General features: G+C 44.7%; 6 protein-coding genes and 1 non-coding gene across 7 annotated transcripts; 4 read left to right on the forward strand and 3 right to left on the reverse strand.

Moving 5' to 3' along the window:
• Positions 1-24,261: 24,261 nt before the first annotated feature.
• LOC124691227 (AP2-associated protein kinase 1-like) lies at positions 24,262-28,435 on the reverse strand. Its single transcript, XM_047224497.1, has 7 exons — positions 27,964-28,435; positions 27,380-27,545; positions 27,251-27,301; positions 26,741-26,923; positions 26,527-26,623; positions 24,966-25,669; positions 24,262-24,876 (listed from the first exon to the last, which is right to left on the reverse strand). Exons 1-7 carry the CDS (start codon positions 28,425-28,427, stop codon positions 24,535-24,537), a joined length of 2,007 nt encoding a protein of 668 aa, XP_047080453.1. The 5' UTR covers positions 28,428-28,435; the 3' UTR covers positions 24,262-24,534.
• Positions 28,436-31,802: 3,367 nt separating this feature from the next.
• LOC124693993 lies at positions 31,803-31,959 on the reverse strand. Its single transcript, XR_007000423.1, has one exon. It is a non-coding gene; the product is annotated as a U12 minor spliceosomal RNA (small nuclear RNA).
• Positions 31,960-35,389: 3,430 nt separating this feature from the next.
• Positions 35,390-37,774, forward strand: LOC124685904 (G-type lectin S-receptor-like serine/threonine-protein kinase LECRK2). The gene has a single exon (XM_047219927.1). It carries the CDS (start codon positions 35,390-35,392, stop codon positions 37,772-37,774), a length of 2,385 nt encoding a protein of 794 aa, XP_047075883.1.
• Positions 37,775-39,132: 1,358 nt separating this feature from the next.
• Positions 39,133-42,069, forward strand: LOC124685905 (ribosome biogenesis protein BRX1 homolog 2-like). The gene is made up of 8 exons (XM_047219928.1): positions 39,133-39,350; positions 39,447-39,588; positions 39,898-39,976; positions 40,070-40,194; positions 40,776-40,877; positions 40,991-41,059; positions 41,144-41,242; positions 41,748-42,069. Exons 1-8 carry the CDS (start codon positions 39,139-39,141, stop codon positions 41,883-41,885), a joined length of 966 nt encoding a protein of 321 aa, XP_047075884.1. The 5' UTR covers positions 39,133-39,138; the 3' UTR covers positions 41,886-42,069.
• A 722-nt stretch (positions 42,070-42,791) lies between these two features.
• On the forward strand, positions 42,792-44,536 carry LOC124685906 (60S ribosomal protein L6-like). Its single transcript, XM_047219929.1, has 4 exons — positions 42,792-43,050; positions 43,142-43,248; positions 43,940-44,121; positions 44,226-44,536. Exons 1-4 carry the CDS (start codon positions 42,836-42,838, stop codon positions 44,379-44,381), a joined length of 660 nt encoding a protein of 219 aa, XP_047075885.1. The 5' UTR covers positions 42,792-42,835; the 3' UTR covers positions 44,382-44,536.
• Positions 44,537-46,597: 2,061 nt separating this feature from the next.
• LOC124685907 lies at positions 46,598-55,076 on the forward strand. Its single transcript, XM_047219930.1, has 18 exons — positions 46,598-46,671; positions 46,750-46,849; positions 47,420-47,476; positions 47,567-47,619; positions 47,778-47,811; positions 47,984-48,074; positions 48,758-48,849; positions 49,052-49,126; positions 50,250-50,344; positions 51,689-51,818; positions 52,367-52,456; positions 53,204-53,263; positions 53,762-53,853; positions 53,951-54,016; positions 54,131-54,188; positions 54,410-54,498; positions 54,693-54,813; positions 54,976-55,076. Exons 1-18 carry the CDS (start codon positions 46,598-46,600, stop codon positions 55,030-55,032), a joined length of 1,434 nt encoding a protein of 477 aa, XP_047075886.1. The 3' UTR covers positions 55,033-55,076.
• A 1,638-nt stretch (positions 55,077-56,714) lies between these two features.
• LOC124685908 (protein POLYCHOME-like) lies at positions 56,715-58,407 on the reverse strand. The gene is made up of 3 exons (XM_047219931.1): positions 58,369-58,407; positions 58,018-58,283; positions 56,715-57,146 (listed from the first exon to the last, which is right to left on the reverse strand). The coding sequence occupies exons 2-3, from the start codon at positions 58,276-58,278 to the stop codon at positions 56,715-56,717; spliced, it is 693 nt and encodes a 230-aa protein (XP_047075887.1). The 5' UTR covers positions 58,279-58,283; positions 58,369-58,407.
• Between the last annotated feature and the right edge of the window lie 11,960 nt (positions 58,408-70,367).

A 70,367-nucleotide genomic window follows, 5' to 3' on the forward strand; every position in this document is an offset into this window, starting at 1 on the left:
TGTTCGTCTGTTCCTAGTTCGATCCTTTTGTGTTAGATCTTGCGTTATTAGTGTTTGTGCCGATGATGATGAATATTTGGGCATCCCTAAATTGATTCAGGGTTTGGTCGATAAACAATTGGTGTGTACAAATTTGTTGTGCATGATCTTTGGTTTACTTACTCAAATCCTGGATATAAGTGTGTCCAATGTAAGCGAGGCTACCTCTTTTTTCGAGCCCATATTATCATGCATGATTTTTTGTTCACTCTCGTTCAATCATCGTTGCAATTGACTCCGTGTTTTTTGCACGATCTTTGGTGCTACGTGACGGTGGAGAGCAGCGACGTCGACGAGCGACGACGAGTCCTTCCACACCAAGACTCGTCACGTCCTCGGGAGGCTGCGGTCCGGCCAATACGATGGCCCCTTTGCTCGAGGCATTTACAAGTGCCCCTTCGCAACAGGGAGGCTCCGCGACACCGACTTCAACACCCCGCTGAACCATGCTGAATCCATTGGCAGATATGGCGCTAGAGTTGGAAGGACCGTGAACGTGCATGCGTACATGGCCAAACACAAAGCACTTGGGATTCACCTGCGCAACCTCCAAGCGAGTCACACGCGCCACCTGGAGGCGTTGAACGTGCCTACTGCACTCTCTGTATGTGACTGCTCTATCTGTAGAGCAGCTTAAATTCATGTAAAATGTAGCTTATGTTGGATCTATCTGTCCTGAATATATCTATGCTATGTTGGTTGCTGTATGCAGCTTATCCTATATTTTCTCTCCGGATTTGTGCCCTAGATTTCCTACCTGATTGGGTAAAAACGAAGGCATAAAGAAATGAATGGCGTTAAAAAACAGTAGGAGAAGCTTCTCTAGATTTGCTATCAATTTGGGCTATCAAATATGAATGAGATCGAGCGATAGAGAGGAAAAAGGTACATTGAAAACTGCTAATCTGGGCGAAAGAGACAGAAACCACTCGTGCCCCCGTCCCGGACCCACACGGCTCCACACGCTACGGCCCTACACGCTACGGCCCCACAAACACGGCCTCGTCCCGTCCCACGCGGGCCCTTCCTACCAGCCCCACACGACGCGGTCCCACACGACGCGACCCCACAAAAGACACGACCCCACTCGTCGGCACGGAACGGTCAACTTAACGGATTCCTTCCGTCCGAGCTCCTTCTGCGGTTCAGACAAACGTTTGGGTAAAACTGAGGAAAAACTAAGGACCTGGGGAAAACTGAGTACAACTAACGAAGCAGGGGCACGAAAATAGAAATCCCTAAAACATGTGAGTATCATCATAAAAGTAGCATGGAACATAAGAAATTATAGATACGTTTGAGACGTATCAGGGACACAAGAGACTTCTTGTATCGTGATTGCAGGGTTGCTTGAGAGGGATATCTTTAACCTCTTCCTCCCTGAGTTCGATAAACCTTGGGTGATCCACTTAAGGGAAACTTGCTGCTATTCTACAAACCTCTGCTCTTGGAGGACCAACACTGTCTACAAGAATAGAAGCACCCGTAGACATCAAGCGGCGCGAGCGAAAGTGTCCGAGGAGGAAGACGATGACCTTAAATAGAGGTGCGGTGAATCGACGCGCCGTTGGATGGAGAAAATGTGGGATAGATGGTGACACGTGGACAAGGGGTAAAATCACAAATTCACTGAGAAGGGAACGAACGAGCGCTACAGTGCGTGCGCCAGGAAAAGTGGAGGACGTGTGTCCCCCACTTGCACGACGTGTCAACGTGGTAAGAAATTTGGGCCCACGAGATAGAGGGAGAGAAGTTCTCGCGTTTTCCCGATACAGTGATCGTGGCTATCGTCAGCAATGATGTCACCTTGGCAGGAGGAAATTTTGACTATGAAGCTTCATAAGAATGGCGACAACAGAAGATTATTGATTATTTCGAGAGCCTTTGATCAAATACAAGTTTTTTCCCAAATGCTCGGGGGCTACTTTGGAAAAAAGAAAGATTCGAGTATAACAAAATATAAATGTCGAGAGCCTATGACCAAATGCAAGCATTTGTTCATAGCCTCGGGGGCTACTCCCATCGGGAGCGCTGGTCGCGCACCCGATAGATATAAAAAGTTCGAGAAAGAGTGAAAATATATTGACATGAGGCATTAAAGTGTTGAGCCTACAACCAAGCACAAGTCCTTGGTTGTAGCCTCGGGGGCTACTCCCATCGGGAACGCTGTTCGCGTGCCCGATGAAATTATAAAAAAAAGAGAGAGAGAAGATGAAGTGAGCATATTTCGAGTTATACAAATAACTCTACATATACTCCCATCGGGAAGGCAAAATAAGTCATACGTTGACTCAATAAAATGTGCTATTCCAACAGCCGAAAAAGCACTCGACAATATATTCTCAGAGCGCCAAAGTAGCGAATAATCTCTGAATGCCGCAAAACTTTGCGAAGGTAAGACCCCAGATCCGTTCTGAGCGGCGTGGCGCCATCTCTGACGTCGGTTTTCTACTTTTTCCGTATCAACAGATACGAAGAAAAATCCTAACAGACGCGTTAGGTACCCGATAAAATATGACTGGGACTCGACAGAATGATAAGACCTTAAGCGGCACCTGTCGAAGTTTACACCAGTATCCCGAGATCATGTCCAGGGACGTGATCTTGAAGTAGGTTTTTGCGGATTGCCACTAGAGCAGTTAACTAGTACCTGATCCGTCAGATGGACTAGCCCCAACTACCATTATCCCTGTACAATATAGAATTGCGTATCTAAAGATATGTGATAAATTCGGCAGATGTACTGAATGATTAAAGTTGGAGATTTTCCCCGACTCTTCGATTCAAGCAAAATTTCGGGGGCTACTGACATAGGCATCCCCAATGGGCCTGCCGAAGATGGTACCCAGGGTTTACTGAAGGCCCATGATTCGAAGAATAAGAAGACTCGGAAGCCCAAGATGTTAGTAAGGAAAGCTGGAGTTGTATTAGAAAGTATAATTTGTAATCTTGCGGGACGGGTACGAAACCCTCCCGGACTCTGTAACTTGTGTATTACGAAACCCTCGGCTCCACCTCCTATATAAGGGGGAGTCGAGGGACAAAGAGAGGATCGAATCTACTGTCAACATAACCCTAGTTTCATATTCGTCGAGTACTTTTCGGCTGAAACCTTCGAGATCTACTTGCCCTCTACATCTAACGAAACCCTAGTCAACAATCCGTAGGCATTGACAAGTTAATACCTTGTCAGCCGCCGCCATCGCGAAACTCCGTTTCGGGGGACAGAAGTCTCTGTTCCGGCACGCCACCGGGACGGGGAATTGCCCCCGGAGTCATCTCCATCGACACCACCGCCATCTTCATCGCCGTTGCTGTCTCCCATGATGAGGAGGGAGTAGTTCTCCCCGAGGCTGAGGGCTCTACTGGTAGCTATGTGGTTCATCTCTCTCTCCCATGGTGTGATCTTCCCCCGGAGTCATCTCCATCGACACCACCGCCATCTTCATTGCCGTTGCTGTCTCCCATGATGAAGAGGGAGTAGTTCTCCCCCGAGGCTGAGGGCTCTACCGGTAGCTATGTGGTTCATCTCTCTCTCCCATGGTGTGATCTTTATGTGATCATGAGCTTTGTATCACTATTAATCTATGTGCTACTCTAGTGATGTTATTAAAGTAGTCTATTCCTCCTCCATGATGTAAAGTTGACAGTGGTGTGCATCATGTAGTACTGGCTGTTGACTCGCCAAAACCCACCGGCGGGCAGCGGCCTTGTCAACACCGTAGAGCCGGGAAGAGCCTAGAGCTGCGGCTGGCCGAGACCCCTCCGAGCGACGGCCCGCAATGCTCTTCTGGTCACACGCGGCGATGCGAAGTGCAAGGGCGTGCCACCCGACCTATACCTGGTCAGGAAGGTGATGGGGATGCCTCGCTTAGTTTCCTGCAGGGCATACATGTAAACGTTAAATACGAGCCTCGATCGGCTCTCAGGTTATCCTGTGAATCGGCTCAAAGAGCCGATCCACCCATGATTCGTACGGGGTGCACGAATACTTGGTGGTCCTTCTTGATCAAGATAAAGCTAATTAGATCTACGACGATTTAGGGTTTTCACCGCATAATCGGATCATCCTACTCCAGGTTGGGCCTCGCGGCCACGCACGGTGCTCGTAAGCCGATCCTAAACAAGGCCTAAAAACCAACATGAAGTTGATCCTCGGAACATCCTGTTTAGGACTTGCGAACGCCACCCTACGTGCCACTGGATCCTCCCCCTTTGTAAGGCCTAACTATTGCGGATATTAAACTAATCCTTGTAGAACAAGGAGCAATCGTAACGGATCAGATCTACTGAATAATGATCAAGCGGGGTGCCGCCCCACGCACGAGACAGGCGTGAGGACGGCTAGATATGCAAGGGTTGCACTACGTAAGCATGTTTAAACGAAGAACAATGCTAACCCTAACACATCTATGATAACTACGTTGCTCGCCATCAAAAGCGCTTCGATACGAGCAACGCATGAACAACGTGGGGCTTGTCTGCCTAGATCGCAAGATGCGATCTAGGCGACATGTCGCTTACCGATAGAAACCCTCGAGACGAAGGAGTTGGCGATGCGCCGAGATTGGTTTGTTTTGGGTTGAACGTGAGTTGTTGTTTATTCCATAAACCCTAGGTACATATTTATAGTCCAGCGGACTTTCTAATGTGGGCGTGCACTAAACCGTGCACGAGATAAACTCTAACTTTTAATCTAGATACAATCTACCATAATTAAAGATACACGGGCAACTTAGCCCAAATTCTCCGTGCAAGGCCGCTTCATAGATCTTTCATGTGTAATCTTTCAAGCCCATCTTGATGGCGGCCCACCTCCCGATTTGACCAAAATCCGGTGATAACACATGCCCCCTGGTTTTGGCAATGATAATTCCAAAACCACTGCATTTTCCTTCGAAGGGTCATGTCGTGGCAGAGCAGAGCCGTTACAGCATCCGCCATCATTATGCCCTGTCTTCTCAGCTTCTCTACAAATCCTGACAGCTTTGGCGCCGATTCCTTGGAAGCTGTAATGGCATTAAACCTTCACCAGATTTCTCATTATTTAACCGTGCCGACTGGTTAGCTCTCTTTATCCTCTATTCCATCCCAGCCATCGGCACCAAAAAACCTCTCCTCCTCGTAGCAATGTCCTCCTCTTCCTCTTCCTTCTCAAACCTCTTCCCCCAATCTTCGCCGAAGAAGAAGAACGAGGACAGCCTTCACCCCGCGAGTGAATCCCTTCTCCTCCGACAAGGAGGAGAAAGAAGGAGAAGCAGCGAAGGCCAAGGCCTCCCCTCCGCCAAGCTCCCGCCGAAGAAGCGCTCCCGCATGTGGGCGGACAGCGAGGACGACGATGACGAGGAGGAAGAAGATGAGGAGGAGGAAGATGATTCCTCCGCCTCCATCGGGTATCCTCCAACGAAGCGCTTCCGCGGCTGGGCGGATAGCGAGGACGATGATGATGACGAGGAGGAGGAGGAGGCTCCAGCGGACGGCTGGGGCAGCGACGGCGAGGAGCTCCCTGGGAGCAGCGCCGACGACCTCGACGACGGCGACGATGAGGACAGCGACGACTAGTAGAATAGGGCTAGCAGTAGCAGTGCACTAGGCACTAGATCCCTCTTTTGAGAGCCATCGGCTCTTCTTGTAAAGCTGCTCCTTTGAATTAATGAGAACTGTTCTTCCAATTTCTCCTTTCATTAATCCAATCTCCATCCCTCCGCTTGCCACACCAAGACCGATAGTGACGAATCGGGTCATCATTGATTTTCTCAATCGCGGCGTTTTGCAGCTCCGCAGCCGATGACTATTCATCGGCTAATCTGAGGAACCAATCCCCTCTTTTCCTCGCAGCACCAGCACGGTCCAAACCTCGTACCAGACGACGGCTTTTCCTTCCCAGTTTCTCCCTGAGACGATCATGATGCAATAACAACCGAGGTAACTCCAATCGGCTCTCAAGAACGAGGCATTCATAGGCCTGTTGCCCCCCGAGTCTTAGCCAAGGCAAAACAGAGACGAGGATACGCCAATTAGCTGTCTGGACCTGGTCTTGATCATGTCTGAGGGAGTTTCTTATGCAGAGCCAGCCGATTCGAACACAAACCGGCTTCTCAAAGCAGAGAGCCTTCAAGGTGAGCTGCCCCCCGAGCTTCCTCAGTTCTTGCAGGCCAGACCGGCTCCTTTCCTTTGGTGGCATTGCTCTTGAAGAGAGGATCCGAGCCTCCAAACTACTCCATTGAGGAGTTCCTTGATAAAAAAATCTCCCTTTGTGCTCCATTGACCCTCTGATCACAACAGTTATCCCCCTTGAGTCGATGGCCACACATCGGCTTCCACATCCTTAAGTCGATGCTCGCCGCATCGAGCTGTGCTCGAAAATTTTCGAATTTTCATATATTTTTTTATTTGGCCGATTTTTCTTAATCGGCCCCCAATGTTTCATTGCACGTATGTTCTCACATGTTTTATCTCGCACATGTTCATCCGATTATATGCCCCCGAGCCGATACCTGCTGGATGACTGCAGATATCGGCTTGTATGGATAGCCGAGGCACCTGCACTTGTACGTCGGCTCCGCAAAAATCCACGCCCGACTCTCATCCGCCGACGTGGCCACTGCTCGATAGATCGGTGCTGAACGCAAGCGAGAACATGTGGTGAAGGTAATTTTGGCCGATTGCTGGAATCGGCCTCCATATTCATTGGAGAGCTGGTCGAAGGTCCCGTAATGTCCCTTCATAAACTTTTTGGGGCCGATCACAAGGATCAGCCTCGCCTGGTTTGCTCATTGGTTTGATCTTGCTATTCGGTTAGGCTGGATAAAACCAACCCAACCTCTGACTTGATGCGCTTGCTGTCGTCCACCTTGAGTGCACCGTAGAGTCGTGGAGTACTAAGCTCCGTCGGCAAGACGAGTACCATGTTTGTACCAGCCGATGTCTCATCATCGGCTTTCCTCTGTTTAGGCGCCACTCCATTTTCCGTGGGACGACCCTCTTCATCCAGGGCTCGCTGAACTTTTGCAGCCGGATCAGGTCGTGCCTTCCTTAGCGTATGCGGGTATAACCTTTCGGCTTCCTCCGGGCCGCGCAATCGCTGAACCCTGCGCTTTTGGGAACGGCTGAGTCCGTCGGGGCACCACCTTGGCCGGTGGTACCTGTCTTCTTCTACTTCTCCCTCGTCTTCCGAATCCTCAAGATCTGCCCAACGAGGTGACTCGGCGCGTTTGCTTTGTGGCGGGAGAGGCCCTAGGCGCTCGAACACGGACACGTTGGCTGCCTCCTTCTTCTTCTTGTTGCATTACGGGCAATTGCCGATTGTGGGCAATCGGCTCATTCTCGAATCCCGGCGAGTGTCCGAAGAAGGGGCAGTCCCGATGTCCGGCGTTGTCATCTTGCTCCCTTGATGTTTACGTGGCACAGCGCTCGTGCTCCTCCTCATCGCGATCCTGCCGACGATGTCTTCTGGCTTCTCTAGCCAGACGATCTCCTCCATCATCATAATTGGACCGTCGGCGATGGTCATACTGACTCACATATTTGTTGAGGAGGTGATCGAGAGAGGGTCGCCGATATCTTATATTCTTCACCTCTCCCTCTGTGACATAGCGCTTTCCATCATGACGGAGCCGATCGCGTGGAGCGGCCTCCTCTGCATCCTTGCTATGAGAGCAGCTGCCCTCATCTCCATCTCTGCCAGAGTGGTTCCCAAGCCCTACCATGTTGATGCTGAACGAGGGACCTGCCTGGCAACCCTCAGGGTAGGTGACTTCCACCATGTTAACGGCGGGCAAGGGTTGGGTGTCGACCTTCATGGCGTACTGGTTGAAAATTAGCCGCCCCTTCTCTATCGCCGCTTGGATGTGCTGACGCCACACCTGCGGTCGTTGGTGGCATGGGAGAGCGAGTTGTGGAATTTGCGGTACGGCTTTCCGTTCAGCTCTTTCGCCGTGGGGAACTTGAGACCTTCGGGAATCGTCAACTGTTTCTCCTTGAGCGAGGAGGTCGAAGATTTGTTCGGTCTTGGTCACGTCAAAATCAAATCCCCCGGGCGGCCCCGGTGGCTTTACCCATTTGCGGGACACGGGGGTTCCTCCCCGAGTCCACTCAGCCACTGCTACTTCTTGGTCTCCCGCAGGCACTTCATCTTCCTCTCGTATCGACCATGACTACGCACGCTTGAACTTGTCTTGGTACGAGTCCGGGTGGCGCTGTTCATATGCTGATAGTTTCTGAACCATGTGCGCCAGCGAGGGATAATCCGCTTGGGAGGCCATGTCCTTGAGCTGTGTTGCAAGGCCTGCTACTGCCAACTCGACTGCTTCCTTTTCAGTTATACGAACCGAATAACATCGGTTCCTAAGATTCCTGAAGCGCTGGATGTACTCTGTCACCGTTTCCCCGCGCTTCTGACGTAGTTGTGCTAGATCGGCAATGCCAGACTCGGAAGCTTCTGAATGGTATTGCATATGGAACTGTTCTTCCAATTGCTTCCAAGATTGGATGGAGTTTGCTGGCAAAGAGGTGTACCATCCAAAAGCCGATCCCGTGAGGGACTGTGAAAAGAGCCTCACGCGCAGCTGATCCGACACTGAAGCCGGTCCTAGTTGAGCCAAATATCGGCCGACGTGCTCGATGGAGCTGGAGCCATCCGATCCACTGAATTTGGAGAAGTCAGGGAGCCGATATTTAGGTGGCAGCGGGATCATCTCGTAATCGTCGGGGTACGGCTTGGAATAGCCGACTGCCCTTCTTTTCGGCATCATGCCGAACTGGTCTCTCAGTATGGTACTGATCTGATCCGCTGTGTTGGCCGTAGGAGTTGCACTCTGAAGATTCGCCGGGGTGGCGTACTTAGCCAGCCATGTTTGCTTTTCCAGCTCTGAGCCAACTGCAGGAGCTGGGCTCGGGAGTTTCGTCGGTGTGGCGTACTTAGTTAGCCACGTCTGCTTCTCAAGCTCTGTTGCTGACGTTTCTCCTGTCAACGCCGGAGTCCCCGATGTTGTGGCCTGGTTTGTGAGTGCCCAGTTACCACAATCCGGCACATACGTGCACGCGTATCCTTGAGGGATCTCCTTAGGCGCCTCAGTCAAGAACTGGTAGTCACTAGGGTCACCACCAATCTTGTAGACGAGGAATGCCGGTGTAGTCGGCACTTCAGCAGGTGCTGCCAACGCATATGGCAGCGGTGGACGGGACTGGAATGGCAACTCTCCTTGATGAGTCCCGAGAGCTGGTCCTGACGGCGAGTACTGGTGGCTCATGATCTCCTGGATTACGCGCAGAGCGACACGCTCCAACACGTTGACCAAGTTCTCAGAGTGGCGATGTAGCGAGTGAGCCACCAAGTAGTTGATCTCCTGCCGCAGGCCCCTGGTGCGTTCCTCCGACGGGGCAGAGAGATCTATCCCATCGAGTGCACCTTGAGGTGAGAATCCCTTCCATCTGATGCCATGGGAACGGGTTCTCTGAAAGGAGCCGATGAGGTCGGCTTCGAGGGTGGCCTTGATCTCGTTGTATTGCTTCTTGAGCTCGTCGAGCAGCTCCTCGTAGGTGATCGGCGTGCCGTCCGCCATCTCAGATGTAGATGGCGATGTGGTTGATGTAGATGATCGTCCCACCGGGCGTGCCAGAATGTGTTGACTACCAAAACCCACCGGCGGGCAGCGGCCTTGTCAACACCGTAGAGCCGGGAAGAGCCTAGAGCTGCGGCTGGCTGAGACCCCTCCGAGCGACGGCCCGCAATGCTCTTCCGGTCACACGCGGCGATGCGAAGTGCAAGGGCGTGCCACCTGACCTATACCTGGTCGGGAAGGTGATGGGGATGCCTCGCTTAGTTTCTGCGAGGGCATACATGTAAACGTTAAATACGAGCCTCGATCGGCTCTCGAGGTTATCTCGTGAATCGGCTCAAAGAGCCGATCCACCCATGATTCGTACGGGGTGCACGAATACTTGGTGGTCCTGCTTGATCAAGATAAAGCTAATTAGATCTACGACGATTTAGGGTTTTCACCGCATAATCGGATCATCCTACTCCGGAGTTGGGCCTCGCGGCCACGCACGGTGCTCGTAAGCCGATCCTAAACAAGGCCTAAAAACCAACATGAAGTTGATCCTCGGAACATCCTGTTTAGGACTTGCGAACGCCACCCTACGTGCCACTGGATCCTCCCCCCCTTTGTAAGGCCTAACTATTGCAGATATTAAACTAATCCTTGTAGAACAAGGAGCAATCGTAACGGATCAGATCTACTGAATAATGATCAAGCGGGGTGCCGCCCCCACGCCTGAGACAGGCGTGAGGACGGCTAGATATGCAAGGGTTGCACTACGTAAGCATGTTTAAACGAAGAACAATGCTAACCCTAACACATCTATGATAACTACGTTGCTCGCCATCAAAAGCGCTTCAGTACGAGCAACGCATGAACAACGTGGGGCTTGTGCTGCCTAGATCGCAAGATGCGATCTAGGCAGCATGTCGCTTACCTGATAGAAACCCTCGAGACGAAGGAGTTGGCGATGCGCCGAGATTGGTTTGTTTTGGGTTGAACGTGAGTTGTTGTTTATTCCATAAACCCTAGGTACATATTTATAGTCCAGCGGACTTTCTAATGTGGGCGTGCACTAAACCGTGCACGAGATAAACTCTAACTTTTAATCTAGATACAATCTACCATAATTAAAGATACACGGGCAATTTAGCCCAATTTCTCCGTGCAAGGCCGCTTCATAGATCTTTCATGTGTAATCTTTCAAGCCCATCTTGATGGCGGCCCACCTCCTGATTTGACCAAAATCTGGTGATAACACTGGCGTAGGTTATGATTGTAATCTCTTGTAGATTATGAAGTTAACTATTACTATTATAGTATTGATGCGATCTATTCCCCCTTTCATAGCTATTGTTGACAGTGTGTATGCTATGTTAGTACTCGGTCTAAATTGCAATGGTCTATTATGCACTCTAGAGGTTACTTTAATATGAACTCCGGAATCACTCTCCACGGTGTGACGGTGACAGTGTGCGCATCGTGTGTGATTCCTTTATGAAGTTGTGGAGCTTGTTTACTCCGGCTTGAGGGTGCTCTTGTAGCCCTACACAATGAATGGTGTTTGTTATCCAACAAGAGAGTGTTTGAGAGTAGCATTTATTTATCCAATTATGTGATCATTGTTGAGAGTGTCCACTAGTAAAAGTATGATCCCTAGGCCTTGTTTCTAAGCATTGAAACACCGTTCCCAACGAGTTCTGTTACATGTTCGCTTGCTGCCATTTTTATTTCAGATTGCAATTGCTACTTATAATCATCCATATTACTTGTATTTCACTATCTCTTCGCCGAACTAGTGCACCTATTGACGAGGGAACACCTCGCCAATGCCTACGTATTGTAGACTAGGGTTTCGGGAGAGAGCGACGATGGAGATTCCGCGGGCGAGATTAGGCACACGATGTACCCAGCTTCGGGTCCCCTCGGTGGAGGATCCCTACGTGCTGCTAGCAATCCAGTATATGATCATAGATGTGTTTACAGGGTGCCGCCGTAGGCGGAGCTATGTTGTCTATCTGCTGTTGGCCTATCTGTTCTCCTCTATTTCGGGTGTCCTGGCTGGCTTTATATATGCAACCAACCTAGGGTTTTACAAGAGTCCTAGTCGACTACTTCTTCGGGTTGCCTTGTTGGGCCTTCTCCATATTGAGTCTTTTCCATATTGGGCTGAGCCAGGTATACTAATAATGGGTACCCGAAGGGTATACCCATGTCAGTAGCCCCCGAGTGTCTAGGGAAGTCGAAGACTTGCGTAGAGACTCCAAGCATAACCATCTCCGAAGTCGAAGAAATACAAGGCGAGGTCCATGTCGAAGATCATCTGTAGCGTAGATGATGTCTCGAAATTATTTTCTATCGGATGCGCGGCAGCGCTCCCGATGGGAGCCCCGAGTCTATGGGCAAGTGCTTGCACTTGGGCATAGACTCAAGTTGTACTACTCGATGAAGAACTTAACTATATTTCTGGAGGACTTGATGAAATCCATGGGCTCCCGATGGGAGTAGGCTCCACTCGAATCGTAGAATCGAGTTGAGTCTACAAAGCTTTATTGTCGTAGATGCTGTCGAAGTTATTTTTCTATTAGGTGCGCGACCAGCGCTCCCGATGGGAGTAGCCCCCGAGGCTACAACCAAGTGTTTTCACTTGGGTGTAGGCTCAACTTGATTTTAATCGACACCACAATTTTTCCTCTTTCTTGTATCTTATCGGGAGGGTGAACAATACTCTTGATAAGAGTAGCCCCCGAGCCTATGGGCAGGTGCTTGCACCTGGACATAGACTCAAGTTGTACTACTCAATAACGAACTTAACCATATTTCTGGGCGCAACCCCTCTTTTTATCGACTCTAGGCCGTTGCTATTTATGTTGTTCAGGGATAATGGTAAATGGGGCTGGTTCATCTGACGGATCAGGTACCAGTTAACTGCTCTTGTGGCAATCCCGCAAGAACCTACTTCAAGATCACGTCCCCGGACATGATCTCGGGACTCGGCGTAATTCGTCACGTGCCGCTTAAGGACTTACCATGATCCGAAATCCAGTAATGTTATCGGGTCCACAGCGCGTCCGCCGGGATATTTCTTCACATCTGTTGATGTGGAAAAAAGTAGCAGAGCGCAGTCTTTGGCGATGCCACGCCACACAGGACGGAACCCGGGGTCTTACCTTCGCAGAGTTTTGCGGCATTCAGAGATTATTCGCGACTTTGGCGCTCTGAGAATATTTTGTCAAGTGCCTTGTTCGGCTGATGCAATGACCCATTTTGCGGGTTCTTCTATTTTTCTCTCGGGCTTGATGAGACAGCTGAATATATTGGTTATTCTATATTGTCGGGTACATCACCGATGCTCTTGCTCGGAACAATATGACGAGTCAATGAACCCGAAGATTTGTCCACCTTTTTTTTTTTGGGTTCCTCCTTGATGAAAATTTCGTCGAGTTCCTCCTTCAGGAAAATTTCTTCGGGTCCTCTTTGAGGACAATTCTTCGGGTCCTCCCTGAGGACAATTCTTCGGGTCCTCCCCGAGGACAATTCTTCGGGTCCTCCCTGAGGACAATTCTTCGGGTCCTCCCTGAGGACAATTCTTCGGGTCCTCTTTGAGGACAATTCTTCGGGTCCTGTTCTTTCTTGAAGACAATTTCGTCGAGTTCTCCCTGTAGACAATTTCATCGGGTTCTCTCTTATATACTTTGAATTTTGCTTTCTTCTGCACAAATAAACAAACTCTTTCTATCTTTCCCTTGACTCTCTTTTTCGCATGCGGTGTCAGATGCTCAGATTCGATGATATGTAAAGTGAATATATGCCGCGCAGCCCCCAACTGTTGGGTGCGACGAAAGTAAACGATAATCAAGTTTGTGCAAAATAAAAGAACACTTAGCTTTTTGGACACGACGAAGTCGATGCATGATGAAGTCTTCGAGTGTAGATAAGAAATCTAGCCAAAGTAGAAACCACCAAATAGCAAAAGTGGATGCCGCGAAATTGTTGATGAAGAAATAGCCGAGCCCCCGAGCGTTGCTGAGGTGATGTCATGATTGTTGCTTAGACGCCGTGTCACCGTTGTTACTCGGGGCAAGGTCATTGTCGAGCCCTCGAGTATTATCCGTGTCGCCGAAAGAAAGCCATTAAGGATGAAATACTGAAGATGAAGTCCGAGATGAAGTACTTGAGATGAATTCATATTAAAGATTACACCATCATATATTGAAGATGAATCCGCCGATATCATAGAGGATGAATCCATTGACCCGAAGAATCCAGTAATAACCATAAAAGATGAATCCGTTGATATCATAGAGGATGAATCCATTGACCCGAAGAATCCAGTAATAACCATAAAAGATGAATCCGTTGATATCATAGAGGATGAATCCATTGAGCCGGAGAAAATAGTTCCAGTAATAACCATAGAAGATGAATCCATTGACCCGGAAACGCGTCGGGTAATATTGTATAAGTGAACCAATAATAACCCAAAGAAAACCAATGCAGTAATCCAGAGAGAATAAATCCACTGAGCCGAAGAAGATAAATCCACTAAGTCGAAGAAAATAATTCCACTGAGCCGAAGAAAATAATTCCACTGAGCCGGAGAAGATAATTCCATTGAGCCGGAAAAGATAATTCCATTGAGCCGGAAAAGATAGTTCGATTGAGCCGGAAAAGATAACTCCATTGAGCGAACAAAAGAAATTCACCAAGTAATTGAGTATATTTGCAGTAACAAAGTAATGGAACAACCCCAGTGTTGGGTGAATTTGCTCTAATGATGTAATGGTGCAACCCCCGAGTATTCGGGTATGCCGAAAGTAAATAAATAATTGAATGTTGGAGGAAGAGGAAAACTTAGCTTTTTATTGAGTGCGGCGAAGCCGGTGTGGACGCAAATAGTGCCTCGGACGCAGTCTGTAGTCACGCAGCGCCTGGCTGAAAGTAGTAGATGTGGTTGACATAGTTGATGTTGCGGATCCGCGTCAGGCAAGTGCGCTATGTCGAGTGCGCGATGGCGGACGCATGATGGCGAAAACAGGGTCGACCAACAAAGTCATTGGAGCTGATTTTGATCTGACTCTTTTTATCGAGCCTGCTGCGCGAATCCGCGATAGACGCCGTTGTTGTTGTCCGTGACCAATCGTCCGATCAAGAGACGCAGTTTGCCGCATACTTTTCGGCAACCTACGAACGCGTAGCAGCTAACAGCTCCGGTGAGACGCGCGGATGTTGTAGCTACAATCAAGATGATAGCTCTTCACCGTGCGCAATCAATCGATCGCTGGACACACATGTATGGCTAGCTAGCTTGGCTAGATTGCTTCTTTCCTAGTAGCTCACGTGTAGATCAAATTCTTCTGACGATTTGCTCTCTCGCCGAAACACACAAAAATAACACGATTAGGATTGCTAGAGTTCCGTACAGCCTCTCGTAATATCTTTTGCTTTCTTTTCTTGGTCAAGCTTGTAATTCAACTGCATCATCTCTTCCCTTTTCTTTATTCCTTTCTGGTTTCACGTGACGCCCCCTGTTGCTGATTTGCTTTCGTCTGTGCGGGTGCAGCGAAGCATCATGCTGCTGGCCGCATATAGATTGGATTCTTTAATGATGGATACTCGCGCTGCAGACTTGTGTAGAAGAGTTCGACCGTGCGCGCGATGTCGAATTCGCCGACTTGGCTGCTGCTCTGCCTAGACTAGATCTTGCGTGTTGTTGAAGAAGTAGATGATCTGTCCTCGAGTTGATGATGAATTCGTTGGATCCCGCCCGGATGACAAAATCCAGTCGTCGCTATCCCCACGATCGACGCCAATTGACGAGGGAACACCTCGCCAATGCCTACGTATTGTAGACTAGGGTTTCGGGAGAGAGCGACGATGGAGATTCCGGGGGCGAGATTAGGCACACGACGTACCCAGCTTCGGGTCCCCTCGGTGGAGGATCCCTACGTGCTGCTAGCAATCCAGTATATGATCATAGATGTGTTTACAGGGTGCCGCCGTAGGCGGAGCTATGTTGTCTATCTGTTGTTGGCCTATCTGTTCTCCTCTATTTCGGGTGCCCTGGCTGGCTTTATATATGCAACCAGCCTAGGGTTTTACTAGAGTCCTAGTCGACTACTTCTTCGGGTTGACTTGTTGGGCCTTCTCCATATTGAGTCTTTTCCATATTGGGCCGAGCCAGGTATACTAATAATGGGTACCCGAAGGGTATACCCATGTCACCTATACATCTGACAAGTGTATTAGGTGTGTTGGGGACACAAGAGACTTCTTGTATCTTAATTGCAGGGTTGCTTGAGAGGGATATCTTTGACCTCTACCTCCCTGAGTTCGATAAACCTTGGGTGATTCACTTAAGGGAAACTTGCTGCTGTTCTACAAACCTCTGCTCTTGGAGGCCCAACACCTGCCTACGGAATAGAAGCGTGCGTAGACATCGGGATCATACTTTCACTAGTGGACACTCTCAACAATGATCACATAATTGAATAAATAAATGCAACTCTCAAACACTCTCTTGTTGGATGACAAACACCATTCATTGTGTAGGGCTGCAAAAGCACACCTCAAGCCGGAGTAAACAAGCTCCACAACGTCATAAAGGAATCACACACGATGCGCACACTCGTCACCATCACACCGTGGAGAGTGACTCCGGAGTTCATATTAAAGTAACCTCTAGAGTGCATAATAGACAAGAGTAACATCTACATATTCAACTAGATTACAAAGCTCATGATCACATAAAGATCACACCATGGGAGAGAGAGATGAACCACATAGCTACCGGTAGAACCCTCAACCTCGGGGAGAACTACTCCCTCCTCATCATGGGAGACAGCAACGGCGATGAAGATGGCGGTGGTGTCGATGGAGATGGATTCCGGGGGCACTTCCCCGTCCCGGCGGCGTGCCGGAACAGAGATTTCTGTCCCCCGAACTTGGCTTCGCGATGGTGGCGGCTACGTAACTTTTCGTGGAGGAAGACCGGTGCCTTTAGGGTTTTCGCATCTGGGAGAATATATAGGCGGAGGGGCAGCGTCGGTGGAGTCTCGAGGGGCCCACCCCATATGGCGGCGCGGCCAGAGGTGGGGCCGCTCCCCCCTATGGTGTGGCCGCCTCGTGGCTCCTCTTCGTCTCTCCCTCGGATTTCTGGAACACTCCGTGGAAAATAGGGCCGTGGGCTTTTGTTTCGTCCAATTCCGAGAATATTTCCTGTGTAGAATTTCTGAAACCAAAAACAGCAGAAAATAGGAACTGGCGCTTCGGCATCTTGTTAATAGGTTAGTCCCGGAAAATGCATAAAAAGGATATAAAGTGTGAGCAAAATATGTAGGTATTGTCATAAAACTAGCATGGAACATAAGAAATTATAGATACGTTGGAGACGTATCAAGCATCCCCAAGCTTAGTTCCTACTCGCCCTCGAGTAGGTAAACGATAAAAAGAATAATTTCTGAAGTGACATGCTACTAACATAATTTTGATCAATAATATTGTAAAGCATATGAGATGAATGAAGTGACTCAAAGCAATGGTTTATAGTTTGCTAACAAAAATATAATGACTAAACAACTGAATCATTTAGCAAAAACTTTTCATGAATAGTACTTTCAAGACAAGCATCAAAAAGTCTTGCATAAGAGTTAACTCATAAAGCAATAGATTCTTAATAGAAGGTTTTGAAGCAACACAAAGGAAGATTTAAGTTTCAGCAATTGCTTTCAACTTTCAACATATATATCTCATGGATAATTGTCAACATAAAGTAATATGATGAGTGCAATAAGCAAGCATGTAAGAATCAATGCACACAGTTGACACAAGTGTTTGCTTCTAAGATATAAAGAAGTAGGTAAACTGACTCAACATAAAGTAAAAGAAAGGCCCTTCGTAGAGGGAAGCAGGGATTACTCATCTGCTAGAGCTTTCTATTTTGAAAACATGGAAACAATTGTGTCAACGGTAGTAATAATTCATATGTGTTATGTATAAAACCTCCTATAAGTTGCAAGCCTCATGCATCGAATACTAATAGTGCCCGCACCTTATCCTAATTAGCTCGGACTTCCATGGATTATCATTGCATTACATATGTTTCAACCAAGTGTCACAAAAGGGTACCTCTATGCCACCTATACAAAGGTCCAAGGAGATAAATCGCATTTGATTTCTCGATTTTGATAGATCTCAACTTGAGGACATCCATACCGGGACAACATAGAAAACAGATAATGGACTCCTCTTTTATGCTTTAAGCATTCAACAACAGATAATATTCTCATAAGAGATTTGAGGATTAATGTCCAAGATGAAACTTCCACCATGATATATGGCTTTGGTTGGCGGCCCAATGTTCTTCTCTAACAATATGCATACTCAAACCATTTAACTCATGAAAAATCTCCCTTACTTCAGACAAGACGAACATGCATAGCAACTCACATGATATTCAACAAAGATGTAACAGGTTGATGGCGTCCCCAGATAACATGGTTACCGCTCAACAAGCAACTTATAAGAACTAAGATACATAAGCGACATATTCCTTACCACAATAGTTTTTTAGGTTACTTTCCCATGAGCTATGTATTGCAAAAACAAGGAATGAATTTTTGAAAGGTTTTAAAGGTAGCACACAAGCAATTTACTTGGAATGGCAGAGAAATACCACATAGTAGGTAGTTATGGTGGACACAAATGGCATAGCTTTTGGCTCAAGGTTTTGGATGCACGAGAAGCATTCCCTCTCAGTACAAGGTTTTGGCTAGCAAGGTTGTTTGAAGCAAACACAAGTATAAACAGGTACAACAAAACTTACATAAGAACATATTGCAAGCATTATAAGACTCTACACTGTTTTCCCTGTTGTTCAAACACTTTTACCAGAAAATATCTAGACCTTAGAGAGACCAATCATGCAAACCAAATTTCAACAAGCTCTACGGTAGTTCTCCACTAATAGATTTAAACTACATGATGCAAGAGCTTAAAAATGATCTACTTGAGAGCTCAAAACAATTTCCAAGTATCAAATTATTCAAGACAATATACCAATTACCACATGAAGCATTTTCTGTTTCCAACAAAATAACAATAAGTGCTGCGGCTTTCAGCTTCCGCCATGAACATGAATTAAGAACACAAGTGTTCATATGAAAAAGCGGAGCGTGTCTCTCTCCCACACAAGGATGTTTAGGATCCGATTTTATTCAGAGAATGAAAATAACAAAACGAAAATAAAAGCACACAGACGCTCCAAGTAAAGTACATAAGATGTGACGGAATTAAAATATAGTTTCACTAGAGGTGACCTGATAAATTGTTGATGAAGAAGGGGATGCCTTGGGCATCCCCAAGCTTAGACGCTTGAGTCTTCTTGAAATATGTAGGGATGAACCACGGGGGCATCCCCAAGCTTAGACTTTTCACTCTTCTTGATCATATTATATCATCCTCCTCTCTTGATCCTTGGAAACTTCCTTCACACCAAACTCAAAGCATTCTCATTAGAGGGTTAGTGCATAATCAAAAATTCACATGTTTAGCAAGGACACAATAATTCCCAACACTTCTGGACATTAACCAAAGCTACTTAAATTTAATGGAGCAAAGAAATCCACTCAACACAGTAAAAGAGACAATGCGAAATAAAAGGCAGAATCTGTCAAAACAGAACAGTCCGTAAAGACGAATTTTTTCGAGGCACTTAACATGCTCAGATGGAAAAGCTCCAGTTTAACGAAAGTTGCGTACATATTTGAGGATCACGCATGAATTTTTTCAGCATTTTACGAGTTTCCTACAGAGAGATCAACTCAAATTCGTGACAGCTAAAAATCTGTTTCTGCGCAGAAATCCAAATCTAGTATCAACTTTTCTATCAAAGACTTTACTTGGCACAAAAATGAAATAAACATGATAAGGAGAGGTTTCTACGGTAGTAACAACTTCCAAGACACAACAAAACAGTAGCAAAATAAAAACATGGGTTATCTCCCAAGAAGTGCTTTCTTTATAGCCATTAAGATGGGCTCAGTAATTTTAATGATGCTCTCGCAAGAACTAAGAGTTGCAGCAAAAGAGAGCATCAAAAGCAAATAAGAAACACTTTTAAGTCTAACCCACTTCCTATGAAAAGGAATCTTATAAGGGAACAAGTACTGAAAGCACAAAGCAACAAGCATAGAAAGGCAACACAAGTGCAACTTCAAGATTCTCAACATAAAGAGGGGAAACTTAATATTATTAAGATGCATATAACCATGTTTCCCTCTCTCATATTAACTTTCAGTAGCATCATTGATGAAATCCACAATATAACCATCACTTAAAACATTCTTATCATGGTTCATATGCATAAAAGTATCATTATTTTTGGCATAAGAAAAACTCTTCTCATTAATAGTAATTGGAGCAGGATCATTATCAAGAATTTGAACATGGTAAACAAGTTGCATACTAAGGGAATGGTTTTTGGCAATCCCATCATAGCTATGACAAGTTTCATAAGGATAATTATAACCTGTATCATAGCCATCTCTATAACGATTATCTAAACCCGAAGATATAATATCATCATTTTCACTAAAAGTAAAGGTCTCAAATATAGGATCTTCAAGCACAACATCCCCAAGCTTAGAGCTTTCAATATCATTGTTTGAGGGAATATGGATAGTGCTAACATCATTACTTTCATAATCGGTACCAAAGAGATTTTCAGTATCAAAAGTAGTGTGCTCTTCCAAATCATGATCACTAATATAGGTAAAGGGCATAGGAAGATCATTGTACTCAGATTCATTATCATAATAATCATTAGGAGCAACATACTTACGGTTACCTATCGTTATCTCTACACGCGGGGATATGCCGTTACCTCTTTCTTTTTATTCCCCCTTTTCTTCTTCTTCTTCTTCTTCTTCTTCTTCTTCCCCCTCTTCTTCTTCTTCTTCTCCTCGTTCCCTCCTTTAGGAGGAAGAGGCTTGAAAGGAAGCTTCTCCACATAACCTGATTTGTTTCTAGAAACAATAGAAGAAACTTGGGAGGATTCCTCCTTTTCATTAATAAGTTCAAAACACAAAGCGGTTCTATCATATTTTGGCAAAGTGTCATCTTCTATAATATTTTGTATGTAAGTATTTGTGTGGCAATTATCAATGCAATAAGAAAGACACCCATGCAGGACACTATTAATATCAAGAGCACTCATATCCACCAAAGAAGTTTTTCTCAATAACTCTTCACACTCCAAAAATAATGTAAGTTCCTCATGCTGATTAGGAGTGATTTCATCATCACAATACAAATTTGCAGCACTCATGAGGTTCGAATTATCATTGGAGGAGCATTGAAAATTAAAATGACCCACTCTATGGCAAAGTTCACAAATAAAAGGATAGAGGGCACAAACTTTTTTCACCAAGATCATCTAGAGCCCTAGACCACTTTCTAGTTTTTTCATTCCTGTGATGGATACAATATTCTTCTTCAATTTATTCTTTTCACAAGGTCTATGAACTCCACAAAAATTAACATGCTTATAGGAAATAGCATTTTCAGAAGTTTGAGCATGTTCATTGCAATCATTAATAACAGTTTCATCCTTCATGCTGATGTCTTTAAAAGGTTCATGATACATGTACCAATTTTCTTTAGGAACATTAATATGAGAAGCAAAGGCTCTATTGCAATCGACCATAATTTGAGGATCAAGACCATATTTAGCACTAAGCTCTTGAAAATCAGCAGTTTGAGCGAAAGACTTAATGCAATCATACTCGTAGTTTATACCCGATTCTTTACCTTTGTCATTCTCCCAATCTTCAGTATTGCTTTGAATTCTTTCAAGAAGATCCCTTCTAGCTTCAACCTCCTTGCTTGTGAAAGATCCCTCCAAACAGGCATCTAGATAGTCCTTGTGGTGTCCTGAAAGCCTTGCATAAAAATTATTAATAATAACATTACTGGGGAGCTCATGAATGGGACATTTGAGCATTAGTGACTTCAATCTCCCCCATGCTTGGGAAATACTCTCTCCATCACGAGGATAAAAGTTATAAATGTAATTCCTATCAACATGCACTTCATGAGGAGGATAAAATTTAGAATAAAAGAGAGGTACAATTTCCTCCCAACCAATAGATCGACCATTCTTCAGCATCCTATACCATTCCGTAGCTCTGCCCTTCAGAGATATAGAGAATAGCTTCCTCTTAACTTGGTCCTTTGAAATACCTGCACTCTCGAACAACTCGCATAATTCATGTATAAAGAGTAAATGATCACTAGGATGGACATTCCCATCTCCAAATTAGCAATTGTTCATAGCAAGTTCAACAATTTTCGTAGGTATGTTGAAAGGAATACTTTCAGTAGGTGGATTTAAAATATCACAAGCATCATTAGAGTTATCGCATATGGGAGATAAAGTATTATCAGAGCAAATTTTCTCCCCTAAAGCTGGGAAGCTAAAAAGATCATAAAAACTAGCTTCCCCAAGCTTAGACTTTTCCATAGCATTAGCAGTAATTGCGTTCATACTAATAACATTGCTACTAGCATGCAAATAAGGTTCCATAGGTTTTTTAATTTTTGCATCAAACAATTCATGTCTTAACTCAGGAAAAAGATTAAAAAGCTCACTAAATTTTTTGTTGTTTTCCATTATGCCTAACTAGTGAAAAATAAAAACAAGAAACAAAAAGATGCAATTGCAGAATCTAAAGGAGATAGCTTCAAGCACTCACACACCAGCAACAGTGCTAGAAAATAGCTTAGTAGTCGGAGGATGTGAATACCTTTTACCTTACCTCCCCGGCAACGACGCCAGAAAATAGCTTGATGTCTACACACGCTTCTATTCCTGTAGACAGTGTTGGGCCTCCAAGAGCAGAGGTTTGTAGAACAGCAGCAAGTTTCCCTTAAGTGGATCACCCAAGGTTTATCGAACTCAGGGAGGTAGAGGTCAAAGATATCCCTCTAAAGCAACCCTGCAATTAAGGTACAAGAAGTCTCGTGTGTCCCCAACACACATAATACACTTGTCAGATGTATAGGTGCACTAGTTCGGCGAAGAGATCGTGAAATACAAGTAATATGGAGATTATAAGTAGTAATTGCAATCTGAAATAAAAATGGCAGCAAGCGAACATGTAGCAGAACTTGTTGAAAACGGTGTTTCATTGCTTAGAAACAAGGCCTAGGGATCATACTTTCACTAGTGGACACTCTCAACAATGATCACATAATTGAATAAATAAATGCTACTCTCAAACACTCTCTTGTTGGATGACAAACACCATTCATTGTGTAGGGCTGCAAAAGCACACCTCAAGCCGGAGTAAACAAGCTCCACAAGGTCATAAAGGAATCACAGACAATGCGCACACTGTCACCATCACACCGTGGAGAGTGACTCCAGAGTTCATATTAAAGTAACCTCTAGAGTGCATAATAGACAAGAGTAACATCTACATATTCAACTAGATTACAAAGCTCATGATCACATAAAGATCACACCATGGGAGAGAGAGATGAACCACATAGCTACCGATAGAGCCCTCAGCCTCGGGGGAGAACTACTCCCTCCTCATCATGGGACAGCAACGGCGATGAAGATGGCGGTGGTGTCGATGGAGATGAATTCCGGGGGCACTTCCCCGTCCCGGCGGCGTGCCGGAATAGAGACTTCTGTCCCCCGAACTTGGCTTCGCGATGGCGGCGGCTACGTAACTTTTAGTGGAGGAAGATCGGTGCCTTTAGGGTTTTCGCATCTGGGAGAATATATAGGCGGAGGGGCAGCGTCGGTGGAGTCCCGAGGGGCCCACCCCATATGGCGGCGCGGCCAGAGGTGGGGCCGCGCCCCCCTATGGTGTGGCCGCCTCGTGGCTCCTCTTCGTCTCTCCCTCGGACTTCTGGAACACTCCGTGGAAAATAGGGCCGTGGGCTTTTGTTTCGTCCAATTCCAAGAATATTTCCTGCGTAGAATTTCTGAAACCAAAAACAGCAGAAAACAGGAACTGGCGCTTCAGCATCTTGTTAATAGGTTAGTCCCGGAAAATGCATAAAAATGATATAAAGTGTGAGCAAAACATGTAGGTATTATCATAAAACTAGCATGGAACATAAGAAATTATAGATACGTATCAATGGCGCCCAAGATTTCCAGGAACATGGTAGTATTGCCCCCTAGAAGAGGGCGTCATAGCAGAAACTGGAAGAATCGTCCAACGCCAAACCAATATGTCTTGGTCAGGAGATAGTTGCACGCCCCTCAGCCTAATCCACAGCTGCATATACTGCCAGAGGGCCAGGGCACTCTGCGCACCTCCTATGCCCTCTAGTTGCACTCTTCCTTTGCATAGCCAGATGGTAAGCTGACCTTACTCTTCCTTTGCATAGCCAGATGGTAAGCTGACCTGACCGAGAATACTACTTCGCCAAGTGTAGGAGGCCCTCTTTGGACAGTCTGCGGATAAAAAGTCACCACCTCTAAAATATCTTGCTCTCAGCACCCGTGCACACAGCGATTCAGGGTCTGTGACCAATCTCCATCCTTGTTTGGCAAGGAACGCTTGGTTGAAAGCCTCAACTTAATACCGTGAAACAGCTATATATATGGGCCTGTTTAGCCCGTGAGTAATCAACATATTAAACATAAGTATCACACACAACAAGTTAAAGGGGATGTTTCCACAGTTCCACATGATCATACAAGGTACACGTAAATATACATCTATAAACATATAGATTTATTAACAAGTTAATGACAAACGACCCCAGAAAACCGATGTCCAGGTCGGCTCAGCCAACTATGGACAGAGTTAAAATAAACCAATTTTCGGCAAGCAAGAATCACGACTCATCTCATCCTTCGCAATTGGCAGTAGCACAGGATATTGTGCAAACAGAACCCGGAGAATCGAGATTACCGCACAATGATGAGAAGCTAGAATCCAGCCCATCCTGATGGCTGATCTACTTTCTTCGCTACCCCGGTGCTGAATCTCTGGGAGGAACTCCCCTGCGCACTTGTTCTGTTGATCTGTGCTGCAGCAGCAGTACTCCCCGATGATGTGCTGAAACCCCACGCATCAGGGGAAGGCCCTGCATTTGTGTTCCTTGTTAAGTTTTGCCTCCCATTGGTTGCATGGTCGACCTTTGGCCTGGCCTGAGCTTTCGCCTCTGGGAATGCCTGCCATGTCTTGGCCTCGGAGCTGGGTAACGACGAGTTGCCTGCAAGCATCCCTTGCTCAAGCTCCCACACCGTCCCTTCGATCTTCTCCTTTCGCTACATGGATTGTAAGTCTCACGTAAGATGCTAGAAATGTTCATAGATAAGCAAATGTGTTGTACAAGATATAGATATAGAGTAAGCACCTGAGATCTAAATTCTGGTATCCTTGAGCTGACTTTACTTGAAGGCGGCGGTGTAGTCTCAGCAACAGTGCGCTTCAGCTCTTGGATTTCCTGACGCTGAGAGCGGCAGATTGCTGACAGCTTTTCATACTTGGCCGTCATCTCAGCCTTCTCCAGTGTGGTTTTCTTCAACTGCTCCTTCAGATTGGACACTTCAGCTTCAAGCTCAGACGTCTTACCAGTAGCAGCGGTCCCCAAATGCAGATTGTTTGCATCAAAGTCTGCGACAAAACTGTTGAAGGGATCTTTCCCAGATATTGTCTTGCTTTGTGATTGTGATGCTTTATTTTTTACAGAACTTTGTGGTTCCATGAAAAGATTTGTGTCCGAACCACCCATAAGTCCATTACTGGAAACAATGTTACTTGTTGTATTTCGCAAAGCCTGACCAGAATGACCATGCCTATCTCCAGGGGTACTGCTGCTGATATCCACCCTGCTTTGGTTATACTTTGATGAAGGTGATGGTTTAATTGGTTCCTCGTCGAACATAGGCTTCTTATTATCAGCAACTTGAGAGCCCTGTGCATGTTGTGTCGCCCAGAATGCACCTAGAGGTGCATCTGCTGCATTTGCACTTCCATGAGATGATGAACTATCAGTTTGTCCTCTTGGAGGCGGAGGGGGGCTCCTTTTAGGCGCCACATGTGTTCTTTTATAAGCACCTACAGAGGCGAAACAAGATGATAGTAAAGTGAGACAGTAACCTTGGTCATTCACCAGTTGTGCTATCGCTTATGTGAATATTTATAATAAGCAATCAGACTAGAATACTTTAATCTACCACATTGTGCGCTGCAAGGTGATGATAGAAAGGTTAAGTGAACATAAGCTTATCAAACATGGCAATGCACTATCTAGAACATGACAATGTAGTGATTGACCCAGTCAGATGCCACAGAAATAATAAAATGAGATCATAAGACAATCAATACAAACATTACCATTAACACCCTCTCAAATGGAATGCTCATCAAACAATCATATAATTAGGTGATATCAGACTTATGAATAGATGAGGACTTTTACTTCATTAGAAGACATGTAAAATTCAGCTTCATCCGAAATAAGTTTCCTAGAGCCAAATTTCGTAATGACACTTCCTAATTTTAACCCAAAACAAATGCATACTGATATGACAGAATACATAACAAAATGCAGACTAATGCAAAACACTGCCTTTTCCTATTTTCGAAGGATCCTTGTTTCTCTATATTCCTTCAAATACAATCAATATAGTTATAAATATACAAAAAGAAATTACATTTATTAAATATGATCGCATACTCTACAAAAGACTCCAAAGTCCAAACTGTCCAGAAAACACCACTAATTAAAGTATTGAATATATTCAGAAAAATAGGTGAAGCGCCACTACAGTTTTTTACCAGCAGAAGAAACAGTCATGTCTAAGTTTACACTTTACAGATTGTCATATTCTAACCATTACTATAAATTAAGAGGTACCCCACATGATCGACAAAGTGTATACCCTATAGATAGCATTTAAAGAAAAACACACCTTCATCTTGCAAGCCCATAGAAATGGCTGCTGAGGCCCCATCAGGTAAACTTTTCTGTAACTCGGGAGGCAGTAGTTCATTAACACGAAACCAGACCTGTTAATTGGACAAAACAGAACATCAGCCAATAATAAACAATGCTTATGTGGCTCCTAAGACTACATGCAGCATTCTATGACTAACCTAGTACCATGGAGATGAATGTCCAATCACCTGCGTGATATCTGGTCTGGCATTTGGAGAGGCTTCCAGCATATCTTTGATCAGCCCTGTGACACTAGTGCTGTACTTCGGTTGCTCTGGAATGCGATAGTTTCCATTAAGGACCTGCAACTTTGACTCTCCATCAAATGCAGATTTGAAGTAGCATATTCTATAGAGAAGGCATCCCAGGGCCTGCGAATTGTGGAATAGAAAGTGTTAAAATCAGTCCTGCCATTAGTTTACTTGCTTACTATTCAGGTACTTCGCAGCTGACCCAGGTACTTTGCAGCTGACGCTTATAGTTGTGATCTTGTAATATAACCATTCTGTTCTGACATTACTTTGCTTATTACTATTTTCAGATATAAATCACTTCCCCGTTATGTTATAACTTTGGAGATGGACCTAGTAACGCTGACTAAATCAGAAAATATAGCACATGATGTGGCATTAGTTTACTTGCTTACTATTCAGGTATATGAACCATGAAAACCACATATTCATATGTTATAGACTTACCCAAATGTCGACTTTCTCACTAATGACTTCTCTTCTGTAGAGATCCCACATCTGAAAAACCATGAACACACAGATAAGATCACTGGAGGCTGTACAAAAAGTTATCGATCATGCAGACAGCTTATTAACCTCAGGGGCTCTATATGCAGGCGTTGTATGTTTCCTAATGATATCTTCTTCAATCCCCCTATCTTCTGGCTTGTCAAAGCATTTATGATTTGTTGATGTGCTTCCAAAATCACATAGTTTCCATGCACCATCTAGTCCAAGAAGAACATTTTCAGCTTTCAGATCCCTACAGAAAGGAGGCAGAATGTAAGATCTTGGTGAATACAAGAATGTAAAAAATGGTTTGCAACAACTAGAAAGTAAGTCCCTCGCTCACACCACAGTCATGCAGGTAAGAACTGCTTGCATATGATATTTCTTCACACACAGAAAGCCAAATTACAAGGTATAGGGATAGGCCAGAATATACAAATGTAATACGGGCAAACAAATAGCAATAGTCAACTCAGTTTACTAATGTATCAGCACTCCAGTAGTTGGTAAGTGAACTTAAGTCAACTAATTAAATAGTGAAACATAATAACAGCATAACTGTGCAGAAACCTAGCTAGTGATACTTGATAAACATGGCTATCACAAGGCATTCTTACAGAATGAGAATAAAATATGGCTTTGGTATCTGTAAATGACTCGTTCCATTGTACCTATGCGCAATTGGTGGTGACTGCCCATGCATAGCGAAAACCGCATTGCAAACATCTCTGAATATCAAAAGTGCCTTCTTCTCCTCATAGTAACCAGTACCTCTGCTCTCCATTGCACTCACCAAGGACTTCTCGCAAAACTCCATCAGAAGCAGCGCCTCCTTTGTGCGGCCCATGTCAAAAACATCATGGGCAACCAGTGTGACAACATTGGCATGCCCTTTGAGGAGATTCATCACCTGGATCTCCTTCATGACAAGATCAAGCGATTCGGAATCATTGCAAATGATGTGCTTCAGTGCATACTGCTTTGACGGGTGCAGCGCATCGCATGCAAGATACACGCAGGAGAACCCTCCCTGCGCGATGGCATTGCGCACCGTGATCTTCACGTTTTTTACATCAATGGTGCGGCCATCCAATCCAGCCTGCGCTTTCCCCCCAAAGGGATTGAACCTCCGCATCCTTGGGGTTTAATTGCTTCTTCTAATGTTCCTGCATTAAAAAAAAAAAGGAAAAGACTAAAAGTTCTGGCACGCACAATTGACATAAAGCCAAATACTTACTCTGGTTGCCTCAGAAACCCATAAGTGAGATGCCCAGCATTATAGCTTGAGCAATTAACAGTTCACAAGCACTGACATCTACGTTAACTGATGAACATTCTAGAGTTATCGCTCGTAAGCTGATGTTTGGCATTTTGTTTTCCTTGCATGAGGCAAGTGCTCAGCCACAAGCATAACCACTGAAACCTTGTGAGAACAAGGTGTGTGATCCAGTTACGATCCTGCCTGTTTCATAATAATGTGTTCATAGGAAGCCCTAAGCCCCTAACCGTCTCTCCAGTTAGAAGATTAATGATTGGCACCCAATCCTAACTGCAGAAGTCTTAAGGGTGGTAACCACTTGCAGCGTGCCTTGGCATGATCTAGCTCGAGTACGAACCAAATACGGGCGGATCTACACGGTGTGTCCCGGGCGTGCACTCCAAAATTGTGGAGGGTTAGTTCGGGTTCACTTGTGCATGTATTACTACTAAAAGCTCATACGTACCTCAGAAACGAATATCCAAGATCGCGATGCCGGTGAGGTTGGAACGGGTGGCGCTAAGCTACGGCGCGGAGGCAGCACTGCGGCACGGCTGCGGCTGCGGGAGACTGCGGGGGAGATTTCATAGCCGCATTGGGTGGGACGGATCGGGGCTTGGGTACAGGATAGGTGAGGAAAGGTGCGGGATCAGATTCCGGCGAGGGGGGAGGCGCGGCTCTCAGATCGGATGCGGCGTCCGTGAGGTGAGGTGAGGTGAGGTTCGCCGTCGGCGTCAGGTTCAGAGCACGATCTCGACCTTTCTTGGGGGAGGAAGGTATCTCTGCGTCCCTGTGATGGCTGATGGCTGGTGGAGAGAGAGGGAGGAAGGAAAGAAAGCCGCGACGTGTGTCGTTGTGGTGGTGATGGAGAAGAGGTGGGCTCTCCGCCTATGCGAGCATGGTTCCAAAACAGATTTGGAATTTTATCCCGGAGGAATGGCGATTGTTATTTTGTTTTTTTCTATGGCTTATTACTACTCCCTCTGGTCTCTTTTAATTAACTCGGATTTAGCACAACTTTGTTGGTTAGATTTTTTGGGGGGGCATGCCACCAACAAAAGGATACAGAGACGCCACCCCGGTTTCCGAGCTCCGCTCAGCACGACAACATCTAGGGCCAAACACCATGCGAGGATGGAGGTCCCACATCGGGAGGGACGAGAGCCCGCCACCACGTTTTGTTAGATAAGGGGTAAATCCGTCTTTTGCACATGTAGATACACACCGCCGTATGGCCGCTTAAGAAGGGAGACGGTAACACATGCTTTTTCCTAAGGCCGCTAACATCAAGAGGCGAATAAACTGGATTCTCTAATTGGACAAAGGAATTATGGAAGAAACTAAGTGGTTCGAAATTAATGACAAGTTTAATTAAAATCACTCTTTACTACATAAAAGAGAACACAAATACCAAACTAAAAACTACACATAAACCCTTTCAAAACATATGACCTGAAAGTATGAAGCATTAACCGACAATTGATGTCAATGGTATGCTTATTGCAAGCAACAACTCCACTCTCCTCTCTGTTGAGGATGTTGCCTCTGCAGAGGTCGTGCACCGAGGGACGAAGAATGGCGGAAACTCTACCAGTTGGAATCGGCCAGACGGCGGCAATTTATAAGGAATGTTCTTTTCAGTGTCATAGTTTTGCTCAAGTCTTATTTACTCATTGCTCTAGGAAAGCCAATAAGGCAGCTAATTTTCTAGCTAGTAGAGAGGAGGGGCCACAATTCACTATGTGGCAGGAGGAACCTCCCGATTGTATTGTTTATGTAACCATGGATGATGTAAGTGTGTTTCGAGAGAAATAAAGCCTGCTACAAAGTGTCAGTTATGCTCTACATCTATTGCAGCATGCCATCAGTGCCCAACCAACACGTATCACCTTGTTGTGACATGGCCACTAATCCCGCCACATGTCGTTCTCAGAGTGAATAATTAATGTTTATATGGAGTTCCGTCAAAGCCTACATAGCATCCACATGGACAAAGATCAAGAAAGTTATAGCAAAATCTAGGTGACAAGAGTCTACGGCCAAAGGGAGAAGGCTACCGTCTCCTACTAGATAAATTCCTAATTCACCTTTTTGGGCTTCCACTCTTATATAAAGCAAGATAATTTCACATTCGCCCTCCCTTAAAAGAAATACCACCTCCTCAACCAAGGGACAAATCTAGTATTTCCTAGACTAGAAGAGCAAAGCAGTTTGGTCAACAAGTCAATGAAGACAAGAAAGATAAACGAGGAATTCAAAGACCAAGATCCCTTCAATATTAGTGGACCAAGTTTTACCATCCACCACCATTGAAGGTAGATTTGGTCATTTGTCAAGGACACCTTGTCTTGTGGAGGTCCATTCACGTCCAACTTAATACAAGAAGGGGGAGTTAGAGCCCAGAGACTCTTTTGAGGCTCTAGGTTAAGTCTTGTATGACTCGTACTTACATCGAGTAGGGAGCTTGGCTTCATCCTTGGGAAGTCTCCAGTGGTCCAAGTTCCATGCATCAGGACAACCTATGCATGACACGTGGTGAGAATTGGAGATTTGTCGATGTCTCTACTACACCTGGGCATTTCTCGGGCCGGGCCGGGTTTTCGGGCCGGGCCCGAAAAAACCCGAACTGAAATTCCCAGACCCGAGCCCGGCCCGGCCCGACCTTCGGATTTACAAATTAGGCCCGAACCCGGCCCGAACTGCCAAAAGCCCGACAAGCCCGGCCCGAACTAGGCTTAAACTGTATTTTATGCAAGCCCGAGCCCGGCCCGGCCCGACGTTCGGGCTCGAAAATCAGGCCCGAACCCAGCCCAATGTGCAAGCCCGACCCGACCCGGCCCGGCCGGGCCGGGCTGCCCATGCGGCCATGCCCAGCTTGGAGAGGCTGTTACCGTGTTAGTTTTGTATTCTTTTGAGACGGAGAGAGTGACAATACTTTCTTGTCAAGTCATTCACATCCACATAGTGAGAAAATGATTGCGTTTCAATTGGGCTAGAGGCCACACTATCCTCTCTTTTAGAAAAAAAAGTGAACTTGCTAAGATCAGATGGTCCATATTAACAGGAATCATACTCTCCTTGGTCTGACTTATAAAAGATTTTAGATTTTTAGGGAGGATGATATACTGACCGAATAAGTGAACAAACACACGCTGGAAATAAGTCCAGAATTTCTTTTAAAAAAGTTTAGACACTTATTTTGAAACTATAATAATCACCTAGTAAAATATTTTTGTGTTGTGGTTTGGTGGGTAGGGAGGCCCGCACAGGCAAGTCCTGCAAAGTAAGCAGTGTCCGTACCCGCGCCAGCCTCTTCCCCCTGCAAAAATTGCCGTGCGGGTTTTGCCCCCGCACCGCGATCGGCTCTCACCGAACCGCTTTGTTTTCCTTACTCATTAGTTTAAGGCAAGTTTCAAAGCTAGCCCCTCACCTCCTATTTGTAGTGCCCAGTGCTGCGCGCTTCGGCTCAGCTCCGCGAGGTGGGATTATTCGTTCCATCACCCCTTCCTTCCCGTCGTTTCATTCTGCTCTTCTCCCGGCTTTTCTTCACACAAGTGCTCGTCGTCCACGTGGGCTGAAAGGTCCTTGGGGTCGCTGGTTTCCTGTTGGGCTGTGCACTTGTGCTGGTTGCTTCGATTCCGCAACTACCTGGGCCGCCGTATTCATTAGGCCGCTTTTCATCCCAAAACATATATATAAATCAGCACAACAACAACAACAAAAAATGAACTGAGATTCCATAGAAAAAATAAGAAGGGCAATCTGAACTTTATATAAGTGGAAGGGGCCATACACCTAATTTGGGTTAATTTGGAGATCAACTACACATATAGTATATGGGGTATTTTCACACAAACAAAAAGCAGCATAGGATGGCCATGGCCCCATCTCACCCCGGCCTGCTAGCTCCATCCCTGGTAACCGAGTTCTTTGTCACCGTGAAGTTGGGGCATCGGTGGTGATGACAATAGTGGCCCTTTGAATCTAGAATGTATATGTCCTTCCTCGAAGTGGCGTCGATGAGTTGGTGGAGGGTGTCGATCGGCATGCATTAAGTCTAGCGTGATTTGCATTTGTTTGCGGCGTCGGTGTCTTGCAAAGGGGATGATGTCATAACATATATTTGTTCTCAAGTTTCTCTCCCTCTAATCAAGATCAACCAGACTTCGTCGGAGAACTTGCAAGTTTTATGCCCCCCCCCTCTTCATTTTGTCCACCGGAGTTGTGATAATCTCCTGGCCCACGGTATCTCTAGATCGTTTCGCTGGCATCTTCTGGTCGACTTCTCTAATCGCTGCTTCTACAAGCTTTCGTTCCTCCGGTACGTCCGAAGCCATACGAGGCAACGAGCTTTGCCTACGGACCGTAATTTTATTTTCTTGAACGGATTTTGTTCTCCTAAGGGCATCTCGAACGGTCCGACGCAAACGGACCAGAAATGTTCGTTTGCGCCTACGTGACCTCACACAAAGTGACTGCAGTGTCCATCCAGACGCAAACACGGACCAAATTTGCCGCGTTCGTTTGGTCTGCTTGCCCCCCTCACTCCTCCTTTAGGGTGTGTTCGGTTCTGGGATGGCGTGGGATGGAATGGTTTCATCCCCGCTTTTGGTTTGGACAAAAAAGAGGAACGGAATGGTACCGTTTTTGTTCGGTTGGAGGAATTGGAGAGCAGAACGGAATGTGGTTAAACAAAACTTTTATCTCAAAATCGTAATTAATAATGGCAAATAGCCTTTTAAATCTCAAAATCGTAATTAACAGCGCCTAATGGCCTTTTTAATCTCAAAATCGTAATTAGTATTATTTTTTGTTCGGTTAGGGGAATTTGGAGAGTAGAAATGAGGTTAAAGTTTAATCTTTTGTCTCAAAATCATAATTAATAGTGGCAAACGGTATTTTTGATCTTAAAATCATAATTAACAACGGCTAATTATTTTTCGGCTGGACTAATGGAGTGCTTCGTAATTAATAGCGGCTAATTAACTGCCGTTCCACCACATTCCACCAATTCGGTGGAATAGGTCCATTCCGCATATGGGGAGAATATTCCTTTTCGAGGAACCACTCGGTTCCGTTCCATTCCACAACCGAACACAAGAATTGGCTTTAGGTGGGGAACAGTTACGTTCCATTCCACTTGGTTCTGGAACCGAACACACCCTTAATGCATGGCAGGCCCATGTTTTTTTTCGATAAAGGGAATATATTAATATCAAAAAAGATACCAATTACACCCAGCCTCTGCAACAACGCACCACCCTAATGGCACTACGGATGCACACAGCCAAAAAAAGGAAAAGAAAACTAAGAAACAAAAGTCCCGCTACAGTATCTCAGGCCTAACAACAGCAATACATCCACCGCCAAGACAACACCCGAAATACAGACTCTCCAAAAACGACGCCTCCAAGAAGGGAACAGTGCTCTAACACCGTCGCCGCCCGATCAACGATCTTAGGTTTTCACCCTGAAGATAGTCCCCGCTCTCAAAACAATGCCTCATGGCAGGCCCATGTGCTTGGCCACACAAATGACATCTTTGTTTCTCTCTCCTTCCTAATCAATGTATGATAGACCCATGCGGTAAAAAAAATTAGGTACTTTAGTTGGGATGGTGTAGAGACATGCCACTATTTTTCTTGTCTGTGCCCGACGTAAACGGACACATATAGATTAGGTATTTTCGTAAAAATATCCTAAGGGTTGGTTACAGATAATAGCTTAGGCCTTTTCGTAAAAAGACCTAGCTTCAACGCAACACTCCAGTTTTATCCGCAAACGGACACAAGCTCAATATGTTCGAAGTAACCTCCAGTTTTATTCGACATAAACTAGGACAAAATCCATGTTTTCCAAACAGCGCAGGACTTTTTCTACAGATTCAAGGCGGGCTAATTCCTTGCATCGAATCAGTCACTCACACAGTCGCATCAATCTTTTTCAACCTCGTAGTATTACTTAGTATATTAAACTACTGCCTCGGTCCAGAACAAGATTGACGTCTTGACTTATCCGATTGGCCCTTGAAAAAAGCGAGTAAGCAACCATCATCTTCAAAGGAGAGCACACGTCCCGCCACGACATAGTACAACTTGCGTTTCCATTCTTTTATCTCATATCCTCGTATTGAACAACCGTCCCTGTCCACAATAAGATTAACGTTTCGATTTGGCCGGTTAGTCCTGAAGAAACTTAGTAAGCGTATGAAATCTTCACAGGAGACCACAAATCCCGCCACGACAAAGAAGCACAATCTGACACAGAGAGAGATCTTCCACCAAGATTCCGATAAACAAAAAAGAGTGAAAAATGTGATCGTCATTGAGCACAAAATTCAAACCTAGCGCTTTACTTTAATTGAATCGAGTAGAACAAGCATGTACGAGGAAACCACACGAGCAGGTAGACTGACTGCTGAAAAGTGAAAACACCAGCAAGGCGGAGAAAAGACCAAGCACGGCATAAACTAGTGTTACCGAGCCTTACCGCCGGCAAGCGTCAGCGTTAAGAAAGAGCACTTGTCCATCATGCTGGTCAAGGTCATCCATGTGCATCACAGAAGTAAATGACCTTCGTCTTCAAAGGACCCACGTCGAGCAGCGGTAACGAATCGAAACCTGGCATGGCGGCCTTCCTTACGTTGGCGGGCTCAAGAAGAACCTTCCTGATCAACCCCGTTGATGTCATGTGCAAGCAACGTTTAGCATAAAACTGCTGGCCTGAACTGTTCAACACCAGGTTTAGTTTAATTTCCCGAGACATCACCCTAAAGAGACTTGTAAGGTCAGTGGATGCACATAAAACCATTAGCAGAAGCAAGAACTCAGCGAACAACAATGGCGCTGCTACTCCTCTTCCTCTTGATCCAAGCTCCCTTCCATGCTCAAGCATCCGAAAACATCACATTAGGGTCCACGCTGACACCTCAAGGCCTAAACACCTCATGGATTTCATCCTCCGGTGAATTCGCGTTTGGCTTCCGCTCCCTCGAGAGCAACCCCGCTGTCTACCTCCTCGCCATCTGGTTTAACAAGATCGCCACCAAAACTGTTGTTTGGTACGACCACACCAACACAACAGTACCAGCTGGCTCCCAGCTGCAGCTCACACCTGGTGGCGTGCTTTCGCTCCAGGACCCTGCCGGTGAATTGATATGGAATCCCGGGGTGACCAACGTCGACCATGCCAGCATGCTCGACACTGGCAATTTTGTGCTGTATGGCAAAGATGGCTCCATCAAATGGGAGAGCTTTGCATCCCCAACTGACACCATCCTCCCCTCCCAGGTGCTGCCTAAAGGGGCAGTCCTACACAGTCGGCTGATGGACAACGACTACTTGGATGGAAGGTTTGTTCTTAGCGTAGAGCTTGATGGCAACCTAAGGTTTTACACCTTGGCTGTTTCCTCCAGTTCCCGCTATGATCCTCCATATTGGGATTCTCACACAGGTGGAAATGGTTCAAGCCTTGTGTTCAACACAACTGGCACCGTCTACTACACTATAAATTCTGGCCAACCAATCAAAATTACGTCAGAAAATCTGGACTCACCGGCAGACTACTACAAACGTGCCACACTTGACGCAGATGGCGTGTTCCGGCAATATGTGTACCCCAGGAAGGCAGCACAGAACAGTGTATTGAACACGGAGTGGAGAGTTATGGACTATCTCCCACAGAATTTCTGCAAGGTTATCTCAGCAGAGATTGGAAGTGGTGTCTGTGGGTTCAACAGCTACTGCAGCTTCAACCCAAACAAGAGTGTGGAATGTGAGTGCCCACCGAAGTACTCATTCATCGATAATGAGAGGAAGTACAAAGGTTGCAAGCCAGAATTTGCTCCACATAGCTGTGACTTGGATGATACTGAATCTATGCAACAATTCAGCCTCCTTCCAATGATCAATATCAATTGGCCTTTCGGCGACTATGAGCGGTACAGCCCCATTGGTGAGGATTATTGCCAAAAACTTTGCTTAACTGATTGCTTTTGTGTCGCTGCGGTGCACTATAACAGTACTTGTTGGAAAAAGAGGAGCCCCTTGTCCAATGGAATGTCCGGTGCCATAGTGGGATCAGTTTTTCTCAAAGTTCCCAGGACTAGTACTCCTGGGTCCCAGTTGAGCAGTAACTCGAATGCATGGAAGAAAGAGAGAAGGTATTGGATACTGGGAAGTTCACTACTCCTTGGAGGATCTGTCCTGGTTATTGTTTTACTCATCTCCGTTATGTGTTTTGGATCTTACCGCGTTATTAGCCGAAAGAAGTCAACTCAGGTACAATCAATAAATTATGAGGCATTGCCTCTTAGAGCATTCACATACAAGGAGATTGAGCAGGCGACAGATGGATTTCGTGAAGAGCTGGGCAGTGGTGCATCCGGTATCGTATACAAGGGCCAGTTGCAAGACGAGTTTGGGACTGGCATTGCAGTCAAGAGGATTGATAAGATGCTCGCAGAGACTGAGAAGGAGTTTGCCATTGAGGTTCAAACCATCGGAAGGACCTTCCACAGAAACTTGGTGCGGTTGCTCGGTTTCTGCGTTGAAGGAAGAGAGAGGCTTCTAGTGTATGAGTTGATGACCAATGGCTCACTTAATGGATTCCTTTTCTGTGGTACAAGGCCAACCTGGAATCTCCGCGTTCAAGTCGCACTTGGGGTGGCAAGAGGCCTGCTCTACTTGCATGAGGAATGCAACAGTCAAATAATCCACTGTGACATAAAGCCCCAAAACATCCTTCTTGATGAGAATCTCGTGGCAAAGATCTCAGACTTTGGCCTAGCAAAGTTGCTCAGGAAAAATCAGACACAGACGAACACGGGCATCAGAGGAACTCGAGGGTACGTCGCACCCGAGTGGTTCAAAAACATAGGGATCACATCCAAGGTGGACATTTACAGTTTTGGGGTGATCTTGCTGGAGATTGTGAGTTGCAGACGGAATGTGGAGCTAGAGATAGCAGATGAGGAACAAGCAATACTGACATATTGGGCAAACGACTGCTACAGAAGTGGGCGGCTTGACTTGTTAGTGAAGGGTGATGACGAGGCAATCTTCAACATAAACAAGGTGGAACGCTTCGTCGCTGTGGCATTGTGGTGTCTCCAAGAGGAGCCGACAATGCGGCCTACCATGCTGAAAGTGACACAGATGCTCGATGGATCCGTCACAATCCCCACTCCCCCTGACCCATCTTCCTTCATCAGCTCACTCCAATAGAAGAGCGTGTTCTTGAATGAAAGTGGCAGTGTGATATAATAAGAGTATAATGGATATATATTACTAGTACAACAAATGATAAGCATCAGTGGAGGTTCCTTCAAGCGTAGGTAAACGGAAGTAGGAAAGTAACTACTTCATAGAAGAAACGTATGCATATGTTACTTATGTTTCAAAAATAAATGTAGATTTCTGCAATCGTCATGTACTACTATCTTTATAGGTCCAGTACCAGAGTTCAGACATGAATGTATAACTTTGTGATTTGTGAATCAGTGTGCATTTTTGGTATTTCTGCCTAGGATTAAAGGGTGAAACTGCAAGCTGCAAGAAAACAGTGAAATGTAGTGTGTGGCAGGATTAGGAACCAGCGGCATTTATAGCTGAAAAGCTAGTGGTGATGACTTATTTAAGAAACACCAATTTACCATTTCATGGAGGCTCACTCTTAGCCAGGAAATAACGGTGTTTTAGTGGTGTGTTTGGGCAAAGGACAGAGAATAGCTGCTTCCCCTATGTTTATAGGTTCACAGGGAGACAACCTCCCCGGTTCCATTTATAACATAAACCAAACCAGTATTCAGGAACATATTCAGAGTTTTCGGCTTCCCCTATGTTATTAGTCACTAGGTTATCAGCCCTCAGGATTTCGATGATGAGTTGTAATTCTGTACCGTTGATAAGATAAGTAGTACTAACTTTCATATCAAAGGCTGATTAACGCTGAAGAGTAAGTACCTACTAAGTCGATGTGGCGGACAGCAGATTGAACTGGGTACTGGTGTGAAATTTGTGGCCTCTGAGCAAGTTTTTTGATTCTGAGGACTCCAACCAGGAATCACCACAAAATGCATGCAAAATAGTACAAAGGTAAACAAATCACCGCGGAAGCGATGTATTGCACGGAGTATGGAACTCCCCAAACCTCCTGGCACTCACCGATGACCAGACCTTCCTCCTCGAACTTCCGGCTCCATCGATCTGCGACCGGAGCAGCGGAGGGAGGGGACGGTGAGGGAGTGGAACTGCGGGAGGAAATGTGACGGGCAGCTGTGGAAGGCTGGTGCAGCAGTTCGGCCTGACTCTGCGCCGCCGCCGCGGCCGGACTGCCGGAGCGCACCACCGTTGCCGTCGGCGGGCGCACCCTTCCCACTTTCCTCCCAACTTGTTTAAAGCCCATTAGCATTATCTGGGCCGGTTCATCGGCCCATTTCGACGTGAAAACACGAGCCCTAATAAGCAAGCACTGGACCGGACACAACAAGACCCTAGACGGTTAAACCCTCTCCTTCTTCCCTTCCTCCGCAAAGACCCACAACCGCCGCCGCCGCCGCCGCCGCCCACCGCAACAGCTCCGTCCGGCCATGGCGAAGAAGAGGAAGCGCAGCTCCGATGCTCCCGACGCCGCGGCCGTAGAGAAGCCCGACGACTCTGCGCCGGAGCGGCCGGCGCGCACGCTCTTCGGGTTCAAGGACAAGCCGGACTCCGCCGCCGTCGAGCCTGCTTCCAAGGACGGCGCGCCGTTCCGGAACAAGGAGAAGGTGCTCGTTACGTGCTCCCGTCGCATCATCTACAGGTGAGCGCGCTGCCCTCTGTCGTCTGTGGTTGGAATCCATGTTTGTTGTAGGGTGTAATAAGTGTTTTGGGGATTGGACTTGGTGTTGCGCTGCAGGTACCGGCATCTGATGCAGAACGTGGTGTCGCTGCTGCCGCACGCCAAGAAGGACAGCAAGGTCGAGTCCAAGCAGAGCAAGGGCGGCCAGCTCAACGAGCTCGTCGAGCTCAGGAGCTGCTCCAGCTGCCTCTTCTTCGAGGTATTACACATGTATACTCCGTTCGGTTGCCTACGTTGATAGGGGAATGACATAATATGAATGGTCATAGTGCGATTAACATTGAATAAGTTACTCTTGTCTGGTGACAATCACCTTTAAACTTTAGCTTTAACATTGAATAAGTTAGCCTTGCTACTATGACATGAAGCTCTACTGAGCTTTGTAAAGTGTAAACCACACAGTATGTTTCCGCATCTTAAAAATGTGTTGCCATACTGTGACGACGCTCCAGAATTAAGCAGAGTTGCAAATTCCTATACTGAAGCATCTTCCACATGTGTATTGCAGTGCAGAAAACAGAAAGATCTTTACCTGTGGATGGTCAAGTCTCCCGCAGGACCCTCAGTGAAATTTCTAGTCAACGCTGGTATACTCTCACACCAATAGTAGTTATCCAGTTGCTTTACATGATGCGTCATCATCTACTAATCCCCAACCATCCCGTAACATTTGCGTACAGTTCACACTATGGAGGAACTGAAGCTCACTGGCAACCATCTGAAAGGGTCACGCCCTCTGCTTACGTTTTCTTCAAATTTTGACCAGCAGCCTCACTGGAAGCTCTTGAAGGAAATGATAACTCAAGTACGTCGATGGTTTGGCATGCTACATCATTCCGTGCATGTGTTATATCAGCCTTTTGCACAAACTGATATGACCTGTATTAATCTTGTTATGTATTTCCTTTTTTGCAAGAATCATTGTTTTATTATTTACTCTGGGTTCTTACTTGGTGGCAGAAGAGATCACAGTTGCTTTTTTGACAAGTATTTATCATAAAATCATATTTATATGGACTGAATTAACATGTGCTTATTTGCTCTAATGTAGTTGTAGATTAACATGTGCTTATTTGCTCTGATGTGTATATTTGCATCCAGTTTTTGGCCTTTCAAGGAAGGATTCACTCTTATTAACTCTAGTTCTATTCTAAAAATTCAAGTTATAGACAAACCAAGTACGGTAAAAGTATATTTGTGTTTCAATTGCTTGCTGTGGGCTAAAAAATAGAGTTGTGTTTATGATTTCTTGAGCTCATTATCAGTGATGTGATAATATTGTGTTTGGAATCAGTTTTATAGGCTCAAGTTAATTATATTGAGGCATGCTCTTCTTTTATTCAGAGAACTTCAGAGCTCACTCGTTGTGAATTGCTGTACTTGCAGATTTTTGCTACTCCAAAAGATCATCGAAAGGCAAAACCTTTTCATGATCATGTGTTTGTCTTCTCCATTGTGGATGACCACATTTGGTTCAGAAATTACCAGGTGATGTATTGCTCTGTTTGGATATCGATTCTCATGAGCTTTCACTTTTTGAAACCAATTAAGTTATTAGCATCATGCCATCATCTGAATTTTAGCAAGTGATATGCTTGCAGATTTCTGTTCCCCACAATGAGATTGACAAAGTTGATAAAGGAGGCCTGGACAAAATGACACTTGTTGAGGTAAAAGTTCAGTGAGCTTATATCTGGACAGTGTACATAGCTCGTGGTTGCTAACCAAATTTTTTACTGAATTGCTCTGTGTAGGTTGGTCCCAGGTTCTGTTTGAATCCGATCAAAATATTTGGCGGTAGTTTTGGTGGCCCCACATTGTACGAGAACCCGTTCTACGTGTCTCCCAATCAGGTATTGCTTTCACCTGTTGATGTAGACTATAGTAGAAATGTTCCAAACATCTCCAAATAAAATCTGGGTTAGCCTCTTCCATTACCACGGAATGGTTATAGTATGGTGAATTTTGTGTGATTAGAAACAGTCAACTCTTAGAAAGTTGACTGACATTGAATGCTGCTGTAATCCTATGCTAGTATTTCTTTTGGGGGGAATTTATGAAGTGTTCTAGAATGGCAAGGCATGCTGACAATTATCTCTCTTTCAGATGTTCCTTGTAGTGTTCAAATAAAACACTCCTTGCACATTATTCCACCACTCCGCTCCTTGTTTTGGCTCTAACTTGTAATGTTTGATCCGCATGCTTACAATACAGTTTAGTGTTATCGTATGCTCACCAGTATTCAGGTGCTATTCTGTATTTGATTCAGTTGTCACAAGGCAGTTCCTGAGATGTTAAATCTACATTTCTTCCATGTACATTCATAGGTCCTATTTTAACGATTATTTATTTCACCAGATCCGGGCACTAGAGAAGCGGAAGAAGGCAGGGAAGTATGCCCACAAGGTGAAGGCCAAGGTGAGGCGGAGGGAGCATGAGAAGGTGCACCACCTGGAACCCGATGAGTTTGCTGACATTTGGAAAGGGGAAGACTAGTGCAGATGCAACGATTGAGCCGATGGACTCGTCGAACAAAGGATTGTACTACTCGCGCTGGCTATCATCAAGCAGTGAATTTTGGGTACCGTTCTGTGGTAGTTCTTGTATGACAAAGCATGTGCTTGCTACTATTTACATAAACAACCAGAATTTGATGTTACGAGTAACTGTATCGCCTTTTTTTGTGTGTCCTCAAGTGTGTTGACTCCATTCTGCTTGCTGTCTGTGCTTTTCGCCTGTTCGTTCACGTGTCTTTTCTTCTCTGATATTGTAATCGCAAAGCAAATGTGAAAGCTTTGATACAAAATGATTGCAGGTGTCACAGGTTTATACTTAAGTACCGGTTTATAGGATCTGCGCGTATCCCTAGATTATTTGTTTGACCAAAACAATATAAACTATAGAACAGTAAAGTTATATCATTGAAAAGTAGAGCATATGAACATCCTAATGATGTATGTTTTGCAATATGTATCTTAGTTAAATTTACAATAGGAACACGGGTAGGATTTATAAATTGGGAGGGAGACAATGTTAAGTCAATACGAGAGGCGGAGCCGAACAGCTATTACCAGGAATGCTAATTGATCTAAGTTGAACTAATAATTTTGCCTAAACGAACCATAAAAACAATCGAACTTGAATCTGCTTTTATAGAGAGCAAGTGACGAACAAACGCACGAAGTCTGAGAAGCACCATGTCGTTTTAGCTCTTATAATGGGCCAGAAACTACGCCTGGCACTATGACAAAAACGGGCCGTATGGGCCTGGACAGAAAGCCCAGCAACACAGTCCAGAAACCAACTAGGGTTTCCACCTCCGCGCAGCCGCACACATATAAACCTGCGACCACGCACGCCCGTCCATTCTTCTTCCTCCACCGCCGCCGCCTCCCTCCCCGAGCCGCAGCGCCGCCGCCGCCTCCACCCACCGCAGGGATCCCCCAATGGCTCCGTCGTCGAAGATGGCGCTGGGCATCAAGCGCGCGTCGCGGTCCAACACCTACCACCGCCGCGGCCTCTGGGCCATCAAGGCCAAGAACGGCGGCGCCTTCCCCAAGGCAGACAAGCCCGCCGCCGCCGCCGAGCCCAAGTTCTACCCCGCCGACGACGTCAAGCCGCGCACCGTCAGCACCCGCAAGCCAAAGCCCACCAAGCTCAGGTGCTCGCGTCCTGCCCGCCTCGCCTGTCTCTCTCTCGATCGATCCCGTTGTGCGGAAGCTTTACGCTGAGATCGATTTGGTTTGTCGCAGGTCTACCATCACGCCCGGGACGGTGCTCATCCTGCTCGCGGGGAGGTACATGGGGAAGCGCGTGGTGTTCCTCAAGCAGCTCAAGTCCGGCCTGCTCCTCATCACTGGTAAGTCACTGCTGCCTTCTGCACTACAGTTGCTTTCCTTGATAACCTTGTATTGTAGCCCAGCAGGTTAGCTGTATGCGTTGCTGATTACTGAACTACGTTCTAGGTTAGCTATCCAAAGCAATTATTTGCATGGTAGACGATCTCGCTTGTTTTGGTTACCCACATCTAGTATAGCTTGTTGTTACGTCGACCCTGTTACTAACGTTTGGTTTTGTTTGTTCGCTTCTTACATTGGCGTTGTACTGGCAAGTGTGCTTAGAAAGCTGACTTAGGAACTACAATGAAATGCAAATGAAATACCTTATGTAGTTTTTGCATTATTTCTTTTGGGATTGCGCTACTTGTATCAGCATCCGTTGGCATATATGTTATTCGTGGACATCAGGCAATCTTACGTAATATTGTGCTGTAAACAAGCTGCCATTGACTTTTTGTACTGGACAAGTTGTGATGTAAATTCAGCGGCCCTCTTCTATTTGAGTTAGGTTATATATGAACTGACCTGCTGTCTGGGAATTGATAACGAGAAAATTATCTAATTGCATGATTGCCTAGTAGGCATTGATATGGGAAACTGGATTTTATATGGCCAATTCAGACTGCAACTAGTTGTGCACTTGAGTTACTTCTCTGTTTCATGATCCTACAATGTAGCATGTCTAATAACCAACTATGTTGATCTCTTCAGGTCCTTTCAAGATCAACGGCGTGCCAGTTCGCCGTGTGAACCAGACCTATGTCATTGCCACATCCACAAAGGTTGACATCTCTTGTGTTAAGGTTGATAAGTTTGATGACAAATACTTCGCGAGGGAGAAGAAGACCCGGGCCAAGAAGACCGAGGGGGAGCTGTTTGAGACAGAGAAGGAGGTACATCCATGAACAATCTCCATTTGAGTCTGGTTGCAGTCTTTGCTATGATACTTTACTTATTCTATTACCTAATTCTATCTTTTATCTGTTGAACCCTACAGGCAACCAAGAACCTGCCTGACTTCAAGAAGGATGACCAGAAGGCCATCGACGCTGAGCTGATCAAGGCTATCGAGGCTGTCCCAGAGCTTAAGAACTATCTTAGTGCCCGGTTCTCTCTCAGGGACGGTGACAAGCCCCATGAGATGTCCTTCTAAGCTGCAAGTTCCTGAGTTTTTGGGAAGTGTTTTGCCTAGCTTGTTTCTGAACTTTGTACCCTCTTAGTTAACTTCCTATATCTGTTGAAGTGACTGTCAAATATTATGAGAAGATTTAAGAGAATCAATTTCAGCCTTGGTGCTTCGTTGTGACATTTACTCAATGCGTGAAGTCATTATTGTGCTGCTATTTGTTTTCATAGTCGATTCATCTCATCATATGCTGATGGTTCTGAAGGTGTTATTGTAGACAGCTTGCCAAACATAGGCTAACATAAAACAAATATGAGCTGTAGGGGTTCTTGCCGAGTCCCAAGTAATAACTTGGTACTCTTGCAAACCCACCGATCAGGGTGGGATGATTACAAGGTCAACCACGACGTCAGTACACATTTTCTTTTATTGTATACTTCCGAACAGGGGAAAATATCTAGTGATACCACACCTGATACCACTTCACAAAATTTAAATTTATAAGTGACAAAAAAATTTACAATTAATTTGTGGCTGTTCACAAGATATGTGTTTACATTGTCTAAAATTTTCAGATCCAAATTTAAAATACACAAAGAGAAACAAAAAAGACAAATGTTGTGTGAATAGTGGCATTTTCTGTTTTTGTCTTTATGTGACACTATTCATGCTGGATTTCTCTTTTTTGTTTCTCTAAGAATATTTCAAATTTGGTTATGAAAGTTACAAGGTATGTAAACACACATCTTGTGAACACCTAAAATTTTGGTTCCGAATTTTTGGATATTTACAATTTAAATTTTAAAGAGTGGTATCATGGTATCAAATAAGGTGTGGTATCACTAGATATGTTCTCTTCCGAACAGATAATGTTTTGACAATAAATACCAACCTTTACACATTTTCTTTATTTATTCAGTTTTTGTATACTTCTGAACAGATATTTTTTTGACAACCAATGCCAACAATTAAAGTATAGTCAAATCTCGAGATCTTCAAACCTTTTCTATTTCTATGATATAATAATCTTATACTTTTCTGACATCAGCTGAAAAAATAATAACGAAGATGAGAAATGGCTACCACATTACCCCACCATTATTTAAGATGTTGCAGTTGAGACAAATATTATGAGAATAATCTTACTAGCGATAGCTATGAGAAAATAATATATCCAAAATCTATCTATTGAAGAAGATTCTAAGGCTTGTATCTACATAATTTTAATTTTTCTAAGACCGTCGTTTAGGTCAGGAAGGGGATCTAATCGTTGAACAAAGGGTAGAAGATCGGTCTCTTTTGATGGGCATTTGTAGATGATGGTTGATACTGCAAACAATGCCTTCTTGACAGCTCTAGCATCACCAGTTATCTATTAAGCATAAAGATACATTCAAGATAACAATTAGATAAATATTATGAGGATAATCTTACTAGCGATAGCTATGAGAAAATAGTATATCCAAAATCTATCTATTGAAGAAGATTCTAAGGCTCATACCTACAGAATTTTAATTTTTCTAAGACCCCTGTTTAGGTCAGGAAGGGGATCTAATCGTTGAACAAAGGGTTGAAGATCATTTATTGATGACATCTTCATTAATACAGAGTTCAAAAACAAGATAACTTTACCCTAACATAATTATTAAAAACATAGCTTTTAATAAGAACTCTAGGTATAGATCGGGTTTTGCACCCATTTCGACACAGACAAAAACACTAGAGAAGATTGAACCCACCTATGGAGAAAGCGAAGGCGTGGAGAAGAGAAGGTTGGATATGATAGATGATCGTCGATGGTGTCCTCCTATATTCACATATCGTTGTATCAGCACGCTGATCCAACCTGTTGTCCTATCTAACATGACATGAAAAATGTTTGAATGAGGTAAACCGTGTTCAAAACTAATTAGAGAAAATATTCCTGTAGAATTTTCACTAAAGGGGAATATGTGTAACAAACACATACTAATACACTAATGTTTTAATAGATAGATATGCAAAATATAGAATTTTGGTGAAGCTAGAACTTTAAATACTCTCCATCCCATGAAACATGTCAAAGGTTTGTTAAAATTTGGATATATTTTGATGCATCTAAATTTAAACAAATTTTAGAGGGAGACCGAGGGAATAGTATGGATTGCCCGCGGTTTCGAGGACTCTTCTTTTCACGGCCGCGCTCCCCCCTCTCATTTTGGCGGGAAAATTCCGTCGAACTCGAACCCTAACCAGGCGGAGCCATGGACAAGTTCCTCGTGGCGGCGCCACCTTGTGCCGGCGAGGACCCTGAAGCGCCACCGCCGCCGCCTCGGAGGTGCTACGCCTCAGACTACATCTCCCCCCTCCCCCTGTCCCGCCTCCTCTCTGTTCTCACCTGCCTTCTGGTCCGTAGGTGGCACCGGTGGAGCCGCATCGCCGTTGAGCTGGACGGGCGCATCGACGCCAGGTTCCGGCACAGGGAATTGCGCCGCCTCCTTGATTCCTACGCTGAGGTGGTAGAATTTTCGAAACATGTGATGCTTTTTTTTTAATCTTTTCGGTTCTTGCTCGGTTGCTCTGTTCCCGACTGGAATGACTTATGACTAAGTAGGTGCCCGAGAATAGGAAATGAAATCGTCAGAACCGTAGAATGGCTAATTTATCACATTCTCAGGGAATCCAGTGGTAAGGCAATATTAGAGTAGCTCAATGGGAACAAACTTAAACAGTTCTGGTCATCTCACTGGAAATGGGGGAATTATTGTTGAGGGACTAGGTCAGATAGATCATCTCTTTTGTGCCAAAAAATGTGCACAATCCTATTTATGTTTTGTAGTTTATGCTATTTAGGGATGTATCTACACACTAAATACATGTCTACCATATCTAGACAAACTTGAGCAACTTATTTTGGGACGGAGGGAGTATTAAGTTTGGAACTCTGTACCAGAAAAAAAGGAGGAATTTTAGCAGTGCCTAACTGCCTATGTTACTTACAAAGTCTTTTTATTTAAGTGAAGCAATTTTATTCTATTTATCTATTGAAATAATGTTGCAAACTGTTATTTTTTTATCCCGAGAAGACTAGGACCTTCGAACACAAGTACTACACGCATGGCGAGCAACGGTGCCAGACATATGTAATGCTGTTAAGTACGCTGATTTATATTTTGTAGTGCTGAGCCATGTGTATTATGTGGCTCATCTGTTTACACTGCTGCTCCTTTTAGGTGAATCGTATGATTAATGCTTCAAATTTTGCTGGGTGTTACCATCCAGCGAGGTAAGTATTTATCTTTTATGTTTTTGTTGGAGTATTTCAAATTTTCAATGCAGAATCACTACTTTTATTATCGCCTTCTACAGTTCCATTGCACACTTTGTAGTAACATGTCCTTATTAGACAAGCTAATAATAAACTTGTTTATTGTATTTGGGCAGGGAGGGAGTTTCAGCAATGGAATTTGATAAAAAGGTAGTATTGAAATGTATGAGAACACTCATTATTTCTAAGTTTAGTATCGCTACCAGAGGTGTATCAATGGAATTAATAAATATAACCAAAGTCTATTGATTCCTTGCTGATTTTTAGTCAGACTGTGATACATAAAATATTTAAGGATCTTCCTTGTGTTTTTATTGCGCAGGGAGTATATCTTGCATCAGTGACACTCTCAGGGTGTTTAACAGTACATGACTTTGAGACTTTATACTGCTCCTTGTATGGCCCATCATGTAGTAAGTTAAGCTTACCCGACTCACTTTTCTAGAAAAATGCTGAAAGCAGATGCATCTGAAAAAATATTCTCAGGATTATGTTCGATCCCTGTGTTGGTAGGATGTGGATCATAGAATAATTGTTGGATGACACCTTAAGATCTTTGTTAATGGATCATAAGATCTGGGTTCTGCATAGGATCAGGATTTGAATGGTCCAACAGGAATATATGGTCCTACACTGTACCAATTGCGATCTTGGGGAACTTTGCTTTAAGATATATCAGGCATTTGGAAGTTCTTGCTATTAAATATGCAGCAATAACTTCCCTAAGAATGATGGTATAGTTTTGAAAATCTGATGTTTTTGTAGAGAAATAGGGCCATGTGCATGTGATTTTGATGCCAGATTAAGGATTCCAATATTGTGGATGTGCCTCTGTGTCTTCTTTGGATTAAAATGGCTGTGTTAGCCATTCTAATATCCAATTAGAATTTATATATCCATATTAGCAAACCAAAAAGGTTGAAATGAAACATACTGGTATATTTGTAATTTCTAAACCAGATAACTTTGAAAACTACCTTTCAAAATATTCGACATACTCCGAGATAAGGAGAAGTGGACACCAAACGATCTATTCATCATTTACTATCTCAGGTCATTGTCATAATCCTGCTGCATTTTACTGTTTCATTGATAGGTTTGCCAGATGACTCATCAAACTATGTGCTCCATATATCAAACCAGTTGCCCCTGTGTGCTGTCAGATGGAATCCAGGAAATCAAGATGAGGTCGGTATCAGCATTGAATTTTACATTTTCACTTTATTTTAGGTCAGTGAATTTGGCACATTGACGAGGAATGCTAACTCCTAAGTGTAACTGGCAGTTAGGGACTAGAATTTGGTTTATTTTATGAATTGAATGAAGTGCTTTTGACTTCATATGTTTTCTATCTAACTTTATTATTGAGCTTTAAGCATGCCTGATGCAGATTGTTTGCTCATCTAGCCAAAGTGACAAAGTTTCACTATTTGATATCGGTTATGTCTCTTCTGTTCCTACTGAAGTAAGTACCATTTTTTCACTGTTCCTTACAAATGCTTCACATTTTACTCACGGATACTTTAAATATATTTTCTCCATGTTGAATTACATCTGAATTCCAAAGATCATATTCTTTCCCTCTTCAACTCCTAAATAATCATGCCATTAAAATACATATCTGGTGTTACTTTCCCTGTTTTGTTTGTGCCAAACGGCACAACATATGGCCATGGGCTTTTGAGCTTATGTTGCGTAGCACAGTATGCATGTTTCCCCCCCAGTTTGCTAGGTACAGTTCAAATATCATAACCGCTAACAGCTACACCTATGTTTAGAAAGCGAAGTTACTCAATGCTAAAGAAAAGGTTTCCAGATGATATTTGAAGAAAAATGTACTTCCAGATGCACCTTAGTCCATTCAACAACAACAACATCAACATCAAAGCCTTTTTCCCAAGCAAGTTGGGGTAGGCTGGCTATGAAATCCTATGGAAACAAAAACAAGGAGAGAAAAAAAGAACAAGTAAACTAAGATTCACACATGGATCACATATTTCCATGCAGTCCTATTAAAAGTCAAATCTCTAGGGACATTACAAGCCCTCAAGTCTCTTTTTACCGCCTCCGCCCATGTCAACTTTGGTTGTCCTCTGCCCCTCCTATTTTCCATAATATTTAGAATTCCACTGGTGTTTCTGGAGGCCCCTGTTGGTTATGACCAAACCACCTTAGTCGGTGTTGGACTAGCTTCTCGTTGGTCAGTGCCACTTGTAGCCTATCACGTATTACCTAATTTCTAATCCGGCCCTTTCTTGTATGGCCACACATCATGCGCATCTCCGCCACTCATTTGTTGGATGTGCTGTCTTTTAGTGGGCCAACATTCTGCTCCATATAGCATCGCTGGTCTGATTGCCATCCTATAGAACTTACCTTTTAGCTTTTGTGGGACCTTGTTGTCACATAGAATGCCAGATGCTTGTTGCCACTTCATCCATCCTACTTTGATTCTGTGGCAAACATCCTCATCGATATCACCAGAAAGGAAAATTATTATAGTAGCTCGAGGTCCATTATTACGTCGCTCCTATTATTGTTACACAACCCCTCACGACCCTTCTGATTTTTTTGTTACTGTATTTTAGGTTCTACAGAAAGGGAAGACCAAATTTCACGCTCTCTGCTCTGAATCCCGGAAGGGTTTGACTGATCTAGCTTTCACGTCAGATGATAAGTCACGGTATGTGACAGTTTTGTGCTTATTCACACCATCATGTCATTTGAGAGAACGCCTATCATAAAACATTTCTATTTTGTAATTGATGTGAAGCTTCATATAGACAACTGACTGCATAGCATGTTCTTTTGCCTTCTTTTGTGGAAAGTATTGTTGGACCCTATGTATTGTCTTAAAGAAAGACTTAATAAATAATAAAGTTGTGAAGCTAAAGAAATGGAGCCATGCTAATATTTGTTATTAACCCGATGATAGACATCTTTTTCGCGAAAACGCAAAAGACTTGTGTTTCGATGCATTGATAGATAAAGAAGGTTACATATACATGCCCAAAGGAGGGACAAATACCCCGCGCTACAACTCGACCCAAGAAAAGAGAGACCCTAGTCTAGGGGAGGAGTTGGCGGACACCCCGGGCTCCCGCGTCCGCCCATTGCCGCGCCTCGATCTTGATGTCGTTGAACAAGGAAGGCACCAAAGGCTGTGCGTTGTCGAAGATCGCAGCATTCCGATGTTTCCAGATCCACCACGCCGTGAGCATGATTATCGACGAAGTACCTTTGCACAGCTGGCGAGGGGCGGTCCGCACCACCAGGGACCACCACTCCGCGAAGTTGCCTCCGAAGGAGGCCCCGAGGTGGATCGGATCCATGAGAGGACCTCGTACCAGACCGTCCTGGAGAATGGGCATCCAGTGAGTAGATGCGTCATGGTCTCCTCAGACTGATCACAGAGTGGGCATCTGGGCGCATGTGGTAGGCCACGACGCGCCAGCCTCTCACCCGTCCAACACCTATCAAGGCAGGCCAGCCAGATAAAGAATTTCACCCTCGGAGGCGCCCACGATCTCCAGTTTAGCTCCCAAGATGCTGAGGTGATCGCCCCCCTGGAAAAGGGCCTCATAGCAAGAATGGGAGGTGTACTGGCCATCCATCGTCCATATCCAAGTCATCCTGTCTTGTTCCGCCGAAAGCTGGAACTCCCTTAGCCTGCCCCATAGCTGTACGTACTGCCACAGTGCAAGGGCGCTAGGTGCTCCAGCTGTACGTACTACCCGATGATAGACATCTTACTTGTCAGGATGAGGTGAGATGTGTTTCTAGAACAGAGTACGTAGTATGTTTGGTATAACTGTGAAGTTCATGGTGGATGTTGATTCACCAGGTGAAGGCAGGTTATCAGTGTTAATTACAAAGCGCGCTGACAGCATTTCTACCACCTTACCAATATTGGTATTTTAGGAGGCATAAGCTATGTATACATGCACCAGATACTGATATTCTTAATGAGACTTATATTTCTGGTAATTATGCATAAACTTTGCACTTATCAGTTCTCCATATCTAGGCTATTTGCATCTGGGCTTGATGGTGCAGTCTACATGTGGGATAGGCGGCTAAGTAAGACACACTGTATTGAGCTTACAGCACTCCCCGAATCTCAGTTTACCAGTGTCAAGCTAAATATGGATAATCGGGTATGCTGATTCTCATGTTATGTATTTGTTGTTCTATAAAAACCAGTATGTATCTCTCCTAATTGTCAGGGTAAGAACATGATGTTCTAGAACAATAGTTCTTTAGCATTGTTGATGCTATATGTATCTCTCCTAATTGTCAGGGTAAGAACATGATGTTCTAGAACAATAGTTCTTTAGCATTGTTGATGCTATCCTCTTATACACCAAGTCACCAACCTATATTTCAGACTGTCTTGCTTTTTAAATACCAGCGATTATGTTGTACTGTACTTAGTCTGATGATTTGTTGTTTGTATTACTTAACTGTAATATCCTGTCTAGGTGCAACTACTGTATGATCAATAAAAACATGGTCTTGTGCTCATCCGAACTTAATGTTACATAAGAGGGCAATCTAGTAATTTTTTCTATTGATGCAGCTTACATTTTCTGTTAACTTTAATAATTCATCTGATTTACACTTTATCTTAACTTCAGCGATTGGTTTACTCTAGCCATAAACATTGCACCACTCACCTATAGGGACTTATTGTTTATCTTTTCAGACAGTGTTTGGTGCAACTAGAAATGGCACTATTCATGCTTGGGATACCCGTGGAGGGAGAGCTTCCACTGCTTTTCAAAGCCATAATGAGGTATATTCAGCAGATAAATATCTTGCTAGTTCTGCTTCTTTTCATTTGATCCAAGGTCAAGCAACTTGATTCCACATGACGATTTCAGTGTTTCGAGAATAATTAAAAAAAACCTCTGTTTCTGAAATTTATATATGCTGTACCAACGAATTTCTACAGTTTTTTACATGCACTGTCTGGTAGAGCTAGTCAGCTAGTTTACAAGTAGTGCAAGCTAGTTCTCTCTGACTAAATACACACTTTTTACTAAAATATTTTCAAATGATATCCCATAAGTTGCTTTTATCCTTCCATCTTTATATACTTGTAAACTGGGATAACTGGTTTCCAGGTGGCAAGAAAATAAAAAATGGACAAATTCTCAGAGTAAGGATACATGAGCCTCATCCAGGGAAGTATGGAATCTTAGTGATAAATCATAACTGTGGGACTTAATCTGGAACTTATTAATACTTAAAATATGCTAAAGAACCCTAAATTGCTGAAACCACTTTTGTCAAGATATCATGTTAAATAGCTGAGGAAGTTGGAAATAGGTAGTGGACGGCTATGAAGTGCACTTGAGAGGGATACTCTATCAAGTGACCCCTGACAATGCTAGTGCCTTTTATATGACAGAGAAAGTAGTAGACAAAGAATGGACGTTTATTGTGAACCTTCTTACTCAGCAATGTCATAGCTGTCTTGGCAACACTACTAGTAGTTTTTTTGTTGCCTTGGTCCTAGGTTGATAAAACTTTTTTCCAGGTTCAACCATTATCATCAGTGAAGATATCAACGTTGTTGGGCAAAATTGCATCGCTGAAGGTATGGGAAAGATAAATACTTATATAATTGGCATTTATGCTAAAGAAAGCTCATGTATCTCTTCCCATTCTTGTGACCCATTTTGACGCCTCACATACACACAGTATTAATGGCATGATTCTATGTCAAAGCCGTCCACATGAACTATCAACTTGTTCGACTGGGGAATAGTGGAAGCATCCAAATTGTTAGAATTATTATACGAATATCGGCATATGGTGACTCATATTAAAAAAATTAGTCTAGTCCACTGAACCAACATATCTATTTTTTAGACACCAAACAGTATTATATGCATCCTTTTATGTTTGAAATGCATGATTACATGTTTGATTAAACGATATATAAAAATAAATGGGAGTTTCTTTTCTTGTTCTGATATAAGGCACATAAAGTAAGACTAGGAATCAGCTCCAGAGGATATCATCTGTGGTGAAGGCACTATTATGTTCACATAACTTATTTTAACATTTTTTTCACCTTGTCTACTATTTTCAGGAACAATCAAACATTGTTTCAAGTGAAATTCTGTCTATAGATTTTAACCCTAGTTGCTCATACCAGTTGGCCTTCCATCTTGATGATGGCTGGTAAATATCTCAGATTTCACTGCCATTATCTAGTAATAAGAAGTAAGGGGTTACTTGTGCCAGATCTCAATACTCTTCCATCTGCATCCATTGTTAGGTCTGGAGTCCTCAATGTTAACACCCTCAGTGTGAGCCATCTGCACTGCCCTCCTCCTTCTTGGTTGTAAGTGTTGATCTACGGATTTCTTCAAACTTGGATCACATTACAAAAAATTCTTATTAAACATTGCAAATATGACCAAATTGTTTTGTGGTTCTCTGCTATTTCCTATATTAGGGAGGGTGTGGACTCTGTGTTGCATAAGCGGAAAGCGACCTGGCTGTCAACATCTTCAGTAAGAAAATATTTTAGGGCACCTTTGATCTTAGCACATGAAGGATTTTCTTAAAATTGTACCCTTAAGAAATCAGGTTGAGGTGAATAAATGTTCACGAATGCTATAAGATTGTCCTGCATACCATGTTTGCCATACTTTCTATTTTTATAATTCTTGACATAAAATATAGTGAATAACAGCAAGGAATTTGATGCATGTCATATGGTTAAATTGTACAGATTTATGCAGTTGGATCTTCCTCCAATAATGGAATGTATGTACTTGATTTTCATCCACATACAAGCTCTGCATGCCATGTGGACTACAAGTGAGCTGTCTTTCCTCTCTTTTCTCCTGGTTTTCTCACAACCAACTAACATGACATTCTAATCTTCTTAGTTGTTTCTGGGAACATATGTGGAGAAGTTCCACAGTTTCAGCAATTCATTGATTAACATTTTCTGTCGCATCGTTTTCTTAAAAGGTCCCTTGGAAATAAACTCTTGCTATTCTATGTTTCAGTGAGGAAACAAAAGGCTTCGAAGAAAACCAACCTGCAGAAAACAAGTTTATTCCTTTATCTGAAGGCGTGCTTTCATGTGCAGCCCATCCACTCAGTCATAACATAATTGCTGGTACTGAGGTCCGTTTGCTTATCTGATCCAAGTGACGAGCCATACTCGATACATGTATATGCTGAATGGCTTTGGTTCTTACCTTGCGTGTAGACCTGAAAATCGTCAGATTTACAAATGAAATTCGAGTCAGGTGGCAAAAAGATATAACTAGTCACTATTGTCTGCAGTTCTCGTCATTGCTTATGGTATCACAAAAGCATGAGATCATCAGAGATCCAGAGTAGTGCCAAGGCGCATCAGGAGCTTCCTCCAAGCACAAGCAATACCCCAGATTGCAGCATTCATATGCTGCTTATTAGCTCATGGCCGTCCTGCACGTAAGAAAGATCTGCAGCATGAGGACCTTTGATGGGGCCATACAAGCTTTGACTTTGGCTGGCAGGTCGGTCTATCTGGGAAGTTCTTCAGCCCATGAAAAGATTCACCATGCGGCCAATACCCTTCTTATACAGACGGACATCGTCATTGCTGACATCCATACAAGTGCAATGATGTTGTTGTACTTGATTTTCAAAGTGTAGACCTGAGGCATGCTTCCAGGGAATGGGTTCATTGTAATTATCATTTTTTTCTTTTGTTATTCTTGACCTGGTAGTATTCAGAAAGTGTTGTCCGTGTTTGGGGTTTATGGTATATAGTGTTCTGTACGTGAGCTGTTTGCTATCAGTAATTGGTTTCCTGTACATGAGCTGTTTGATATTGGTAATTTTTGTTCTGTGCATGAACCTTGTTTATTACAATGCTTTAAGATGGTATCGAGATTTCAGCATGCTGAGTTGCGCAGGCATCATCATCCAGCGGGGTTTCTGTTCCTGGTTCCTTGTTCTGAAGGGACACTGGACACTGCAAGCACTATTCCCTGGTAAGGTACTTTGGCCCAAAAGAAAAACAAAGGAAATTTGAGAAGCTAGAAGACGGCTTGAAATGGAGGGTGGTCGATGGAAGTAGAATCTCCAACAAATGTGAGATCACCAGACATTGTTTGATGCTTCAAACATGCCTGTTGTAGAGTGCTGCAAGATCATGTTGTTCAAGTGCATTGACAATTCCATCAAGACTGTATTGGCAGCAATATCAAGTTCTGCAGTTGACTACAACTCCCAAACAGCAAATCGCTGTTGCCCTGCAACACATTCTGAAGAACAGAACGTCCATAGCATGCAGAACTGGGACAAACCACTCAATCTATAGAATTCATGTAAAGCCGTAAATCTCCAACATGACAACCATAAACTAATGCTGATATCTGCTCAGAATCTAGAATAAAGCCAATAACCTCGATCCACAAGTTACACAACTAGAAGAAATCTAAGAAGGCAGGCATGTCTAGAACCAACAAGATGTTATGTTACCCCACAATGCAGCTACAAACTATCTTTAGACCAGTCTTACTCCTATTTATTACTCTCTCCATTCCGAATTATAAGATGTTCTTGTTTTTTCTGAATTGTATGTATCTAGACACATTTCAGTCTACTTTCAGTGTGTCTGTCACTCATTTCAATTCATACGTCTACATTGAAATATCCAAAACATCTTGTAGTACAGAGGAATAGCTAATTTCACAAACAAGGAGGCACTGCAACAGTGGTTCATGTGCCAAATACAGTATTGAACATCGAATTACACGCAAGAACAAGTTCAACTGAATGAGAAAACACACAGAGTCAAATCTTAAAGCGGTAGCTAACAGCTAATCCTACATACGCCCTCAAGCAGAGAGCCAGTAACCTCCCAATAATGCCAGGCCCTCAAGCAGAGAACCATGAACCATACCCCCAGGTCCTCAAGCAGAGAACCATGAACACAAGACCAAAGCGAAAACCAAGCACTACCGACGAGAGATGCGCAGCCTCTGGTTAGGACTGGCGGCTAAGAAAGCAGCAGACAAGAGGGAACCTGCAGCTCATCTCATAGACATCAGGGTGCGCCTCTGCACAGCCGGGGTCTTGGAAGGCCGAGCAGCCTTGGGCTCAACTCGCTTCAGGTTCTGGCGCACCATCTTCTCAATCTGTTCTATGGAGTTGGCCAGCTGCTGCTCCACGACACAAGCGGGAGCCGGGGGGTCACACGGTCTGGATGGAGTCTGCAAGGAGCAGCCATCAGATACCCCAAGCGTGCCCTCGGCCAAGCAGGCTGCTGACGATGTCGTTGCAACAGCTTCAGCTGAGGCAGCAGGGCCAGAGGTGACGACAGCCAGAGTCTCATCTGTTGGTGGTGCGCTTTGCTGAAAACCCTGGTCTGTTTGTGCTGCATCACCAGACTGCGAGGTGGAGTCTTCATCCCACTGGAGCTGCCGAGCCGCAGCATCTCGCAGGCGATTTTTCCTCTCAACAGCCTGCAGAACGTTCAGTTAGTATTGCACCAGATTGCCATGAAAACATAACTAGATGCATGAAATTAGTAAATTATGCACAAAAATCTAGTTCTTGTCGGTATAGCAAAATATGGCAATGGAAGCATATCTAGAGGAATGAGATTAGACACAAAAAAACAAGGGAGAAACTGCATTTTCAGTTTTTCACCTATAGTGGAACAAGCTCATGTTCAACACTTAAACAGTACTATGAGCAGGAATAAAAGGCATGAACAGCTAACTGCACACAATTACCTATTTCAGAGAAATGTTGCATGCCTTTTCTGTTGCATACAAGGGAAGTACTGAAGCAATATTTGTTGTAAATTCTAGATTTTCTGTTGCACACAATTAACCATTGAGATCTCAAAAATAGGGTTATGGGTAGATGACTGAACATGGGAGTAAAACTTGACACACAAACACATTGCCGACAGAGAGCATCAAGGTTCTTCTAAAATTGCATAATCAGTAAAAATAATATCCATTATAAGCAATGCATCACAGAACAAACTGGAGTATCGAAATATAAATAAAATGGTTAGATACTTATATGACTGATCATGGATTAAAATTCGACACAGAAAAATCTCGGTGCAAGAGAACACACTTGCAAAGTAACCGAAATTACTGCCCAAAAGCTAAACTATTGGTGTGCAAAGTTCGATACGTGCTCAGGTTACATTCATCTCAGCAATGTCCAACTAACAATCCAACATAAGCTAGGCAAGAATGCTGCTAGTAAGGTTATCTGTACAGACAACAAGGCACAGGTAAAATTCACATAGATCATGTAATGCAAAACTGTCATGGTTCATGAAGGAGCAAACCCACATGAGGAAATGGTTATCACCTTGATGACTGATGTGATGTCGCGGAGTGGAGTCCTCGGGTACCACTCGGGCAGAGCGCTCCTCCTCTTCGGCGCAGTCCACGCTGCCCATGCTGGCGGCACGTTCTCCTTGTTGCTAGACGGCAATGGATCCCGTCGAACCAGCGGCTTGACGCCGCCCTTCTCCACCACAGCTCCGGGAGAGACCAGCCTCCTGATAAAGAATCCACCACTAGAGCGATCTGCTACAGTCGCCCTGCTGGCAATCCTCACTTCGGCCATCTTGGCTGCGAGAAAGTTATGGCAGGTCAGCATAACCCAAGAAATTCATCGAAGATGGAGACGTAGTCCTAGAAATCAATTTTTTTTTACCTTGCAGTTGTTCTGCTCTCTCCTGTTCTTCTTTCTTGTGACGAGTCCTGCAGCAAAATCCTAGTACACTCCTGGAGATTTGAAGATACCTGCAAAAACGCGGATGAGAACCCAAGAAAAACACCCGTAACATCAAGAAATGGACCCGAAACACAAAGACGCGTCTATTCCCCGATCCATTCTACTCTGAATCCAACCGAAATCCTTTAACTCCCAAAGATTCGCAACCAAAAGGGCCCGAGAAACGGATCCGGAAAAAGCAAGAATGCCATCTGGGGCGGGCGGGAGGCAACCAAGATTTCAAACTGCTCACCTCAGATTCCTGCCGCTCCGAATCTGCAAGACAATTCTCACCCTTCCGCAGATCTGCGAGGACGGAGACAACATAAACGCATCAAGAAATTGCTCGGGAAACGACAAGAACACAACCCCCCACCCCAAGAAACTGCAAATTTTCTCACGATTTGCTCGGTTGTTCCTCGATTCCTGCCGATTCGAACCTCGCGATGGCCACTTCCCTAAGGTACAGCCCTAACCGAGCCCTGATTGATTCCTAGGGTTTGGGCTTGAAGGTGGCTCTGGTTTTTGGGAGTATTGAAGGTGGCTACTGGCTATCTATCTAACGGGAGAGAGGGGGGATGAGGAGCGCGATCTGATGGTGTTTTCAAATGCCGTGCTCAAAACGGGCAGAGTTTGTTCCGGTGTATGGACCTAGTGTATGGTTCATAAAATTCGACCGTTCATTGTTCTGGTCTTTTTTTAATTTTTTTTAATTGATTAGAAAATATGCCCTGCATTGCTACGGGTTAATATTTAATTGTAGTAGTTATCGCGTAGAATATTTCAACACCAAAATCGATCGACCGACATAACCCTACCTTTACTTCACCCTTTCGTCGTTGTTCACAATTAGTGGCGTACTCTAGCAACTTGGTGAGTACCATGTTGTTGTAGCATACCGACACCGGTCACCTCATAGCCTAGACGCCACCATGAAGAAGGATACATGTTATTGCGGAGTGAGGCAGCGACACCACTTGATAAAAAACATGGTTTTTAACTGCCACATGTGAAATGTATTTAAACTATAGGGTTTGTTTAATTGATTTTTCTATCGAGTACCTAAAATCAGGTAAGTAGCTGTGTATGACATAAAGAAAAGCGCTTAAAAATTCTTGGTTCAGACAAAGCAAACACAAAGATAGATCAATTTTCTCAGTGGTGACGTCAGCAATGATGTAATCGCATGCTGCACAATTCTTATCTCCATATAGGGGGAGTTTGGTTTACTAGGCTTATTTTCGCTTTGCCATGCGGACAAGCTCTATGGAGAAGGCCTGTTTGAAAAGACGCATTGGACCAAAAAACTAGACGTTGTTTGGTTGCTTCTGAAGCCATTTTCTACATTGGAAAGAGAAGACAGGTCTCATTGTTTGATTGGTCGCATGCTTTTTCTAGCCTCACCTATATGGCAACATGGTAACCTTACCTCACCATCACAAGATTGGCACCACGAAGCCAGCCACCACCATGGCACCGCCGTTCGCGCCGATCACAAGCATCACCACGTCGCCGACCACGAAGCTGAACACCACCATGACACCACCGGTCACGCCGTTCACAAACTTCGGCACGTCGGCGATCATGAAGCTAGACACCACCATGGCACCGTCGTTCACACCGGTCACAAGCATCACCACGTCGCCGACCACGAAGACGAACACCAACATTGACACCATTAGTCAAGCCGGTCACAAGCACCACTACGTCGCCGACCACAAAGACGAACACCACCATGACACCGTTGTTCACACCTGTCACAAGCATCACCATGCCGTCGACCACAAAGACGAAGAACCCCATGGCACCGCCGGTCACATCGCCGACCACGAAGGTGAAGAACACCATGACACCGCCGTTCATGCCCGTCACAAGCATCACCATGTCACCGATCACGAAGCTGAATACCACCATGACACTGCCGGTCACGCCGGTCACAAGCTTCACCGCATCACCGACCACGAAAACGAACATCACCATGCCACCACCACCATCGATTATCACCTCTCACTTCTCACATATCATCACCACGTCGCCATCCATGAAAATGGGCAAGCGAGAAGTTGAGCAAGAATATTCCAAACTATATTCACACATACTTACACATTACAGTATAGTAGCGAGTCATTTATCTATCCGTGTATGTACACCGAAACAAAAACCTGTCAACATGAAAGTCATGCGGAATGGTGAGGTGAACCTACTCCGGAAGTTTCAAACGGTTGAGCGTGTGCGACGAATTTGACAAAATTTGCTTAAAACTTCATACACGAAATTCACGATTTACGACTGACGAAACTCGAAACCGATTGTCAGAATTGATTCATATCTTCGACACACATCTTTTTCATGTACAAATTATTTTGATTCAAACTATGTTTGTGTTGATTTGAAGAGAGGGTGTGTCGAGTAGTTTAAGGAAAAGCGAGAGTAGCAAGAGCACGTGCAATCGTTGCATCTGTCCAGCAAAGGAGTCACGGCAATGGGGTAGGCCGGCTAGAAATGGCTGCTTCAGGCGTTGTTCCAGGTCTAGCCGGAGGGTGCTTTGAGAAGCGGTTCGGCCATAACGCGAAGGCCTTCCAGGAAACCATACGGGCCGAAAATTGTTGGCATGATTCAAGCCAAGGTGAGGTCAGGTAACCAAACACGCCCTAGATTGGCTTTCCAACTGCCTATTGTTCCTACTGGCTATTGCTCGTCGCCTGTCGGCAACACCCGAGGCCATCTATTCTCGTTCTCCAACGTTGGGCGGACAAGCATCGGTTGATAGCAAAACTCCTCAACCAAGCCCTGTCCGTGGCATTCTTCCTAGCAGGCCTGAACTGGGTCCATGAACCTGTCCTATGCGCGCATGAACCGGGCGAGTGGGTTGTCGTAGGTACCCCTAGGGGCTAGCGATCATGGGGATCCTTCCCTTAGCAACCGCATCTATGTTCGCTGCACGAGGAAGTTGAATACTGGGGAAGAAAGCACTGGGATGGCGCTGCTGAGGAAAAATTCCGAACGGAAACACCAAAATCCTAGATCGGAGAGGCCTCGGGGGAATAGATAAAGGGGCGTGCTGAGCGTCCCCCAGGGATCAAATTGTTCGATCCCCCGGGTGGGCAGCCGTACGATGGAGGCAATCATAACCATCCACCTCTCACCTCTAGGGTCAACATTTCCCGCAAAGCAAAATAGAAAGAAAAAACACACCCACGAAGTGGATTTGACAGTGCCTTCGTCCCATGACCCCTGCCTCCCGCACAACACGGATGCCAATAGTCCATCCGCTGTGGCACCGTCAGATTCACCAAAGAACCCATCGTGGCGTCGCCGGAGAACCCATCATGGCCTCGCCAATGCAGCAACCCTCATCACCGCTCTGCCTCCCCCATCCCTGCACGGCGGCATCACTCCTCCGCCAACATGGTGGGTTATTGTAGCATCCTCGATGCGCCATTGTAGCAACCTCGATGCGCCTTTGTAGTAGCCCCGATGAGCCTTTGTAGCAATGCCAGTTGTCGCTGACAACGACGCCCTCGCGCCATAGCAACAGCGCATGCCGTCCTTTGTAGCAACTCCGGCAGCGGCTTGCAGCAACGCTGTCGCCATGACATTGTAGCAACGCAGGCTGCCCTTTGTAGCAATGCCGCCTGGACGCCATGTCCCATGTAGCAAGTCCGGCGGCGGCTTGCAGCACTGCCACCATGACATTAGCGCAGGTCGCCATTTGTAGCAACGCCGCCCAGCCAATGTGCCCCATGTAGCAAGTCCAACTGCCCAAGTGACCAAGGCCGGTCGCGCCTTGTAGCACGACCAGCCTCCCCTCACTGCAACTCTTCCAGTACTCGCAGCAACTCCCGTCCCCCCGCTTGTTGCAATCCCTTCCGCCGCTCCCAGCAGCGCCCACCCCTGCAGCCCGCCGCCACCCCTGCAACAAACTCCATGGTGTCGACGACCTTTGCGAGTTTCAAGTGTGGGGCTGGTGAGCCCGGAGATTGATCGCGCGATGACAGAGATGGAGAAAGTAGCAACTACCAGGTCTTTGTCGCCCACACCATCTCGGGGAGCCCAGGGTCGAGGCAGGGCAAGCAGGTGGGCAAGCTCCAGGAGGGAGGAGGTTGAGGGCGGCGCATGGGGTCGACCTAGGGCTGAGGCTACGCGGGAGGTGTGCGTGGGCGCATCAGCAGAAGTGAAATCAGGGGAGCAGGAAGAAGGGGATCTTGGGCCAACACCTCGATAGTGAAGGAGTCCGTGGAAGAAGAAAAGGTGAGATCAAGTGGTTTAGTTTTGGGCTCTCCATCGACTCCACCGCCATCTCCATCGCCATTGCTGACTCCCATGATGAGGAGGGGGTAGTTCTCCCCCGGGGTTAAGGGCTCTACCAGTAGCTATGTGGTCTATCTCTCTCTCCCATGGTGTGATCTTTATGTGACCATGAGCTTTGTAATCTAGATGTCGTTATGCTATTCAAGTGGATTTTACATATGTGATCTCCGGAGACTCCTTGTCCCACGTGTGTAAAGGTGGACTGTGTGCACCGTGTGGGTCTCTTAGGCTATATTTCACAGAATACTTGTTCATTGAATTATGATTTGATTTGGATGTCTCTATGAAATTGTGGTGTGTTAGTACCGTCTATGAATGCTCAAAGTGCAGCGCGGGTGTTCATTAGTACTTGGAAATACATCTTTAAGGTTTGCTTTTGCGGCCCTACATGGTGAATTAGTGTTCTTTATCCAATCGGAGAGTAGTTCAGAGTAGCATTAGTACTTGAATCTCTCTTTTACTTTAAATTTTATCCTCCTCATGAAGTGCATATAGATAGGAATTATATTTATAATTTTCATTCTCATGATGGAGAAGGTATTGCCCAAGCATGGGGGAGATTGAAGTCGCTGATGCTCAAATGTCTCACTCATGAGCTCCCCATTAGTATTGTTATCAATAATTTTTATGCAAGGCTTTCAGGACAATACAAGGACTATCTGGATGCTTGTTTGGAAGGATCTTTCACAAGTAAGTAGGTTGAAACTAAGTGGGATCTTCTTGAAGATATTCACAACAATACCGAAGATTGGGATAACGACCAAGGTAAAGAATCAAGTATAAACTATGAGTATGATTGCATTAAGTCTTTCGCTGAAACTGTTGATTTTCAAGATCTTAGTGCAAAATATGATCTTGATCCTAAAATTATTGTTGATTATTGTAGAGTTTTTTCTTCTCATATTAATGTTCCTAAAGGAAATTGGGACATGTATCATGAACCTTATAAAGACACTTGCATGGAAAATGAAATTGTTATTAATGATTGCAATACACATGCTCAAACTTAAGAAAGTACTATTTCTTATAAGAATGTTAGTTTTTGTGGAGCACTTAGACCTTGTGAAAAGAATCAAATCGAAGAAGAATATTGTATCCATCACAGGAATGAAAAAACTAGAATGTGGGACAGGGCTTTAAATGATCTCGGTAAAAAAAGTTTGTGCCCTCTACCCTTTTATTTGTGAACTTTGCTATGAAGTAGCTCATTTCAATTTTCAATGCTCAGGCCATGATAATAACCTTTCGAATCCTATGAGTACTGCAAGTTTGTATTGTGATAACATGATCACTCCTAATCAGCATGATGAACTTACATTATTTTTGGGGTGTGGAGAGTTATCAAGGAAAATTTCTTTGGTAGATGTGAGTGCTCTTGATATGAATAGCATCCTACATAGATGTCATCTTTATTGTGTTGATAATTTCCATGCAAATACTTACATACAAAATATTGTAAGAGATGAAAGTTTACCAAAATATGACAAGACTAATTTGTGTTTCGCTCTTATTAATGAAAAGGAGGAATCCTCCAAAGTTTTTTCTATTGTTTCTCACCATAAACCAGGGTATGTGGAGAAGCTCCCTTTCAAGCCTCTCCCTCCTAAAGAGAAGAAGAAGAACAAAAAGAAGAGGTGGAGAAGTAAAAGGAGAGATGAAACTGAACATGTTGCTCCTATTAAAGTTTTTGATGAGTCTGAACTCGATGATGTTCCTATGCCTCTTACCTATAGTAGTGATCATGATTGGGAAAAGCACACTATTTTTGATATTGAAAATCTCTTTGGTACCAATTCTGAAAATGATGACGTTAATAATTTTTGTATTATTAGTACTATCCATATTCCTTCCAATGATGATATATTTATAAATGAGAACACTTTGGAAGATAATTACTCTATTTCTTATAATGATACTATACCTCCGATATATGATGATTACAATGATAAATATGATATTTTCAGTCCACCTACTATTGAGGAGAAAATTAATATTGATTTCAATATGCCTCCTATATTTGATGATTATGGTGATGAGAATAATAATGATAGCTATTTTGCTGAATTTGCTCCCACTATAATTAATAAGAATGACTATGCTTGTGCGGGGAGTAATAATTTTACGCATGCGACTCATGATAAGAATGTTTTAGGTGATTGTTATATTGTTAATTTTATTCATGATGCTACTGAAAGTCATTATGAGAGAGGAAACATGGTTCTATGTATCTCAATAATATTAACTTTCACCTCTTTATGTTGAAATTTTTGAAGTTGCACTTGTTTTGCTTTCCTATGCTTGTTGCTTTGGGCTTCCATGACTTGTTTATTTACAAGATTATTTTTCATAGTAAGTGGAATAGATTTAAATTTGTTTTATATTTGCTTCTCGATGCTCTTTTTTTACTTCAATTCATATTTCTTACATGTGCACCTTCTCAAATTACTGAGCCTGGAATTGAAAGTCAAAATCAGACCAATACCTAGCCGCCATTGGGTTGAGCCTACACCTGGGCAAAGTTCGGGCCGGGCCAGGTTTCGGGCCGGGCTTCAAAAAGCCCGCGGGTAAAAATTCAGGCCCGAGCCCGGCCCGGCCCGACCATCGGGCCTGTAATTCAAGCCCGAACCCGGCCCGAACGAGCAAAAAGCCCGGCCCGGCCCGAGAAGCCCGGTCCGACTAGGCTAAAATGCACGAAAATGAAGGCCCGAGCCCGGCCCGACGTTCGGGCTCAGATTTCAGGCCCGAGCCCGGCCCGAAGTGCAAGCCCGACCCGGCCCGGCCCGGGATTTTCGGGCCGGGCCGGGCCGTCCGGGCCGGGCTGCCCATGCCCAGATGTAGTTGAGCCCCTTGATATATAGCACGGTGACGTAGTTGGTCGAGGTCGCAACAAGGTCAAGCTACAGGCGCATCAGCTCGTACGACTGGTAGTAACCAAGGAGGGAGGCGGCCTGGCGGCACATGGATGCTGCGGCGGGAAGGATGAGGCAGCAGCGAAAGGCGAACTGGAGGCTGGGAACTCGGGGCAGGGCGGCAGGCAGGAGGATGGGTATTGCGGCGGGGAAGGATGAGGCGGCGGCGCCCGAACCCTAAGTGGCGGCGGCGCTCATCACGGTGGTGCGCTCCTAATGGGATGCAAGGCGAGCGAGGTACATGAGGAGCATTGCTGACTCGGGGGATTTCGGCCGGAGCAGACCCAGAACATGGTGGCGCCGGCGCTCGAAGACATGGACGTGGGCGTGAAGGTAGAGAATCTGGAGCGGCGAGGAGCGGGGACGTCCCCTAGTCGGCGGCGGGGGCAGGGAGGAGTGGAGCGGGGACTTAGGGTGGACTTAGACGTTGTGTTTCGTTGGGCTTGGTCCGTTCTGGCCCAAGTTGGCGTGGTGGACGACGGCGAACGACCAGGACGACGAAAGTAGGGTTGAGAAGGGAGAACAGGTTCCTTCTTTTTAAGTAGTAGAGATTTAGCTTTTGTTTCCATTCTATATTACCCAATTCGTAATTATCAGGGTAACTTTCTCTGATATAGGATGAGCTGCGTGATGATGTGTTGCTTGTATTTGTAAACAAACAAGATATTCCTAATGTCATGAATGCGGCTGAAATAGTTGACAAACTTGGTCTGCACTCCCTGCGCTGGTGCCGGTAAGAAATTTCACACCCATTGAAGCATATCAGCTTCCTGGTGTCTGTCTGGGACAGGTTGCCAACCTTCCAGTGTCTACCATCCAACTTAAACCACTGATATTGAGTTCAGCAAAAGTGCAGCATCCTCTATTATAATGTGGCTCTTTTGCAGCATATTTTGGAGAAAGGAAATGAAAGGAGCCAAATTATCAGTAGGTTGGCTAGGCAGGTTTTGTCCATGAGCCAACGATTTATGGTTTACTTATCAAATGTGTCTTGAGCTGAAATTTAAAACCCCTCTAGGTGCCAGACTAATCATATCTGAGATAATTGTTGGCGTCATTGTTTGCCCTTTTGGATTCATAAGGTTCACATGCTGGTCCTAAAATAAATTATTTTATGGGGTGCAGGTACATTTAGAGCATTTGTGCTACATCTCGCTAAGGATTGTATGAGGGACTTGACTGGCTATTCATTATTTTTTCGAGAAAACGCAATGACATTGTGTTTCTTTTCATTGCATACAAGAAGAGTACAAGCCTCCTAGGAGGGGAGGGACAAGGATAGGCTATTCATTATTACTAGATCAATAATAGCTGATGGAGTCCCTAAGTTATCTTTTCAACCATTATTGCTTAAAGTGGGCTTATGATTCAGCAGGTTAGTGGATACTAATTTCTTTTGTGCGCACGACTTATTACTTCTATTATGAGCATTATGTATTTTCTTTGTAAGCGAACGCCTTCAATTATTTTCGGGTTAGAGTACATGATTCTTTGCAAGTTATTCCGAATATTTAAATGATGTGATGCCCTGTTGTTGCCTGATAATTTAACAAGAATGATGTGTGCATTTCAAGATCTATAAGCAACTTTAGAAGTACCGCAAGAGAACAAATATCTCATCATGGTTGATCTAGATGGCTCCACTTGCTCAAACAAAACATGCAGCCGACAAAATATTAATCTGTAGAAGAAGTATATGACTTCAATATCTTTTCTAAAGAAGAACTTCATGAGGACCTACGTAATTTAATGATCACAACTCTTGTTTCATCATGTTGAGCTCTTTGCCTATTGTATTATATGCTGCAAAGGTTTTTTAGCCGCAGCTTGTAGAATCACTATTGCAAGGTGACGGAGCTTGCATTCAAGAAGATCACTATTGCAACACTCGAAACTTTGACGCCAAGGTGAAGGCTAGGGTAAGTTTTGACAAGCATGGTGGATCTGCTCTCGAGATTCTGATTTTGCTGTCTGTAGATCCAATGGTTGGTCTACTTAAATCACTAGCAAGCAATATCTCTTTAATTTGTTACGGAGGTTGAACTGCAGTTTGGAGAACACCTTCAGGTATGAATCTGATATGTCTTGTTGAAATTTACACTGTCTGAATACCAACTGTCCTGAATTGGATCCGTCATTTTGCAAGCCTCCCTTCTGAGGCAAATGAAACATTCAGAAATGGTGATAATGTGGTTCCTCACTTAAAATGTCCACTTTTACACTATAATCATTTTCATGCTCTGTTTGCAGTCTCAATTTTGTGTGTGTGTGATGCTGATGTTGGTCTCGTGATCGACCCACTTTAGGTGCGCAAGTGTGCCATCACCGCCAGATCTCTCTACGCTGCAGATGCCCCTCACTGTTCCTAGACATTGTCGAGTGGCTCGGTCTTGGCATCGGCGGTGAGCAAGCCAGCTTGTACATGCTCAGGTTTTAGGAGGTGGTGCTGATGTATGCCAGAAACGTGATCCAACCCTCCAGCTCGAGCTGCAAGTACAAGTACTGCAACCACCTGGGAATGCTGTCTCACGACGGCTCTAACGAGCTATTCACTGGCGGCTGATACGTCTCCAACGTATCGATAATTTCTTATGTTCCATGCCACATTATTGATGTTATCTACATGTTTTATGCACACTTTATGTCATATTCGTGCATTTTCTGGAACTAACCTATTAACAAGATGCCGAAGTGCCGCTTCGTTGTTTTCTGCTGTTTTTGGTTTCAGAAATCCTAGTAACGAAATATTCTCGGAATTGGACGAAATCAACGCCCAAGGTCCTATTTTGCCACGAAGCTTCCAGAAGACCGAAGAGGAGACGAAGTGGGGCCACGAGGCGCCCACACCCTAGGGCGGCGCGGCCCGCCCTTGGCCGCGCCGACCTGTAGTGTGGGGCCCTCGTGTGGCCCCCCGACCCGCCCTTCCGCCTACTTAAAGCCTCCGTCGCGAAACCCCCGGTACCGAGAGCCACAATACGGAAAACCTTGCGAGACGCCGCCGCCGCCGATCCCATCTCGGGGGATCCAGGAGATCGCCTCCGGCACCCTGCCGGAGAGGGGAATCATCTCCCGGAGGACTCTACGCCGCCATGGTCGCCTCCGGAGTGATGAGTGAGTAGTCTACCCCTGGACTATGGGTCCATAGCAGTAGCTAGATGGTTGTCTTCTCCCCATTGTGCTTCATTGTCGGATCTTGTGAGCTGCCTAACATGATCAAGATCATCTATCTGTAATTCTATATGTTGCGTTTGTTGGGATTCGATGAATAGAGAATACTTGTTATGTTGATTATCAAAGTTATGTCTATGTGTTGTCTATGATCTTGCATGCTCTCCATTACTAGTAGATGCTCTGGCCAAGTAGATGCTTGTAACTCCAAGAGGGAGTATTTATGCTCGATAGTGGGTTCATGCCTCCATTGATATCCGGGACGATGACGAGAAAGTTCTAAGGTTGTGGATGTCTGCTGTTGCCACTAGGGATAAAACATTGGTACTATGTTCAAGGATGTAGTTACTCGATTACATTACGCGCAATACTTAATGCAATTGTCCGTTGTTAGCAACTTAATACTCGGAGGGGTTCGGATGATAACTTCGAAGGTGGACTTTTTAGGCATAGACGCATGTCTGGATGGCGGTCTATGTACTTTGTCGTAATGCCCAATTAAATCTCACTATACTCATCATAATATGTATGTGCATGGTCATGCCCTCTTTATTTGTCAATTGCCCAATCGTAATTTGTTCACCCAACATGCTTGTTTATCTTATGGGAGAGACACCTCTAGTGAGCTGTGGACCCCGGTCCAATTCTCTATCTTGAAATACAATCTACTCGCAATATTGTTCTACTTGTTTTCTCGCAAACAATCATCTTCCACACAATACGGTTAATCCTTTGTTACAGCAAGCCGGTGAGATTGACAACCTCACTGTTTCGTTGGGGCAAAGTACTTTGGTTGTGTTGTGCGGGTTCCACGTTGGCGCGGAATCCCCGGTGTTGCGCCGCACTACATTCCGCCGCCATCAACCTTCAACGTGCTTCTTGGCTCCTCCTGGTTCGATAAACCTTGGTTTCTTTCTGAGGGAAAACTTGCTGTTGTGCGCATCATACCTTCCTCTTGGGGTTCCCAACGAACGTGTGAGTTACACGCCATCAGCGGCACACAAACCGAGAACACCAATGGTGCACGCTTCAGTTTCCCGATGCAGGTCGAGGAGTAACGTCGCATCCACCCCGAGAAAGAATCCTTCATGTTTATGAGGTTGGAATTCATATGGGATGGCCTTGAACACAGGTAAATGGACTAGGATTCGACACATGGAAGTTTTATATCCGGTTTGATGTTAGATGATCAAATAATTATTGAGATATTGTCCTTTTATTCCCTTGGTAGATTTGTTTGAAATATATGGCTGGCTTTAGTTTTAAAATATAATTTCCATGTTTATTTTTTGGTAATAGTTTGTTCGATTTTCTTGCGTATCTAAATACATTGGGTATAGCTGCAGAGAATCCTGATAAATTCTGAGTCGTACCTCTTGCTGCTGGATCTTCTAGCTGATCACATAAAATTGTCTTGTGATATTAGTCCTATTCACCTTTATTACAAATATAAAACATTAAGTAGTAGTATATGTATGAATCTCTGGTGCCGACACTCCGCGTCTCCTCGAGCAGCTCTTTGCTCACACCCAACTTATTCCATATTTTACA

Source organism: Lolium rigidum, chromosome 2, assembly GCF_022539505.1.
Source record: "Lolium rigidum isolate FL_2022 chromosome 2, APGP_CSIRO_Lrig_0.1, whole genome shotgun sequence".
Taxonomy (NCBI): domain Eukaryota; kingdom Viridiplantae; phylum Streptophyta; class Magnoliopsida; order Poales; family Poaceae; genus Lolium; species Lolium rigidum.

Bases quoted from the DNA above. Each gene is read 5' to 3' on its own strand.
- LOC124691227 (XM_047224497.1), bottom strand. From the start codon at position 28,427: ATGCGGAGGTTCAATCCCTTTGGGGGGAAAGCGCAGGCTGGATTGGAT. The intron at 27,546-27,963 runs GTACAATGGAAC...TCCTTTCTGTAG, and splicing joins TCACCACCAATTGCGCATAG to GGATCTGAAAGCTGAAAATG. The intron at 26,924-27,250 runs GTAAGTCTATAA...CACAATTCGCAG, and splicing joins GTGAGAAAGTCGACATTTGG to GCCCTGGGATGCCTTCTCTA.
- LOC124685904 (XM_047219927.1), top strand. From the start codon at position 35,390: ATGGCGCTGCTACTCCTCTTCCTCTTGATCCAAGCTCCCTTCCATGCT.
- LOC124685905 (XM_047219928.1), top strand. From the start codon at position 39,139: ATGGCGAAGAAGAGGAAGCGCAGCTCCGATGCTCCCGACGCCGCGGCC. The intron at 39,351-39,446 runs GTGAGCGCGCTG...GTTGCGCTGCAG, and splicing joins TCCCGTCGCATCATCTACAG to GTACCGGCATCTGATGCAGA. The intron at 41,243-41,747 runs GTATTGCTTTCA...TTATTTCACCAG, and splicing joins TCTACGTGTCTCCCAATCAG to ATCCGGGCACTAGAGAAGCG.
- LOC124685906 (XM_047219929.1), top strand. From the start codon at position 42,836: ATGGCTCCGTCGTCGAAGATGGCGCTGGGCATCAAGCGCGCGTCGCGG. The intron at 43,051-43,141 runs GTGCTCGCGTCC...GGTTTGTCGCAG, and splicing joins CCAAAGCCCACCAAGCTCAG to GTCTACCATCACGCCCGGGA. The intron at 43,249-43,939 runs GTAAGTCACTGC...TGATCTCTTCAG, and splicing joins CGGCCTGCTCCTCATCACTG to GTCCTTTCAAGATCAACGGC.
- LOC124685907 (XM_047219930.1), top strand. From the start codon at position 46,598: ATGGACAAGTTCCTCGTGGCGGCGCCACCTTGTGCCGGCGAGGACCCT. The intron at 53,854-53,950 runs GTAAATATCTCA...ATCCATTGTTAG, and splicing joins TTCCATCTTGATGATGGCTG to GTCTGGAGTCCTCAATGTTA. The intron at 54,189-54,409 runs GTAAGAAAATAT...TAAATTGTACAG, and splicing joins CCTGGCTGTCAACATCTTCA to ATTTATGCAGTTGGATCTTC.
- LOC124685908 (XM_047219931.1), bottom strand. From the start codon at position 58,278: ATGGCCGAAGTGAGGATTGCCAGCAGGGCGACTGTAGCAGATCGCTCT. The intron at 57,147-58,017 runs GTGATAACCATT...AACGTTCTGCAG, and splicing joins ACATCACATCAGTCATCAAG to GCTGTTGAGAGGAAAAATCG.